This window comes from Ciconia boyciana, chromosome 5 (assembly GCF_034638445.1).
Source record: "Ciconia boyciana chromosome 5, ASM3463844v1, whole genome shotgun sequence".
NCBI classification, from domain to species: Eukaryota; Metazoa; Chordata; class Aves; order Ciconiiformes; family Ciconiidae; genus Ciconia; species Ciconia boyciana.
The window spans coordinates 35,500,616-35,572,704 of record NC_132938.1 but is presented as its reverse complement, the minus strand read 5'-3'; positions in this window follow the sequence as shown (position 1 = coordinate 35,572,704).

Below are 72,089 nucleotides of genomic sequence, written 5' to 3'. Positions count from 1 at the left end.
TCATACACAGAAGGGAAAAAACAGATTTTCTTGAAGTAGAACAGAACGATAATAGAGGAAAATTTATATTTGATAAAATTCATGTGTTCCTTTCAAGGAAAAGCAACAGAGCATAACCTGAAGCATTTATGACTCAAATATTTGTTTTGGCAGAATCATCAGTTCATCTTGCCTTATATCAGTATCACAGAGCTGTATGCATTTGAAGTACAAGGAATTAATTTGTTCCCCATCCAGAGAGCATTTTTAAAACATCTGATGTGATAGAAAATAAAGCATCAGCCAAAGAGAAAAAATAATATAAAGACCTAATACACTTCCACAATGACTCCTTACTGAGTTATGACACTACAGCTTCCACAGACATTCCACATTTTTGCAGAATGTGGTGCAAAACCCAAAATGCTTTGAAATTATAAAGATCTCAGATCATTATCAAGTGGATAGGCTAAAACAGAATAGAAAAGAAAGAGAAAAGATCAGAAGAGATCATTGTAATTTATTTTTCTAGGGCACCTCTCATATTCTAAGTACCTTGGAGTGCTTTACAAAGTAATGAGTTAACTACTTGTAGCAAAGCAACCATTATGAAAGGAGAAGCTATTATGTGCCAGCGTTTCAAACAGGTCCCAGCAAGCCTCCTGAATTTCAAGCCTAGTTGTTAGGCTATATTGTTTGTATCCAGAAGTAATTGTGCTTGGAAAGTTGCAGGTGCAAATAACTAAAAAAAACCCCAACAAACTTGCATTACTTTTAAGAGCTGTTTTTTAAACGTTGACCTTACAAATTTGTGAAAGCACAAGCTTATCCTTGGAACTCAGCAGTTTAATTAGCTTGGTCTTTTGCAGGGGGTTTATTTGTTTGTTTGTTTGTTTTAGAAAAGGTGGAGGAAAACTAAAATTAAGGTACAGGGCCATCATGGGGGCTTTTGTGAGGTGGAAGGAACGTAGCAACCAGAGGAAGGGTCAAGTCTTAAAACTCAATTTGAAATGATCAAAGGCTGAGGAAGAACTGAAAGAGGGAAAAAAGCTGCAATACTTCATCTGCTCCTGTTTGCATTCCAAAATTATGCTCAGAGGAGGATAGACAAGACAAGTTGGAAGAACCTATATCAGTCACAGAAGGGATACTAAAGTTCTTGTTCAGGTTTTGATTGATAAGCTTATCTACATTAAGTCTGTATGGGAAATGAGTGTATAAATTTTTCTAGTTAATCAAGTTGGAAAATTAGAAATAGTTCAGGCTTTGATAAAGCTTTTGAAAAAAATAAATACGTTCTTTTCCCCTACATGCAATCTTGAATTTGGATTTTCTGAATACAGTTTCCATATATATAAAAAACCCCAAGCAAACAAATGAAAAGTGTGAAAGAGATGATGAAAAAAGAAGAAGAGGCTGTTACAATAATTCAAACCTCAAACTTGTCTTGGTCTTAGAAAAAAAAGTAATTTTCAATACTGTTTATGGAAAAGCTCTCTGAACAGGGAATTAAATACAGCTTGATTTTGAGAATCATGTAAATGCTGTGTCACCAAAAGAATAGGAAGACCCATCAAAAGAAAATTTTTAAAATTAGAGAAGCATGGAAGTACAATATCCAGAGTTTAACAGACCTTAAAATACTAAATCAAAATACCTTGCCTAGTGACATTTCACTGTATCTATGCCCAGTAAGTTTTGGATATTCACCAGAGAGACTCATCAAAGAGATAAGACAATATAACAACAGGAGAGCCATGGAGGTTCTACTTTAGCATTTAAGTTATTACCATTTGACATGACCACTTAAGAATTGTTCAGGGAGCTCTGCACATAATATGCTTTAGGTACTGTATCCTCACATTGTAAAGACAAATGATTACAATGTGTGGCCCAACATCTAAAATTAAAGATGAAATCTTCTTACAAAATTGTAACAGTTGATTAATCTGCTATTAGCCTGAACTACGCTAATAACCTAGCATATTTTTGTTAGATTTTTAAAGCCATTTTTAATTGATCAGCAGGTAACCCCTATAAGTGATATATTTTTAAAAGCTAATTTGACAATTTGCTCCATTTTTGTTCCAAACTACATGGCTGTTCTTTATCTTAGGTGCCTGCCCACAAAAAATAATCACAATCACATGCACAGTCTAAATCAGGAGTTCCTCTATGCTAGACTTCAGTTAGTGGCAGCAGCTTCTTGCCTGAATACAGCCTTGGGAAGATGCACGCAAATGATTTGTAAGTTTTTTGTACTACTTTGAAGTAGATTCCATAGCAAAATTTTGGAACCCCTGGTTTAGCTCAGGTTTTAGTTTTATTGCTTTTTAAAATACATATTAATCTTATCTCAAGAATTATTTTTTAAAATTGATGATTTCTGTAGGATTTATATACTTGAAACTGTAGTTTTTATGATAGATTTGACATATAACTCAAGGTATCTCAGGAAAATATTTAATGAAGTTGCCCATCTTTATACTATCGTCTCAAGTTTTATAACATTAAGAAGCTTAGTTAAGCATTTAGTATTCTTGTGAGATGCTGTTACTGCCACATACACTTCTACCCCTATTAAATATCAGTAGTGATATTTCACTTTTAGTGAAATGAAGCTATCCTGAATTAAATTGCTCAGCAGTTCTCTAGGAGTTCTGCATGTGAAAAGGGAAATTGCAGAGACCACAATAAATTTAAGGTGATTCAGGAGGAAAAGGTAGAATATGGGGAAACATAGTAGAGAAAAGGGAGCACTGTAAGGAGGAGAAAAACATATACATTTACAAGGAGACATAATTTATTTTATCACTGCCTCTTTTACAAATGCTTCATTATTTTCATTTTCTTCTCCAGTGGTAAATGTCATCTCAGAAGTGCCACAAAATTTGGTAACTCTAGGGATTAAAGTATGCAGAGGAAAAAGATGCAAATTCATATGGATGCCAGGATGGTATGAACATGGAACTGCAAGCTTTCTAATTCTTCAAGAACTTAGTGAAAAGCCAAAAAGTGGTTTATGCATATATAAACTTAAAGTCTCACTTAAAGCTCACTAGAAATTCTCACTAGAATATCTGTTTATGTTTAACTGCCCAATGCTTTAGAACAACACAACATGGTATTTTACAATGAGTGTTTTGAACTTTCTCCAGAAAGCACAGAATTAAGACCACAATGACACTTGTTGAGATACAGATCCTTAGATAATATGAAATTACAGTTCAGCACTAGCCTCTGAGATCATCTCTTACACTAGAATTATGACTCGTGCCACAAAGCTGTGTTAGGGGAAGTGCCATATTCTTCTCCTGAGGAATAGAAGAAAAACCTCTGGTTCTCAGAACAAATGGAGATGAAAACTGGAAAAGCTTTCTCCCCACCACCCCCTTCCTCTCTGGGAGCAAAGGTAGGCCAAAAGAGGTCTTTTTGGGTGGTGTCCTAGCTGGGCATGCCTAATTTCTACCTTCAGTCTGATGTAGCCAGGCAGAGAAAAGCTGGGAGGAGGGAACTGTACAGGGGAGGGAGTATGGATTGTGGACCCAAGATTCAGCTTCCAGCTGGCTCCGGCTGCAGTAGGTGCTGCAGCACTGGCAGCTCTGCTGACACTTCCAGAGAAATAGTTTTTCTTCCATGTCAGCTGGGAAGAACAAGCTGGAATCAAATAACTCAGTGATACAGATGAGAGATCTATTGAAATGATTCAGTTTCTATTACTGTGACAGTGTGGGACTGTTCCTTAAGTAAAATTTCTTGTGCTATGCCCAAAGTACAGACTGCTTAAAAATCCTGGGCAATCAAGCTTCATCATTTCTTTCAATTTTTCTCCTTCAAGCAGCATTAATTTTAAGACATTTTATAATGCAGTTCTTATAAAGTCTCTGAGAAGATGGCAAAGAAATTTCTGAGGGTTTTTTTTTCCCCTGAAAGATGGGAAACACCAACGAAGAAAAGGAGGTGAACACCTTTGCATCAGTTACAGAGCAGTTATCAACTAACTTCCAGATTTAAGACCTGAATTTGCTGCTATTGAAGTACATAATAAAATGCAAGTGTTTTCCGATTGTGCTTAGAACCTGAAAGTGAATATTGGAGCAACAAGGACTTACTTTTGCAGAAAAAGTCTTAGTACTATCTTTAAGGAAGATTCCTGCTGAACTAAATACCCTTTGTCTGAACCAGCCTCTTGATTTTAATAGGAATTATATCCTGGTTGTAGAATTCTATGGGACAAATAAAACCATAATAAAAAAGAAATCATTGTTTTAGTAAATGCCATTATTTTTTGACTGATTTTTATAGGATCATATTCTGTTTCTGTAGATTGGTAGTTTCTTTCACCTTTGTAAGTTATTTCCATGAGGGCTGTCTAAAATGACTGGTGAAAACAGATAAATATAAACTTCTCCAACACATTTTTCTAGTATGACCAGCATTTCTACTGTACAGTATTTCTGTAATTTTATATTTTTATTATTTTATTTTATTATTTTATTTTATTATTCTTATTTTTCTAGTTAAGCTGCAAAGTAATACATAACCTTTACCATTCTATTTAATTGCCATTATTGTCCAGAAAGACACATGAATACCTAATTGTTTTGCTGTTTCACAAAATAATACAGGGATTTTTATTACTAAATGCAATGTTTCACATTCTTTCTGTTTTAACTGTTTGGCTTCTCTGACTGCTGAATGATTTTATATTTGCAGCTACAGTGTGGATAACAACCTAGTCACATGCTTAACTAGTACAAAAAGGCTGAATACACCTAACAAATAGACATTATAATTGTCCTAACAACTAAAATACAGTAGCTTTCACACCAGAAATATTCCTGAAACCTGATGCTAAGCTGTTCCAAGAGCTCGGCAAAGCAACTGCTTCATTATACTGACTAGCAGGACTCTGGTTATCGAGTGAATCGCAGAAGAGAGAAGAGATTTGAAGAATTCTTTGTGGGTTTAGAGCTGTATGTACAAGAGCTTTTAATAATGTCAGATATTGTATCAATTAAGCAGTAATGATCACAATTCAGTGCATTTCCTGAAGAATAATAAATGATGGAAAGAATTAATGATCCGAGATGAATATGAGGCCTGTTAATACCAACTGGTCATTAATTCCTTAAGAAATGCAGAAAGATAAGATGCTTGTGACTTTCACAACATAAACACAGTGATTAAAAAGAATCAGAGATATTCTCCCTCTTTCTTTTCTGCTACATGTATATGAGAGATGCACTTTCACTTGGCTGGGCATATTTATGTCCTATGTTATTAGTCAGATAGAATGGTGGTTAACTTTTCTTTCAGCATGTTTTTCCAGGAATAACATTCATGCTTTATTATTGTATTCCCATTGTCTAAGTGAAGAAATCTTTGTCTCATACATTTATGACAATTTATAGAGATCATTTAACATCGATAAATAATATCCTATTGCTATTATGGTTTAGGATAGTCCTGGTAACCATGTAGATAGTTTGGGCTAGGGAGATTATTTAATATGTTTCTGCACAGGTAAGAAGGAATATCATGTCCTTTTTGTATCAGTTAAAAATTACTCAATGTTGAACTTGTTTTTAAGACAAATGGCATGGAAAAGTCTTTCAGTTTTAATAACTGGAAGATCCAATCATAAAATTATTTCTACAGAACTAGAAAATAAACTAGTTGACGGCATTTCTATTTTTTACAGAACTTGATAACATTAAATTTATATTTCATTTCTTCTAGGATAATTAAATAAGATTTTAAGGAAAGGATGCTATTATGGACTGTTTTATACTTGTAATCCAAGACTATTGCTGTACTATATGCCTGTCTTTCATGATGGAGAAAATAAATCCTATAGTGAATTTGGTTCATTCTTAAAAGCAAGCGGTTATAGCATGTGAGAGAATAAGACAGAATGAAGAAGAAATTAAATGAAAGAAGAAATTCCATATTGTAAAGTATTGCCCTAGGGCTGCAAATGAAAAAAGTGAGAAGAAAAAAAAAAGGACATGATGAAAATGGGCCAGTATTCTTAGCGACTTCAGTAAACCTCAATAGAACTATATCTACTTATACATATATTAATAAATTATTCAAAAGAACCTAATGAAATTCAAGAGAAAATATTATACTGTACTGAAGATGAACTAACCAAGGATTCATGAAGAATTCATTAAAATGAACCACAAAATGAAGTATAATTCTGTCCTGTGTCAGAAGCAGAGGAGGATATATTCTATTCCATACACTGCATCTAATAGTGGGACCTTACCATGTAGTTGAAAGCAATTTATAAGACTGAAATCCATACCAGACAGAAAGCAAGAGTCTGCAAAATGTATCATCAGTGAAAATAGAAGTAAAATATACAGAGTTTAAGTTCTCTGACTCATGCTCATTTTCTGCTTCAGGTACGGATGAGTGTCCACAAATAAACTAGTCATGGTTTTTATCCCCTTCCTAGTTCTCAGCACAAACAATGCAGAATGCAGAGGAAATGTAAGACACCCCCATGTTAATATTCTTTGTTGAAAAATGGAACAAACCCCAGCGAATTACTGCTTTTCCCATATAGATATGCAAGAAGTAAATTGAGAAGAGTTGAAAAATACAAGGTATTGTACATCTCTGCATTGATATAAGTGGGCACTTAAGTGGAGTAATCTTCTTCTGGAACTAGGCAGTAACAGATCACTTCTATTACTTAGACTGCTCCTGAGGGAGTGGAGGTATATGCTACCCCTTATTTAAGTCTAGAATGAAAGTGACAGTCTACTCCTGTGTAATTTGAATTCTTCTGATATAGTGATCCATGTTCTTTCATCTTCTTGTCACTGCAAAAGATTTGGAAGAAATAAAAAAAAGTCTTGAGTTTGTAGCTTTACATATATTCCTGTATTTTTCTCCACAAGCCAAAAGGGAGTCAAGGCAAAAAAAAAGTGCTGTCAGTTTAGGATGAGATTCTTTCTTTAAAATTTTAATATTGCTGTTTCCATATTCTGTATCTTTTTTTCTTACCTGGCAGTACCAGATCATTGTAACAGGGAAGTGACATGAAGTTTATTGTACAGTAGTAAAAACCTTTTAACTTTGTAAGTGAAACATAAATTAAGTGGTTTTAATTAGAAACTCTTTCTGATAAGGTGTTATAAAATAGAAATAACTCATATGGTGAAATAGCTGAATGTTATGTTTGAATTTATAGAATATCCATTTCATATGGTGTTAGATTTTAATTATTTGAATGTAATATATTCAATGTTGAGGGTCACGTACTCTATCTCTGAGATAAGTTACAGACTTAAGGTGCCAGTGAAACTGGTTAGCAACTGTTCAATGGAATGATTCTTTCCGACAGAAAATACTTTCTGCTCTATTTCTTCTGCGAAAGCATGTCCATTTTGCTAAAATTCTGATAGAAAACTATTTGCTATTTAGTTAGTCCACTAACCCTGTCTTTTAGCCTTTTGCCTGCTTGGCAGCGCGATTGTTGAGAATCTCCAAGCTGATTCTTGTCGCACCATAATACATTTGAGGTGGATATACTGCAGAAGTGGTGGAGAGACTGAATATGCAACCATGTAACCATATCTTGTGATCTAGTGATCTTGTGCTCTCCTCTCCTCCTATTCTTCAAACATTGTGCACGCAACCTGGACAAACCTCCCAAGACAGACCACAAGATTTCAAGTTGCCTGTATTAAGGCTGCCTATATTTAACCAAGTTTCCAGGGTCCATTTTTCTTACCAGCCTGCTAGGTGATTTGTTCCTGTCTCACTAAGCAGCCAGGTCACCCAGCGTGTCACCAGGTCCCACCATTCTGGGTTCTGAGCAGCAAGAGAATCCCTAGGAACCAGATACTACTTTGAAAAACTTACCTTTAAACTTGCACTTTTCAGTGCAAAATACAGAAATGTAATTGTTTTATTTATCTTGGACCATTGAAAAGCAAGCAATAAATTTCTTGCAAAACACATGTTTAAATTTCCTGTTAGGCCAGCTTCTGACATGTGGTTTGCATATTATCATGACAGATGTCTATTTACTAATGATACTTTCTCTTCCAATAAATATGATGATATAAACAGAAATAGCCCATAATTTTATTTATACATATGAATATAGATATATATATATGTGATATATACATATGAATATAGATGTATACATATATATGTGTAACTAGAGTAATCAGAAATGGCCATAAAACTTGACAGAAGTGCATTACATTTAACATTATATTCCTAAGGTCTTTGTCAGTCAATGACCGAATCCTCTCTCTTAATGATTAGCAAATTTTGCTCTTACAGAATTGTGTGGGAAGGAGAAACACTAATCTTCTTTTATAAAACGGGAAACTGTGGTAAATGGCCAACTAGAAGAATACACATTCACCTTCTGTGGAACTGAGGCAGCAATTTGATGCCTAATTCCACAAGTGTACAAGTAAAAATGAAGTTAGCCTAGCAAATTGCCATATATCATCTGAGTCATGATAACCTTCTAGAAGAAAACTGTCAGCCATCTGTAAGGGCAAAGTAATGCAATTCAGCTTAACCTATAAAGAAAGGAGGTTACACTAATTTCGCATTACCAAGCACATGCCATGGGCTAAAAGCATGTATGTGAACAGTTATAATGGCAGTTATGCAGATAATTATTTCAGCTGAAGACTTTTTATCTTGGTAGCATATCCAGTCTCAAGACAGTGATTCACACATGTCCTGCATCATCGTCCAGGCAACAAAAATTCAACAGGCAGCTATGTGTTTACCAAAGGAGTTAGTTCTGTTAGTTTCTTTTTTGTATGTTCAGAATTCCTATGTTTTTATCTGAGCTGAAGAATATTTTTCTCTAAAACAGTTTAGGATTCACAGGTTAAGCAACCTTATGCCTGCCTCCTCTCAGTGTCCAGCTGTAGTAGGTGTACTCAGATTATGCCCAGTACACAGCTAGAGTGCCCAAGTTATCCCCAAGGGAGAGCAACATGATCCCTTGCATTCAAAAACATGCTGCCAGATCCTCATGTTTTATGATGATGGACTAGGAATTCCTCAGGACATGGGGTGTACTTCAGCCTGATGAGTTCAAAGCGGTATTTTCCAGAGTACCTTCCACCCATGCTAATCTATGACTTCATGGGTACATTGCAAGCCTCACCATGGCTACAAGGTATATCTGGAAATGATAATGAGATTCCCATCTTTCCAAATGGATGATTTAAGGATGTCAGTCTGGGATGAGGTTTCTATCTCTGAATCCCAGCCTCAAAGTTGTACCTAACTCAGGGACACAGATAGGTAATTATAAATAGAAGAAAAAGATAAGATTTCAAAAATCACCTTTTTTTTCTTTTTTTTCCCCCTGATTGCTTTAGATATCGTATCATGAAAGGTGTTATAAATCCATTTCTCAGAACAGTAACTTTTCATGTTAGTGCCACAAAGAACTTAGATGTATAACTTACGCTTCTGAATGTGACTCAAAGTGCAGGTTGTTTAAATCCTTTTTGGGTCTTCCCCACAATCTTAAATAATTAAATAGAAAAACAAAAGTATCTCCCTACCCTCTATAAATTAGCCGCATTTTGTTTCTACTCTGGCACTAAGAGTTTCAAAAAATGTTTCATTTTTTAGATAATAAATGATTTTCTTTCTCTTCAAGGAATGCTTCTGTGATCTTAATTAAAGGAGGAATTAAGGAATGAACTGAATGCTTTTCAGTTTAATACTGGCAGGATAGATTTAAACCTCTGACTAGAGGTGACATATTGCTTGCAAAACAAGAGAACAAAAATAACATGTTTTGCTTTACCAGGGAGGAAGATAAGCGAGTCGGATGAATGGATCATGTAAAAAACTGCTCCTAGACTAAGTATTTCCTCCAACTGTCTTGTGAATCACTGAGCTGAATGCAAAAATACCTCATTCCTCAATGATAACCAACTTCTTTAAAGGCTAAAGGAAAATGGTTACAATTTGAAATGTGTTTTCTATCACCTTAGTAGTCTGCCGAGTTTGCTTTTCCTTTCTTTCTATGCAGCTTTGAAACCCCTAATCCCATTCAAATGTTTGTTCTTTCTCTCCACAGAAATGTCATATTTTTCCTCTGGAGATTCTTTTTAGAGAGATCAATAAGAGACATCAAGATGCACATCTTATTGGTGACAAGTGTTTATTGTGATGGATAAATAAACCAATTTAATATGAAAGTTTATTTTTTTTAGGATAAATGTTAGACTTTGTGTCCAGAAGTTTTTCTTATGAGCTGTTGTGAGACCTGATGCATAACCACTACAATCAATACCAAATATCATATCAGTAGTGGGAATCTCAAGTATAATTTCCTACCTGATATAGTTTTGATATATTTAATTAAATGCCTTCTTTTTCTTTTCTCTTGAAGGAATCGACTTTTTTTTTATTCCGTGGAGACGGGCATAAATCTACTCCTTTTTGGGTCACTTCTTGATGACATGTTGGATTTGGACAGATATCAACTTCAGATCAAGACAGTAATTTCCTCCTCTGAACTAGCCTTATTAGAAATGGTATTTAAAGAGCTTATGTTCCAAAACTGGATTTCGGCTCAAGTGTCTGAAGGTCTTTAAATTAAAACAGAAAGTGCAAAAAGAAATTATGTTTGTGTTATACATCCATGAAATATGTAGAGAAACACATCTAATGCAAATTAGACACTGTCTTTCTCTTGCTGTCTTTACAGAAGTGTAGTTTTCCTCATAATTTCTCAAAAGTGTGTCGTGGTTTAGCCCCAGCCGGCAACTAAGCACCACGCAGCCGCTTGCTCACTCCCCCCCGGCTTGGGATGAGGGAGAGAATCGGAAGAGCAAAAGTAAGAAAACTCGTGGATTCAGATAAGAACAGTTTAATAATTGGAACAAAGTAATAGTAATAATAATAATGAATTGTAATGAGAAGGAAAACAATGAGAGAGAGAGAGAGGAACAAAACTCAAGGGAGAAAGAAAACCCCACCAAAACAGTGATACAACCACTCACCACCCGCCGACCAACACCCAGCCAGTCCCTGAGCAGCGACCGCTACCCTGGCCAACTCCCCCCAGTTTCTATATTGGGCATGACATCATATGGTATGGAATAGCCCTTTGGCCAGTCTGGGTCAGCTGTCCTGGCTGTGCCCCTTCCCAGCTTCTTGTGCACCTGGCAGAGCATGGGGAGCTGAAGAGTCCTTGACTAGTGTAAGCACTGCTCAACAACAACTAAAACATCAGTGTGTTATCAATATTATTCTCATACTAAATCCAAAGCACAGCACTATAGCAGCTACTAGGTAGAAAATTAACTCTATCCCAGCCTAAACCAGGACAAAGTGTTTCCTAATTTTGCCGATCTCATGCTTACATAAGTGTACCCAACCATCTGAATGCTTTTGGGAGCCAATGTCAGAAAAGTGGGTATTAGATGAACCGGTGGCATCAAATTTATTTAGTACAAATATTTAGAAAACTTTTTAAAGTCCATATCACCTCATTCATTTCCCAAAGAAAGAGCAGGATAGAAAAGATGAAAATGAAAGAAAGTCCATGGGTTTTTTTCCTGAGTTTCACCTTAGCAGTGAAGAAATAACTCTCTGCAAAAGTCTTCTTCCCCTTTTTTAATCAGCGTATGATTCCTGTTCTACTTAAATAAAACTAATTACCTTTTCTAGTCATCCAATTTCTTCAGTTCTCTTTAAAAAGAGAAAAGAAAAATGCTCACAGGAAGATTTAAATCTCAAAAATACATCTCTCCGATCATTCCTCATCTTGTAATATTGCCATTAGCTTGTTTGCTTTAATGTTAAACCATTCTTTGCCAGCAGTTTTTTAACAGAGAATTTGTCCTATTCTTGGGAATTTTTGTTGTCATCAGGATAAAGGCCTGAAAAACTAAGATACATCATTTTTCCCACACACATATGCTATATTGAACAACACCGATTTAAATTATATTGAACAAACACCAGCCACTAACAGCCCCTAACTATTAGTTGACTAATAGTATTTTAAATAGCGATCAGAGAAAGGGACCTGGGGAATATTTCTCTAAATTTAGCCTCCTGTCGGTATTTTATATAAAGCATTATTAGTTATGCATTGAAGAGCTTGGTGGCATTCACTAGCGATTCGGTACATAAGTTTGATTAAGTTAAATGTTAAGCAGTCTACTTCTTGTTAATATAAATGGAGCAAATTACAGCTGTAAATACAAGGGCAGCTACACTGGAGACAGCTCCCAAATATCTCAAAGTAGTTGCTGCAGTGCACTTGAGTGGTTGATTTTTCTTTTCTTTCTCTGCTAAATTAATAAGAAAAATGTACAGCAGCCAAGAACCTGAACGTTCTGCATTAGAAGTGCACTTCCTAGGAGCACAGTCGATATATGTCCTTTTATCATAAAATGGGAAAGCATTTAATGCTATCCAAAATCATTGAGTTTACACATGCAAGTGGTCCAGCAGGCTTGCTCTTTCCTTTGAAACACTGAAAAATAAAGTCAGATTTTGTCATCGTCTAGCTCTTCAGCTTGCCCTTATGCTAATTTCCTTGCTCTTTAGTTCCCTTGTCTGTTTCCTTACATTTTGTCTTCGCTCCAAAGGAGAGGTTCAGTAGGTTTATTCTGCTTACAGTTCCCAGAAGGAACACACGGGAGCAAGTGGCCAATAGATGTTTCACAATTTGGCATCATATTAATTACAGTCAGAAGTTTCCCATAGAGCATGAATGCTGAGTAAACAAAAGTATCATCTTGGAAGCAAACAGAGATTTGCAGAATGGAGTGCGAGATTTTTTCCTACCAGTGAAAAATTACGAACAGTGTTAAAAACTAATTATCGTAACAGAAATTTTGAGATGGTCAAAAAGCCCCAATAAATATCTGTCTCCAAGAATTGCTCCCCCTTTTTACATCAAAAAAATTAAAGCTCAAGACTTTTATGTTCCGGATGTTTCCTTTGCTGAGGCTGAGTGAATGTTATGACATGAGACTTTTATGTATTTGGTTTATGTCAAATAAAATAGATTCACCTGGAAGCTACATCTGGTGTATATTACAATCAGAATATGTAACAGTTTAAACTGTAAGTGAATTACAGCAACCAAGATCTGGAATAAGGAGGAGAAGGACTTGCTGACTACGACTTACCACATGATGCGCTGTAATAAACAGAAATGAGAGTCTATCTACACACTTGAACACCGTAGGACAGCTGTCAGGATAAATGTACGTTCAGCATCCAAAGCTTTTCACAGCTGGTTTCAGAACAAATATACGAGGGCTAGCTGCAGGGTGGTCCGTTCTCTGCATGTTTGGAAAGATTTGAAGTTTAACTGAGCTAGTAAGCATGTCTCTAGGCTGAATGTAAGTAAGATTTCAAATGCTGTAAAAGACGTAACAGTATGTGCATTCCTTAAGAAACTTAATGCAGCAGAAACACTTCAAAAACCTCTCTTCTCTGTCTGCACAGATAAAAGCAAACACACTGTATGTGGCTGATTAGTCACATTCCTTATGCAGTCGCTCTTTCTAAACATGTGACAGAGACCTGCATATCGTGAGCCATGTTAATGCACAAATTCAGTTCCTTTACATTGGCATTTAACACCTTCCAAAAGGCTAGGCATGTGCACTGTTTCTCTATTACTTGGAATAAGTCCTGCCAAGGTTGGGATTTACAGCACCTAATCCTGAAGATCAGACAACGTAGGTTTGAACCGAACCACGAGGAGAGGCTGCCCTAGCTGGGAGAAGGGCAGGAGTTAAGAGCCTGGGACTCCCACTCGCCTTGTCAGTCCTGGGCTGGATACAGAGAGCTGGCTGGGACCACATGGCAAGAGAGGTCAACTTGACAGAGTATTCCTGGGTGAACTAGCAGTGGATAGAGACTTAGTGCAGGTTTTCCAAGCTAACTGAGACTTTATTATGTAAATTATAAAATCTGATTAGGAGATTCACCTTACATTGTCATAGATGTCTACAAAATCTGAGCTAGTCACTTCAAACTTCCTTATAATCAACTGAAAGGAGAAGACACTTCAGTATACAGTTTGCCAGACTTATTTTAGACTAGGTGAATAGTATGCTAGTTACAGATTTTATTCTTTGTTCCTGCATAGGCAGTGAATCGACTGCTTGGCAACCCAGTCAGGCATGTTCTCACAAAGCTGTGAGGATTTTCTAGAGTTAAGTTGTTTATTTCACATGTTCTTACAAGGACAGCTATGGAGAATGCTGATTCTGTCATCAGCCTCATGGAAATGTTGGTCTCTTTTGATAGGTGATAGACAGTATCCTGTATATGAGCAATAAGAACAGTGTGAAATGCTTCTGAATAGAAAATATACACTCTGGTCATCATTTGTCTCCTCATTACCTTACAAATTTCTTGTGGATGTGATATGATACAATTCACAAAACACAGACTGTCCGAGTTAAGATGCCATATTTAAATGAGAGGAAGCTGTTGCCAGGGTGGTCTTGCTACCAAGTCCTCAATTTGGAAGTCTGGATGGACAATTTTAAATTCATAAGGCACGGGACATTTCACTGCTTTATTGTCCAGCTAGGGGTTTGGTTATTGCAGGAGGAGAAGGTAAACCCAGTGAGTAAAGCCATGATTAATTCAAGAAATATATTATAGCCCAACAATTGTCTGCTGCATGATAGAAAAAAATAAATAAGCACTAAACCATTAATAAATACAGCAAAATAAAAAGGCATAATACAGGAAAATAAAATAAAGATTACCCATACTATGAAAAAATGAAGCTGAGCAACTTGCTCTTTTTACTCATTGCCCAGTTTCTGGAAGGAAACTCATGCAAAGATATGGTTAACTTACTTCTTTGTGCTTTGTGGAAGTCAAATCAATATGTCACTTTTTCCTGTTAAAAGCATAAGTGGTAAGCTCAGACTATTAGTGTTCTTTCATAGAAAATTCATAATTTTCAAAGTCTTTAGAAATTGTTGAAAATATTACTGAAATTTAATTATGGAAATTACTTTTCAAACTTGGAGCAAGAATCTTAATTGTAGAACAAATAAAACTGCTACAAGAATACTTACCTGTGTAAAGATATGAAGTTTCAGTGAGTATGTGCTTTTATTTTATAGTACTTACCTATAAATTAATACCATGATAGAATAGCTCACCTAAAGTCAGTGCATCGTGCATTAATGTTATAGTCCATGAACTTCTACAGGCAAAATCTCTTAATTGCTTGGCAAAATGTGAAGAAAGATGTTTTCATTTCCAAGAGCTGTGAAAAGGCTTGAAATTAGGTCTTTCAGTGTTCATAGAGAATGAACCCTGTGGTTTTTTTGAAAAGTTTTTTGCTGTTGAATTAAGATTTTTCCAGAATTTTTAATATAATATCCATAGCAAAACAGTTTTCAGCAATTTCTCAGCTGGTAATTCTCTGGATTATCAGGAAGATTACTTCTTTAGTGATGAACTCCCTGTACACCCCAAAATGCTTGCCATTTAAGCTTTTAACATGGACATCATATGACAAATTTGTAAAAGCAAACCAATTCTAAGTCCATTGCCGCCTCCATGTCGGACAGGATCCTACAACACTGAGATACTGGTTTCTCTTTGCAGAGAAGGAAGAAATAAAGTCAGAAATCTCAATTCATGGTTCAGCCATTTGCAGTCTCATATCATGTTTGCTATAATACTATTCAAAGCTGGTGGTACAAGCTTGCATTCCTTGACTTTTGTCTCCCTTGTGGCTTCAAAATTAGTATAGTCTACCTATAGCAGATAATTCCTGGCCACCTACACTTCATGGTATGACCAGAGCAAGTTAGCTGAAAAACTTAATTTTACACTGGTTATATAATATCCCAGCTAGACCTCCACATACTTTATTATTGTACAAATAGCTTTATATGCTTCAGTTGCACTGATAACAAAAACATACACAAAAGAAATAGCTGACGTAGGTGTGGCTTAGCTACTTGCAGAACATTATTTAAAAAAATATCTTGCCATATACATTTTTTTAAATTATCATTGAGTAAAAATACATTTTCTGTCTGAACAACTAATGTGCTTATTTTCTATCATATAAACATTCAAAAGTATGCATAGGATTAACATTTTTTGGCTATGCCCATGTTTAATGCTTAAATAATAATAATAATAACAACAATACTGGCCTCATTCAGTACAAGGCACTTTAATTGTTTGCCATTGAAATCCTACACAAGGAACAGGGATGATACAGAGCAAAACGCTGCAATTTGCTAATCGATGTTCTGTAGTTTTCTCCAAACGCAAAGCCCACACTGTCCCCAGGATCTTAGTCTGAAAGACTATTTGCAAAGTGGCTAAAATTGGACACAAATAGAAAATTCAATCCATGTACATAATGATCTGCTAAGAGACATTTATGTGTTTTTGTATATACATTATATAAAGACAACCACAGGCTTAGTTTGATTAAAATCCAGCCTTAATGAAAGAACAGAGGAATGCCTACTCAAATGCCTTCAAAAGTGTGAATCGTAGCAGGGTCTCCTCACACCATAATTTATTTTAAACTCTGGTAGTTGCAGCAGTAAGTTTTAGCCTTATTCTTTTTCCTTCTAGAAAATATTTGAAGTAACAAATAGCTCACTGATTAGGGCTATTTTAAACTTACCAAATAAAATACTTCACCTTTTTTTTCTATAGCGTGTTCTCCAGTTATCTGGGGAAATAAGTGCTCCTTATAAAAAGAACCACACTGAAACAATTCAGGTACTTCAAAGCCTTAGGGTGCCTGCCAGAACTTGCTTTAATGTATGTGTTTTGTGAAATTTAAACAAGGGACAAAATATATATGCTTACCCTATCATTATACAATTTGCCTTTTTAAAAATTATTCTTAGGGCTAGGCATTTTCAGAGCCATAAAAATGTTTATAAATTAGATTATAAAGTGATACTATAGATCTAAGTTTGTTTAAAGCACAGGACTGGGAGTCATAAGAACACCGACTTGGTCTGACTTCACTAATGATATGATGAGAGGAGCCTTTCTGCAACATTTAAGTTTAAACATTCATAGAAAAAGGATGGCAACATCATCAGCAGGGAGGTGGGGACACACAATTAGATAGGCTCCCTTCAGACAATCATATCCCTCATAAACTGCAATCAATCCTCCTCTGCAGTTCCATTCACCAAGACCCACAGAGTTCCTTCTGTGAAGAAACAAGAACTGAAAATCTCAGTCAACGTGGCTAATGTCAGTTTTATTTTCTCTCCCCTTTCTTTTCTAATGAGACAAAACAAATAGGAAATGATAATCTGCTGTTGAATGAACTAGGATGTTGAATCTCTTTAGGATTCCTGCTTTGTTTTATAGACTGTGACACCAACACTGGGATGTGGCAAGGATTTGAGTCATTGCAAGTTGGCTGTGTCCTGGGACATCTAAGCCTGCCATGCTGCTGCCCATCTGAGACTTCCTTAAGTGAGACTGACAACTCAAAGACTAGGCTTATTTGGGATTTAGAAACATATTGCCTATGTTTCCGCCAGTAACAACCACATGACAGCAGCATTGCTGTCAAAAATGAGGTGTGCTACACATCATGCAACTCACTGTCTAGGCAAACTGCTTTTTAAAAGGGAGACTGAATATGCCCAGCTGTGTGCTCTGTTTTCCTAAGGGCATCAAGCAGAGAAGTGTAGCGAATATTTCTCTGTATCAGTCTCCACATTCTCGGTGTGTTGGTCATTGGACTCACCAAAAGCCTCTCCCATTGTAGACCCTCCCCCATTATGGAGCATGCCCTCCTTTCTCATATTTAATTATTTGTGATCCTCACAAAAGCAAAGGATTCTTTTTTTCTCTTGGTAAAGCCAAGGGTCCTTCTCCTGTCATCCTGCGTGTACCCAAGAAAACTTGCGTTTTCCAATGTCTAAGGTTTGCTTGGCTTGTAGTTTCCTGGTTCCTCCCTCTTGTGTTCTTCATGGTGGACATGACATTTGGGTTTTTTCCCCAGCAAACAGGAATCTCTCTGATCATTGTGTCCTGATAGAAGATAACAGGAAGTGGCCTCTCATGGACACTGGCCACCTCCCTTAGAAATCACAGGTGCATCCCATCCAGTATCATTGACTTCAGTATGTCCAATTGGCGTAAGTGGTGACTACCTTTGATCTTTCTCTGCTGCTGACAGTACTTCATTCCCCCACACCCTGTTACTAGAGGTCTGAGAGGTGTGAAGGCAGAACTTGCTAGTCAAGACCAATGCAAAGAGAACATTGGTTGTCTAAGTCTTTTTCCACTCTCTGTTTTTGGAGGGTCATGTAGTCCTAAAAGACAGAGCTCTGCCTGCAACAGGAGCTATGCAGCTAGGTGTTAACTTGCAGGATGTGCCCAGTGCCATCTATGCCTTTCCTGGTCACTAGCAGAACTGGGGAGAGCACAGTCTGACCCCCTGTGACCTCTGTCCTAACCCCTAGAGCCCTGTAATCACCCCTGATCTGCTCAAGACCTCCCTGGCTACTAGTACTGGTGTTGAAATGAATGAGCAGCAAAAGAGAATGGTCTGTGGGCTGGACAGTAAATAACATTTGTGCTGTTACTGGGAAAAGGCATCAGGCATTGACGTGGCAGTGCAGAGTTTTAGCACCGGTCTGCACTTGTCTTGGCCTGAGCTGGTTGTAGCTTAGTTTAGCAGTTGTGCAGTGGTCAGTGACTGCTGCCTGACCTGTTTTAGCCTGAGCAATGGGACACTGTATGTGGTAAAGGCCTGACAGCCCCAGGGAATCTGTGTGCAACAAACAGCAGCCCTTGGGGTAACAGGGCTGGGGGATGCTGAGGGGTATCTTTCAAACTTCAGCTAGGAAGCATTGAAAAGAAAGTGATGCATTTCAAGCAAACATAGGAAAAAATTCACAATTGCACCCAAGTTGGAGGAGAAATACATCATTGACCTCATGCTCCTCCTGGGAAGGAGGAGGAAGAAACTGTCTCTTCATAAACATCATACTCCTCCCTTCAAAGACCTTGGGATGCCAATGACCCCACATTCTGCTCTCTTGGAAAATTAAATTTTCATTCTTAGGACCCAGGAGGTCATCAGGAGGGACAATATACAGTTTTTAGTAGAACAGTGTTTTTGTGTAACAAATTTTCCTGTATTATTAACAAAGCTTTTCTATGTTAATTCAGACTATGAGTGTTAGTATTACATAATTTGGACTTCTAAGTTGTTGAAACATAAATTGGAATAAGAATAAATTTTTAGGTCCATAGCTATGGTGTGTTTCCCTCGGCCCACAACAAGATGCAGAGGACCATGTCCTGTTTTGCTTCACCACTGTCGTCGCAGTGGATCTGGCAGCCCCATGCAGTCCTGAGGAGTGCCTCTGGGCCCACTGTGAGCATGCCTCTGCGCCAGCTGTGGATTATTATTTTTTTATCTTATTATACAAAGTATTTTTGGATAATTCTATTCTGGGTAACAAGTCTGATCAATCAGCCTGAACCAAGCAGTCTGCTTTACTGAGTGTATGAATTCTCAGTGAGTAGCACTTTATAATATGAGCTTCTGCATGATATAACAAACTGCTAGAAAAGTGTCTTTCGAGATCTTCTTCAAGGTACAATTTTTCTACTGAGGATTCACCTACTTCAGTGTGAGATAAGCCTAAGCAGATCAGAGCATAAATCTATCATATGTCTAATTTCAGTGGTGTACACACAATGGTAACCCAAAGGCAGTGTCTTGTATCATGCTAATGCAGAGTGACCTGGAGATTGTAAAGGGGGTTGTTCATAATGACTATTTTGCTGAAGATTTATTAAAGTAAGTAACACGATTTTCTTGCAGACCCGCCCAGGTAGTCTATCACCCCTGAGTGAGTATACCTATACTGGCTCTGCAGTGGTGAAGAAACAAACTGTTCCATGTTTTATATAATGGATATACATAGATACTTATATGCACATGCAGGTGTGTGTATGCATATGCAGACACACAAACTCTGTATACACAAAAAATGCAGGAAGGAAAGAGAATGAGTACTGAGCATTAGATTTGTTAAAAAAACTTTAAAATAAAATACTATAGAAAAAAGAAGAAACACATTATCTGTACCATAGAGAATGATTCATGCTGAATGCTTACTTATGCTTGCTTCTTCTAAAAAAAGACTAAAATAGAGTCACAAAACCATATCCTATTTTTCCATAAAGTTGGGTGTTAATTTTAATTCTTTTTTTAATGAATCTGGCATATATAACTCAAATAACAGAATAATCTTCTTAAAAAGTGAAATTTATTGAACAGCACTTTAGAATCAAAGGTGCGCACTCTGATGACAAATACAACTTTTTTTTTTTTTTAATTCTGTCAAAGACTACAGCACAGTATGTCTTTTAAAATAAATATTGCCTAGAGGTCTAAGCAAAGATTCACATTTGGTGAATTTTACAGAATGAAGTTCCCCAGACACTGAAGTTTTATTTCTCACACATTCTTGTGTGGCGTCTTGGCATTAACAGATGAGCTTCTCTTGGAGATCTTGTGTACACTGCTTGACTCACAGAACATTTTCATGTACAACTCATTAAAGTATGTTCAAATACATCATATGCTTCAGCATTTTGACTTTGCAATAAAAAATATAGCCATTAGAGGTATTTCAAGCACTAGCTTGAAATATTTCCAATGTATTCCAAAATATATATATTTTTATTTATATTCTTGATTTTCCATTTTCCCCATATGCCTACACAAGCCCTTGAAATTGTTCATGTGTATTTGCATTAAGATACCAGCTAAAAGAGAATTAGTTACAGCTCAGCAACTTAGGTGGCACAATAGTACTGCCTGGACTGAAGTTAGAGACATCTGTTCACTTTACCAATTAAAACATATATAGTTACATATAAGGAACAGACGAACTATCTGCCATGACATCATTTCTGGAGGGTTATATATATTATGCTTCTCACATTATGGAGAAGTTACCTGTTTATCTGTTTCTGTGCTGGAGATAGCTGCTGCCTTAAGCAGGGATGGCTGACTTGATACATAGTCATTACTGAACTTTTGCCTGTACTCCAGTGTATTAGCATGAAGTGAAATCAATATCCTTTTTACCTTAACATTGGGTTATAAACTGCAGGACTCCAGGAACTGACTCATGTGTCCTTCAGCGGTCCCTTCTTCTGTAAGCCATGTTAGCAAATAAAGGGTCTGTAAGTTCTTCTGAAACTAGTATTGGTGGCCCTTAGAGACCCTGACTCTAACTCAGGATGTTTCCCAGGTATGTACAAAGTTGAATTAAATTTTTTAAAGTTAGATGGCCTTTTGAAAGTCTCAAAGGCAACAAAAGCTAGCTCAACCACAGGATGAGTGAAAACAAATTTGTTTTACCTGAACCTGGGCTGTGATCCTAAATGAATCCCTAATGTAGTCAAATAGACAGCTAGCAGCGTATCAGTGCAGAGAATTACTTGTGTATTTCAGTGCTGGTGCATCTAATGCAGTAACAAACTTATAATCAAATAAAACTGACAAAGGGAAAGCTGGATTAAAACCGCAACCTGAGCTGCCTCTGAGTCATGGGCTTTTGCTAAATTTGGGCTAAAATATAGCACTTGTCATCTTATCCATGCTTATGACAGCCTCAGCAACATTTAAGATGAATAAACAGCTTTCACTTCAAAATGGATTTCAGTATGACAGGGATAAGAAATATATAATGCAACTAGAAGGGTGTCTGTGAATCAGTCAAATCTATGCCTCTAACATAATAAATTATATCTGTGAGCAAAAGGACTTTCCAAAAAGTTTTAAGCATTCCCTACATACTACAAGCTATGGATCTGGTTCCCTCAGAGTGTTGGTAGAGATTTGGCTTTGAACAATACAAGACATTAACCTTGAAACATCAATGTATGTCAGACTTACACTTTGTAAGGCAGAAGATATATGATTCTTATTGTCATAATGATTGGAGATGTAAGAGTCCTTATCCCCAAGCTATATTATCCTGCTTCTGCTACCAAGAATCTGTCCTACAGAGAACCAAACAGGCATTTTATTAACAAAGTTTTTCAGTTAAAAAAACCTGCTCTCAGCTCTTCAGCACTCCAAGAAAGTATACACTCAAATAATTTCCTCTGCTTGTGAAAGGAACAGGATGCCAGCTACCTCAAGAGTATGTGAATATCACTCAGTAGGCACTGTGCAGCATCAAGACTGTCCCAAAACATTTTCAAATAAAATATAGGGCAAATTAAGTGTGGGAAAGAAAATCATATAAGGGACTGAATTAACTTATGGGTAATCAACATACATAATTTTCATAATAGTTTAAATTACAAAGTATCTTTGCATGTTATATGAAATTACTGAAATGAATGGAAAAATTGTGAGAAGGAAGGGAAGCAAGCCTGCAATGCAGGAACAAGAACTAGTCAGGGAATGACATCATTTGTGATTAAAAATCCAAAACCAAACCATGGGCATGTTTTTTTTATTATATTTATTACACTATTTGTCCAAATTAGGGAAAGGAGGTGGAGGGTGGTGCTGGAGTCAACCACCAACCGGCAGAAGCTGTAGGAATCGGCCTGATAATATCTAGATCCAATTTTACCTGATGAGACTTCTCCCTTGTTCTTTGTTCCTGCCTGGGACAAGTTCTCCCCTTGGATGAGGCTGCAGAAGGTGTGTGTGAGTGAGGGGTGGAATGGGAAGAGGTTGAGGAATGTGGTTTCACTGCATGTACTCCCTGCAAAGTAAGCAGGAAGGAGAGGAAAGAAAAAAAATTGAATATTTTATGTCTTTGTGAGTGAAGAGGTATCTGATCTGGAATGACTTTTGCCTTTTCTCTAATCTTCTGTTTGGATTATATTTGATCTTCCCACATTGTTACATAGAAATGAGAAAATTAATAAAGTGAATTTGGTAAATCTCAGTGCAATCTATCACAATTTCTATGTCATTGCACTCTCTAATGTTCTGTTGGAACCTTTTCTACTTTTGACTGAACTGAGCGTATTTCAAAACTGTGCATCCCTCCTATTCCAACACCTCAGTCCTTCCAGAATGAGATATGATGTAATAATTTTGGATTTTAGAATTGTTCTCAAAGTCCTTGAACATCACAGGAACAAAAAGCAGGCAACATTGTTCTACCTGGAAATCTCAAATGCGCTTCTCTTGCATACTACATGTATTCCTCTCAGGCTCAAGATTCTTGCTGGTCAGTAGATGCACAGGCTGCAAACCAGCATCCTGTGTATCGGGAGTCAGAGACAACTGATAATCTATACATGTTCTCTTCACTTAGGCCTGAAGATATGGCTTTATATTTCAGGCAGTAACTCCATTGTCTCAATGTTTTTTAGTAAGCACAAATCCTTAGGTAGTCTTTTTGATACCTGGCTTGAATAGCTTGCTAAATTGCTGGTTCATTAGGTTACTAAACTACCAGTCAAAGCTAGTTTGAGGGAAAAATCCAGCACTTTCGGTTATCCACTTGTCTTTGTTAGTCTGAAGTTCCTTACCACCTGTTAAAAGGTGATAGGGACAGATTCCCATCTATTAGAATTGCCCCACAGTTTGGACAGAAATTCTCAAGTCAAACAGTATAAAGATATTTGTGTTGTAAACAAAAATCTTTAAGAACAGTCTCAGCATTACAAAAATTCAGTCAAAAGAGGTATTCCAGTTGTCTGGCACAAAAAAGATGACATGGCAAACCCCACAGAACTTGAAAAATAATATTTTTTTCATTAAAGCAGCAGCAAATCCAAATGAACAGTTTCAAACTGTGGCTTTATCTACTATTAAAAGATCTATAACAAGCAACTTCCAAAACCAGCATGAAACCTAATTATAGAATATCTTTGCTGTAGCTGTTTCTATTTACATCTCTTCAAGCACAGAAGCAAATAATCCAGGCTTTCCTACAACATCAGCATGTTCCTGACCTTTCTGGATGACACTTCTGAATGAATTTACTGCATTTTGAAGACTGATGCTGTTGGCATTGAGGTCTATGACAAAGCTTCGGTTTACTCCATTGGAGAAAAACTACACATAATGTCAGATATGTGATTGATGACGTAGGGATCCTTTTCCCCTGTGCATTTCCCTCCTGTACTGACTTTTTTCTCTCCACAAAGTTCCCTCCTGTACTCCACTTTTTTCTCTTTTCAGTCCCTCCACAAAACCAAAATCCCTCTTTGCAGTAGCAGAGGCAGCAACAATGAGTAAGATGCAGGCGTATTTACCACCACAGTACCTCCATTTGCCATTTTACTGCGTGTGGCTATCCTCCTAGAAGGTGCCCATCACACCCTTCACTCACCAGGGCATTGTCTCTCAAGATTATCTTCAGTCACTTGAAATACAAATTAATATGTATTTTTATTATTGTTAACTCTTTTCATCAAGCACCGTTGGACCATAACAAATTTGTTAAAAAAAGAGGGATACCGAATCACCACTCTATACAGGAACCTATTTCTACTCAGAAATTAATTATACTGGAGTTGTAGGAGACATAGAACTTAATTGGTAGTAGCGATTACAATGTGTTCAATCTGGAGGCTCTGATGTCCATCCTTCTGTCATTGCCTGGACATTTCACTCACATACATATGATTCACAGATATATTGTTAATATGGTGAGTACAGAGTTATGAGTCATATAAAATTGTGGTACTTGTAGTGTTTTGCCTTTTTCATAAAAACATACAAGGCTAGTGGCTCAGACTGCATAAAACTTGCATACAAATCAACTATATTCCACATGTCAGAAAAAAAAAAGACAGTTTGTTCTCTTGTTTGCTGCTGCTCTTATTGCAAGAAAGATGGATGCTTCAGGAGCAAGCAGACCTGTGGCAGCAAAGAGCCTTTTATTTAAAGTTTGAGTTTCTTCTGTTACTGATCCTGCCAGCAAGGAGGGAGAGGGGAAGAGGGTGAAAACTCTCCTCTGTAACAAAACTTTCCTCTGAAAAATGACCTGGCAGTTCATGGGCTACTGCCATCTTTCAGAACCTTTCATCTCTAATGCACATCCTCTTAAATTATCATTATGGTCTAGATTTGCTCAGGTATTCAAGAACTTAGCTGGAATTTGAGTTGCAATACAGTCGTTCAAGGCGTCTCTTCCCAGGGCAGTGCCACACCACTGGTATGTAAAGTAACGTTTTCTGGCCCAATTCGTAGGTAATTAATTGATGTAAATTAGAACAACTGATCTAAGTTTCATTCCTCTCTAGAGGTTTATTTATTCTTTAGAGCTGCTCGGCACCACTGTCTTAAAGTTTTAACCACTTGAATTCAGGGTCAGGCACATTTTTCTCTATATTGGATATTTTGTGATTCTCTCAGTTGGAGAAGGTTGCCTCTGACCAGTCCAGCCTAAGCTTCTTTCCTAGCATTTCCTACTCTCCAGCTTAGACGGACAGTTACAGTCCCCATGTATTTTATTTGGAGCCTACACAGGCTTGTTAATGTGACAGGTTACCTGAAAGTTAGACTCTTCAATGCTCAGTTTTTCCTGTTTAAAATTTACCTACTGTAGTTGTTCATACTACAGACCATCCCTGACTTATTGAGTAAATGACCTATTTATTTTGTGTTTATTTTGGTTGTTTACACATAGAGTCTACTGTTGCTTTGCAATGTTAAGTAGTTTATTAATTAGCTTGAATTGTAAACAAGCTTTTCAATTTGCCCTTTAAGGAGAGTAGTATGTGCTTTTACACTGCTTCCTTGCAGTCACTGTTTTTCCCCCCTCCAGTAATGGCCTCTGTATTAATCTTTTCAAAATTATAACATTTGTTTCAGATTTTACAGCTTACTGTGAATCCCTTGAGCTGAATATATAATCATTTGTGAAAGGCTATGTTTGTGACATTTCTTATCTTTACTTGCTAGATAACATTGATTTTATTTGTCTTATATTATTCTGCACAGAATAGAACTCATGATGTGTTTCTGTGTCAATATCCTATGAAAAGACAGCAGAATAATTAGTTATATCAAGGCTGTTTTCGTGACATTGTCTCTCACCTTGTCAATAATGGGTTTCTGTAGCTCAGAATGAGATTATAAACTTCTGAGAACAATAGTAAAAATAGTCTTGCAGGGATTTAAAGTGGTGTTTTTTTTCAGTCCTAATGCCTTAAGACTGTAACAAGAAGCTTTCTGGGACTCTAATAATCAGTGGTAAGATTAACAGTGTGGTCAGCTGATGAACAGATACAGTCACAGATTAATTATATAGCCTGTTCAGACCGTAAAAAATGTACCTTTGAAGCATATGCTTACCATTGTCATGGAAAATGTGTTGAGAAGAAAAGAAATAAAACATGAGATTAATTGTCTTGCACAATTCTCCTCTGACTTTACAACTGTGACAGTATTAAAGTCATTGGGGAAAAAATCTTACATTATGAAATTATTCTGAACACGTTTAGATTCCATTGTTTAAGTTGTGTTTACTTGTCCAAAAGATAATAGTTTATCACATTCTTACTTTCTTTGGGAAGGTTCATTGAGGAACATTATATTTGACTTCTATGAAATCATAATATTCTGCATGGGAGACCTGAACAAATAGTTTAGTTGTGCAGAATGGTGATGCAGGAAGATCAAAGGTATATGGGCAGAATATATTTGTGTGTTTAAAAATTGGTTCCTTTTCAGGCAAACTTTAAAGTGAGCAAAAAGCATGATTTGTCAGCAGCTATTAATTTATGAAAATTTGAAAATACTTAGAAAACTACAAATTTTCACATTTTTCTTTCAAGGGAAAAATTACCTTTCTGCACCATGTCTCACAGATTAATTACCCACAGAACAGGGTGGGTTGACAGAGGGGATACATATTCCTTTTACCATCTTTCGGCTCACCATTTGGCAAACTGAAAATGTCCTAAACATTTCTGTGGTTTTCACAACATCAGAAGATGATATATGATACCTCGAAGCCTAGGCAATGAAATGGATTGTGCAAAAGTCATGTTTTCTTACATCTACACTTCAAATGTGCCAGAGAAGTATACTTGCCTCAGCACAATTCGCTAGTCACTTCTATGTGAAGTCTTATTCACAAATAGGTCTCTCTGAAGGACCAAGATAAAGGAAGACAAAGGCCTTTTTGAGTACGAGCTGTCATTCAAAATCTGTAACAGCAACAATAAAATGATTCATGATCAGAGTAGCACTGTGAGTTGCTTCATATGAGTTAGGTACATAGGCTTGTACAGTCAACAGTGCACCCACAAAGTTTGACTCACCTCTATTTTGGTGCTATCATTCTCAATTGTAGGAATTCACAATGAGAAAAATTTCCAAATTTTCCCACGTTCCGAGCAAAGTTGTCTTAAATATGAATTTGTAACTAAGTTTATAAGTAGCAGCTTGGAAAAAATGCCTTCTTTCCTTTCCACTCCATCTGTAAAGCTGGTGGGGAATGACAGAAGACTTGAGTTGTTTACAGCCAGGAGAGACTGAAAAGTCTCATAAAATAACACTCACTTTGACTGTTTTCCTTTAAATGTCATGGGATTTCTAAGATAACTCTCAGATCTTCCTCTCCATAAGGTTTTTGTTCCCTTTTTTATGAAACTTGTGGAGATCTTCCTTCAGTTTTAATTGTCCCTCTTCTGTAATGATAATCTATAGGTTGATGAAAATAAAGTATGTTTATACTCCCTGCTTGCTATGCTCCCTGCAACAATTTGAATATTGTCTCTCCTGAGAAGAAGAAAAACGGTGTGACCAAGTTAATATTCAAACTGTATTGAAATCTGTTGTGTTTACTAGTTTTCATACTCTAGTTACAACAGGGTGTACTTCTTTGGAATTAAGGCAAATGTAATAGGCATTTTGCTGAATCTCTGCAATAGCTATAATAAGCAAAGCATGCAAAAAAGTTAGGGAAATAATTTTAATATTATTTATATGTTCTTCATGCTTAAACTAGTTTCTGATCTTTGTTACTGAACTCTTCAAAAAGATTGATGAAATTTCTTAGCAACATGCATTATTCTGTGATCTTTCAGTACTCTTGCAGTTTTAGCAAGCTCCTACATGCTGCCACTAAATAATGTGATCATTTTTACTGAATTTTCTCTGAAGAAACTAAGACCACATTTATATAAAACAAAGTCCACAGATGTACTGCTCTTGCCTCAGAGAACTTGTTTCCATAATGTAAACAGGAGACTGTATAGAGAGGAAGGGAGTGGAAATGATTAATAATAGAAATAGACATATTTGCAGAAATTATTAAATTCTATGCTACAATTTCTTAGTAATTATAATCTGTTGCACATTAGCTGGCTAGCAATTATTTGGCTTTCTTAATTTGATCACAAAGAGTAATATTTTGCCCCTACATATATTGAAATTTACCATGCTGATTCCAGACCAGCTCTCAAATTTATTGAGAACATCTGGTATTTTGATCCTGTTCTCCTGAGTTACTGCACCCTTCTCACTTGCTGTAACCTAAAAATTTTATAAGGAAGCTCACCACTTTATCTTTGAAGTCACTACTGAGACATAAAATAGGGTCCTACTGAGAACATATTTAGCTGTGATTAGAAACCACTATTTTTTACTTGAATATGTTTTTTTCATAGAGATGTAGTTCAGGCTTCATATGCTGAGGTTTGGGGGTGTTCTTTTTCTTTTTTTTTTTTTTTAGGAACACCATATAAGGCAGCATTTAATATCTGACAAATGTGAAGAAAAAATGTTGATGTCTTTTTCCCTTTCCTTTATTCCTTATTATTTCTTTGATTCTCTAAAAGCTGGAAATGAGATAGATTCCATGATTTTGGGTGAATTCATGTGACCTATTTATTACCTCATCTCCTATCTAATTAGATCTTCCCTTTTCTTTTTTAAAGAATATTTTAGTTTCAAAGTCATGCTGACTAGTCTGTAATTCCCCAGATTAATTTTTTTAAAAATAGGTAGAGCATTTGCTCTTTTTCTGGTCTATTAGGATTTCACCTGTCATTGAGTTCTCAAAGATAATCACTAATGCTTTTGAAATTGCTTTGACCAGTTTCTCAAATTCAGTAGGGAAATTCAACAAAGCATGTTTACTCAATTTTCAGATCATCTAAATTACTTTTTTCATTTCTCTAGGTTACACTCCTGGTCCTAGCACTGTACTCCAATTCCTTGTACTTAATTTAATTGTTGGCTTATATTTGGATTTTTTTTTTCTGGAAATTCAAGCAAAAATATTTCAGCATTTTTTTTCATAATCCATAATTTTTTTGAAGTACAAATATACAGGATGTTGTCAACTAATGTCTGTAGGCATCCACCTATTTTAAGCAATGAAATACTTCAAACTTTGAAAGTTTCATGAAACTTAAACATTTCAAATTCTGACAAAAATCATAGGGTTTTAATATATTTTTTCTTTAATCCATTTAATTATACTTATTGCCAAGATCAGAAGAAGAAGGTAAAATGTAAGATTAAAGTTTAGAAGATAAAAAGAACGTAAAAGGAAAATATGAACAGGAATTGGTCATTTTCCTCCCAAACTGACCAAAAAGAACACCACCCAGAGTAAGTATTAAGACCGCTCCAATTGGAGGTTGCTAATTAGTCTAAATCTCAAGCTGTGGAATGAAACAAGCAAAGAGTGTCTATTGCTCTCACCGGGTAATTCTGCTATGCGACCTTCAGTTGAACTGTGTAAGCCTCACACACCGCTCAACGATGACATAGCCAATACAGTAGGAATGGCTGTCCCTACTCAAAACTCTTGTAGCCGTTCCCAGTGGCATGATGAACTCAGCTCTGTTTGCTACTAAATTGATAACCCCCATGGACATTACAATCAGTGAACTGGTTTGAGAGTTCTGCCTCACATCAGTTTTCTAAGATATGTCTTCAGTGGCCGTTTTCCACTGAAGCTTATAGGATGGAAAAGTTTTGCTATCTCTTGATTACAACTTTCTTCTGAGATGATATTATTGACTTTTGAGTTCACTGCAAATAACCCAGTTTTGGAAGCTGTGGGGTTTTTTTTGGATTTTGGGTTTTTTTGTTGTTTTTTAAATTTTTATTTTATTCAAACCCACAGAATTTTAATGGAGTTCAACAGCTCCAGCGGAGCCCCATTAGAACATATAAAGCTGTATTCCTCAGCCCAATGCCAGGTGCCAGTCATCAGCACTGCATGAGTTGAATTTGTAATTTAGTTTCTGAAGTGTCACCCTTCCTGTTCTAGGAATTCAGCTATTGTAATGTAGTACATATTATTTCATCATCTAATTTCAAAGTGTTCTATTGATTCAAATGTAGTAATTTACTGTATTTGATGTATCTATTCGATGAAGAAACCATTTAAAAAACTTCAAACATCTTTCCTGGGTATAATTAGTGCCTTTATGTCTGTCTTATTTTGAAATACAGTTCAGTCTTCTGTTGAGAGATGTTTTAAGACAGTTACCTTCTCATTGGTACTTTTCTTTTAGTTATATCATGCTATAATGATGAAATAACAGTGAACTAATGTATCTTTGTACATTTTTTTCTTCTTTAGGATGCCTTTATATGACTATAAGCTCTGGAGTCTGAATGTCTTCCTAACTTTGAAGCACATACTCATTTCTTAAGAACTGTAGAGTTGTTAAATAAAACTTATAATTATTAGTGAGTTAGGGTTTTGGTTTTTTCTTTTTCCTTTTTTTTGCTTTTATTGATATATGTTCATTGCCAAGATGACAATGAAATTTATTTCACTCTTTTGTTCCCATTTGTCTAGACAACAAACCCCACACATAAATACGTATATTTTATTAGTCTTGGTAAGTTTTCAATCATGGAAAAAGAGCACAATAATAGTGATAAGGTAGGTCAGTCTGTGATGGAGTCGAATGTAAGAGTTCCCATGGCATTGGACAGGACTGCAGCTGATGGAGATCAGTACTTCACCATCTTTAACATGAAACCCTTGCCATATATGAAGTAATAACAAAACAAAGTTACAGAGTTAGCATGTAATTAGTTAGGTACCTATAGAGCATGTTGGGAATATGTCATTAGTTACATACTCAACCTTTAAAAATCTGTCAAGCTTACTACATATTACATGCGCATTTGTGTTCAGCTGAACAGAACATGGGTTTCTAATCCTTTAACATGTAGTTGAGCATAGCTTAGACTCCTTTTTAAAAAGAAAAGGCAAGTGACACTCCTGAGTACTTTTTCAGCCTCCTGGGACTAGCGGGTGAAGGACTTCCTGTGAGATCTCTGTTTTTAGAGATATTCATCAATTATTTTCTCATGTTCATTCCCTTCCAGTCTTTTCTCCATCCCCTGACTTGATTCCCCATTTTTGACTTACACTAATTTCAGGTGTATCATCCACAAAAATATACCAAAAGACCATTCAGTTTTCTTAACACTATTCAGTTTTCAAAGTCAATCAAGGAGAATGTCAAGCATCCAGATGTATATAATCTGCTCTGCAAAAAATGAGCTGCTCTGCACAGAATATTACTGCTTTAGTCACTCATGCCATCTCATGTTTATTTTGACATTTCTGAACATTATGTAATAGATGATATAGCTGTCTTTCCTTGTATGCACAGGAAGAACAAAGTTTTATGGGAAGAGGTTTTGACTCATTTTCTCAAAGTCAATAACACAAAAATCATAATTTGCTTAAGTTCCAGTTCAGAGAAAGCCAAGGTTTACACTTGGAAAGTCAACTGTTTGTTATGTTAGAAAATATGTCATTCATAGGAGATGGTTCATGTTCAAGGTAAAGTTGCATGCAAGTAGAGGCAAAAGCTTTCAAATTGGTTCCAAGAACAAGGAGAAAAAAATCCCTAGCATATAGCAATGATTTCAGTAATCATACAAGGTATTGTGTAGTTACAACTGATTATTCCTTTAGGCATCAGGAACAGAACTTGGAGCAGAATGTCAGCAAAACAGATTTTCTAGAGAACACCACTAACATCTGCACCTGTCCCAGGTTCATAATCTAGGTGGATTATTGATTTTAATATTTAACACAACTACTCAGTTCATTTACATCAGAGTAGCTATTGTTGTTGCTGTTGCTTAGCAGCTAAACAGGTAAGATGCTGAATATTTAAAACACACGGTTGGAATCCCAGAACTTTTAAATGAAACCTGAAGTTTGTTTCTGTCTGAGTGTATGTTGCTTTCACAGGCTCACTATCCCTCTTACAATTCTACAATTCCTAGTGTACAAGGTAAAGGGTGTTTAAGAGAAAAACATACCTAGAAAGTCCAGGTTTACCATCTCATAAGTGGAAGTAACTGTCAAACTGCTGTTCAATTATATTAAAAATTCTTTAACATTACTTCCTTCTTCTCACCTTCTAAGACATGATAGATACTCACCCAGCCTTGGATTTAGATTCTCTGCACAGTTCATCCCACTATCTTACTTATGAGAAAGTCAGCCCTCCTTCTGGCTTCAGAAAACCTAACAGCACTATGAATAAGCAAAACAATAGAGCACATAATACTTTTTTCTTTATAAAGTCCTTTTTGGGTGCTGATCTTGTTAATCTTTCAGTCAAATGCCTCAGAATAGTTCCAAAGTACTAGTTCAGGGGACCAAGAAGCAACTAAGATGTTCAGATAGACTTTCTCTGACAGTATACTGTAATGCAGAAGTAGCCTGAGGGTCATGCTCAAGTCTGGATGTGCTGCCTCTACACACAATTCACTTGCTTCAGCATCTTCTTTCTCTGGGGTGACCCACTAAATACATTCAAGTTGAAAGTCTCAAGTATGAATTGATGTTCAAGGAACACATAGAATAGTTAGATGCCCAGGCTGGGTAATTTTTTAGCTGGTTGCATGTGACTGTCAGAAACGAAGGTTGCTTATGGCTTTCCCTGAAAAGACAGAGTTCAGGCTGCCCTCAAAAGAAATATGAATTGGTGGAGGCAGACCTACAGTGTGCTCTGGCTGCTGCTCATCTTGCAACCTCTGACACCATGAGTTTTACCATTAGGGCTGTGATCATTTGAACTGAATTCTCTGGTCTGAACTTAGTTCCTTTATCACAGCTCCCTAAGGGATTACGTTTAAACCTAAACATAAGCCTGAAATGGAGATTTGAAGGGCTTTCATACTTGCTCCCAGTTGTGCATTTTACTTTTAAAATGGTGACTGCAATAAATTCAACATGCTGAAAAACTAGTGAGAGTATTTTATATGAGCTAAGTGTTCATCTCTCACTGTCAGGAAAAAAAGATGAAGCAGTACAGTTTGCTTTATGTAATATTTATGTTTCAAATACTAGCAATGACCCTTTTTTTTTCTGACAAAGCAAAGTTTCATTTAAAAATGCCAGTTTCAATGAACCTGAAGTGCTTTGTATGAAACAATCTGGGTTTGACAAACTTTGCCTGCACTGGAAGAGGTCTGTTGAAGATCCTAGGAAGCACTGGATCTCTTTTGCCAAGACAGTCAGGAAAGCTAGCTATGTCAGCCATCTTTAATCTTGATTCTTTATGAGTACTGTCTTCAACAAGATAAAGTTATCTGTTTTGAAATAGACCTCCTTTCAGCATTATTCAACATAGATTACTTACCTGAGATAATTTATTTAACAGACAATCCTCGTGAGGTAGTCACTGTATTAGAAGCACTTATTCTGTCATTCTGACAAAAAACATTCTTAAGAATTCTTACTTGTAGTCAAAATAGTTAATTCTAAAGCAACCTCTAGCGGAAACACTGACCACTGTTTCTTCTTCCAGTTCTACTGTAAGATACAGTCTGGCAACATAATTAGACTTATTTCAGCTGTGATATGGCAGGAAACAACAAGATCTGAAAAAAGTCATCTTGAACTGTCCCCAGAATACTTTTCCATCTTTGACACACCAGTGAGTTAGATTACTCACTCTAGTGGTGTTAAAACAAACTTTCCTACAAATTATTGTTCAATTACAGCTGTGTATTACTCCTTACACAAGTACATTTAAAAAGTGGAAGCACGTCCACTTTCTAGATACCTAGAAGCCAAATTCACTATTATTTTGCTTTTATATTATCAAGACTCCTGTACAACTTGATGAGAAAAATATCTTTTCCATTTTCCACTGGCTACAGTCTTCTCCTGGCTCAATGGTAATAGCTGTAGCATCATGCCAAGGAAACTGTCAAGTTCAGTCTGATTTCCATGTTCCATTGAAGAGCTACACTTTCCATTTCACAAAGGAGGATTTCTGAGTTTTCCCCCCTCTAGGAATGATTCAGCCCAAGAACAAACCAAATTTCTACAGTGCAGAGAAGTTTCACTTTAGGGCTGTCAAATAATAGCTAAAATATTATGACTTATTCCTCTAGATATACTCTCAACTTTAAGGCAAGTAACGTGCAGTGGGGATTTAAAGATATGTCCCTTAATACTAGTCAAAATAAAACCTTTTTCTCTTATAATGGTTATCGCTGGCAGTTAAAGTAGTGAGCTTCACGTGCTTCATTTCCAGAGTGCTGGAAGAGTTCCTTCTGAATAGGCATCTGCTAAAACGTTTTCTATCAAGAAGAAAGGAAAAGGTCTGTTCCAGCCAATTATTTCCCCATCCCTCTTATTTTGATCATCTCCAGCATCATATGGAAGCCATCACTGTTAGAAAGTTAAAATCATATTTGTACCAGACAAACCGACTCCGAATATGGATTTTATTTTGGACACTACTACATTTGACATGCTCAGTATAATAAGCCATTTCTTATATTTAAATTACAAGCATTTCTGTGGTAATTAGAATACAACATATTCTCTGTCGGATGTCTGCCTGACTTGGGTAGTTTTCAGGATAACAATTGTCCAAGAAGCTCTGGTGCAGTGTGAAAAAGTCAAACAGATGGAAAGTTTTAGTTTATTTCACTGTATTTGTAAGTTTTATTTAGCTAAAGCACAGGGCAACAGAAAGTTTAATAAAATGTGAAATGACTAATAACAAGGGCATATCACTCACTTAAACCCCTGGTGTGGCAACGTACACAAAGTTGTGGAAACATATCCACAGGACAGGAAAGAAATTAATATTGGTCTTTTTAGGAAACACTAAGTTATCTTATAGAGCTTTTACTGGTCAGAGCATGAAACAATAGAAATGAAAGCTTTTAAGAGACTGCTTATTTAATATCTCAGTAGGGCAAGTACATGAATATGAAAGTTTGGATAATTTCACATATATATCTGTGAATGTTTGATTTTTCTCAAGGTAATGGAATTTACTTTACAGCAATCCCAGACTGGTAATAGCATTTCATAGTTCACATTTGTTTCACATGTATTCCAAGGTTTTTTTATTCTACAGGAAGTGATAGAAACCTATGAGATAGGTAGTTGCCAGAAGTATTCTTGGTTTTAACTCAGGATCCATGACTGATTCATTGTCTGACTTCGGCAAATGTGAAGTTAATATTTCAGATGGTTCAAATACTAACAAAATAAAATGCATGATCTTATTGACCACCAAATGCTCAGCTGGAATGTCATTTCTGTGTTAATCAATTAAAGCCAAACAGAAAAATCAGATGGGCTTAAAGAGTTCAAACCTGGATCAATAAACAGTAGCAATATCATGTTGTTAGTATTACAACTTTCTGAAATGGGAATTGGGGTTGAGATAGAACATTCTGGGAAGAATTATTAAAAGCTAATAATTTATAAATACAGCAACAACAAAAACATGCTAATTGCTTCTTAAATGTTTGAAAAATATTTTTGCCTCACTTAAAATTCAATTACATGATTGATATGGAAATATTATGATTAAACAATACATGATTTTGAGTTAAGTAGAAATTGAATACAGACCAAAATAAAAACACTGTTTCTGTTGACCAAAAGGCATTTAAGATTGGCAGAGTTTGAAGGGTTGGGACCAAGTAGGACAGTATATGGGAAAGGGAAGATCTAAGTGAAATCTAAAGAGGTAAATGCCACTCTGAGAAGGCCAGAGTAAAATATCTTCATTTAATTTATTACTGGAGAGACTAGGGGTATGAAACAAATTTTCCAGATTAAATGATTGTTGGTGTAGTTTTCCTGTTTCCTAACTGTGTCACATGAAAGGAAAAAAAGGGAATGGGTAGGTCAAGGAAGAAGCTACAGAACCCCCCACAATTATTCATTCTGAATAATTTTAGTAGTGTTACTTATGGAGTGATTAAAAATGGGCGTAATTACTGCACTTTTAAACTAAGTTAGTATAAGGCTAATACGCTGCTTCATTAGTGATGAGCAAGGCCGAGGTTTCAACAGTGTTTATAATAGCTTTCCCAACCTGAAGGGTACGAATGCAGAAAAGTTTAGCATTTCCCCTGAACTGTTGGATGGGAAGCAAGGGACAGGGAAGTGTATATAGGAAATTAATTAGGTTGGCAGGCTCTCAGGGGATAATCTTTTTACAGTGTATGATGTATTCTGTGCCTAGCAGTGTTCTCCATCTGTTTGTTCAATGTACATACACTTGGGTAGTGAACCTTTTAAGACTTTTCTTAGATATATATGTAATTGAGAGGGAGATTTATTTTGCAGATGGTTTGCAGCAGAGCTTAAGGATAGTTGAACTGTGTTAATAGTTAAGATTTATTTCTTTTGTGATTCTAGTCTCCAGGCAAGAAAAATCAATAAACTTTGGAGCCTTGTTAGGATTTTGGAGGAAAATAGGCTTGCCTACCTTTTCCCATCACAAATAACAATACTTTGTTTCAAACTTATTCTTGCTACCCAAGTTTCTTACTCCTAATTAGGACCTGTGGTCTGTCTGACAGTTTCTTACAGGAGGGAGAAAGTGTCCATAATGGACAGGCCAAACTTTAGCTTGTTATCATTCGGCAGAATCCCAGCAGCATCTCTTTTAGAAGCAGATGCTTTAGTTCTCTAACTCACTCCCAGCACTTCAACTGGAAAGTGAAAAATGGGAATGGTGTTATTTCTAGTTGCTGGGACTATACTGGCTACATCTTAAAATGTGATATTTAGAACCACAGCTAAGTTTTGAATACAGACTTGATGACAATTTTGGATTTGTATTCATTTCACACAGAACAAAACTTAAGGCTAAAAACGAGACTAAACCAATGAGGAGGGAAAGGAAGGAAACAAGCTAAATGAGAAATATTTCTTTTATTTCAACAGCAGAAACATTAGTTATTGTCTCATATCCTGACACCAGAATATAGGTTAAAGCTTTCCTTCCCACTTCACAGAAGAACAATGGGCATAGAAAGGGATCTTTGTATCTAAGAATACATAAAGCTGGAAAAGCAATTCAGAAATATAATTCAGAGTCACATGCCACAACCACTGCATAGAAAGGGGAATCCATACAAACATTTATACAGAGAAAAGCTTCAAACAAATTTTGTTGAGAACAAAAATACAAATTAGAAACAGAAACATTAGACATTCACGTGACTGAATGGGCCACATTATTCACTCTTGAGACCCTACCGCCTTTGCTTTTAGAGCACATTTGCAATAGGCTTTTCTTAAAATTGGGTATCCATGAAAGCTGGCACAGTTTTGAAAGAACCCACAAGCATAAATCAAAGTACATTCTACATTATTATCTTTTCATGTTTTGTCTCTCAATTCACTTCAAATTAAGTTTTATTGTAGGTTTTGTTAGTGCTCAGAAGTACCAGCCAAATTATGCCAAATGTTTTCCAAAGATAATTTTGCTCCATTCTTATATGCTGAACTACATGATCCTAATTGTAACTATTGCAGTGCCCAAGTGTTATTTTGATCTCAAATTGCTGAGGAATTTGTGGTCCTGAAGTGCAAAAACTCCTGTGATGACTGTTAATTGCAACTTCGAATTTAATCTAGAGCAAGAATGAAAACAACAGGCTTGCCATAATACTTTGAATTAATAAGCTTATTTTATCCATTTGTATATTCTACTGATTTAAACTGATAGAATTTGGTCACTGTTATCTAATTAATTTCAAATGCATAGATAACATCATTGTTGTCAAACCATGCTGACTTAATTTTCAACTTGCTTTTAAAAGACAGAAGTACATGAACTTCAAGCTGTTCACTATTATGTGTCAGTAACTCTGTATAATGACACATTTAAGCAAAGAGTATGGACATTTTCTGTTTTGTACATGTGACAAATAGATCTGCCTCCAACCCATGTATGGCTTTGTTTAAAAGGAGAAGAAGTTTTGTAGAACAGTAACTACATAAATAGAATTAGTCCTACTGGATATTATCAAAGAAAAAATAAGCATGGTTGAAAAATGAATTTGAATTGTCAGCTTCAAATTTTCCATTTCTGTGCACATTTAATTATTTTGTTTTACAAAACATGACTTTTAATTCATTTTACCCTTTAATATATTTATAGAAAAATTTCCAGGACAGAAATTTGTTCTGGCAGACTAACATTAAAGAATGTTCCAACAATGATTTTTTTTTTAATGGCTTCATTACATCAGTTTGTCAAGTACAGATTGTACATGTCCATAACTAATTAAAGTACCCTGGAAAATATAGGCTGTCATTGAGTAAATGCAGTTGTGTGCCAAAGTTTCAGTATCTATCAGATTCTGAAGTAAATATGAACACTTGGAGTAGTAAATACCATTTTGTGTTTGCAGCTGTATAGTTAGTCCTATAGGATGTTTCCAAACTTCATTTAAAGAGACACCCTTAAATTCTGTAGGAAAGATTCAGATCTCAATTATAGCACTACGCATCCAGCATAACTCCATTGTCTTCTACTGGATTTCTTCCAAAGAAACTGAGATCAGAGTCTGTCTGGCTGGTTTTGTATGATAGTCCTGGCAGTGTTAACCTCCCCTGATGTTTACTCTGCTGGCTCCTGCAGCACTTCAGAAATTCTTACAGTGTCTTTAGGAGGGTAATAAACACAGGGGCCTGACCAGTTCTGAAGTTTTGTAGAGGCTGGTACACTATGGGAAACAGAGTTGTCTGGTATCTTCTTGCCCCAGGATATAGATGCATTTCTCAGATAAGTACTGAAGAATGATGTGTTTATTTTAGTCTATTCTGAAATTTCATTCACTTGCTGATGACAATCCATGATAACCTGTTGGTTGAACAGTGAGGAGCAATGATGTTAGACAGACATTTTCCCTTAAGAGTCAACATGCTGAAAATAATATAAATTTGTCTTAATTCATGAGTCTTTTTCCATCTCCCTTCAAAATGGAAAAAAACATTCATTTGAACAAGATGCACTCTTTCTTACAGAATCTTAATAATTTCATTTAACAGCTCATTTGAGTATGTGGTTTGATGTCAGTTGCATTATTTGAGGTATAATCTTTGGCATTTGACAAGCAATTCAACAACGTGGTTGAAAAGTCTTAATCAATTAGTTTACGCAATTCATTTCTTCATATTAGTAGTAAAATAGCCTATCACTAATAGAACAGTGTTCAAATTTATTAAAGAATAATCACTTTATCAGCTATGCTGAAATTAACTTTCACATTTCCTGCCACCTCTTCATTTTTTTTTGCTATGGATTTCTGTGATCCTGATGCTTGCTGTTTAGTTCATGGGCTGCATCCAAAAAGGGTTGTAGAAATGAATGTTATACTTCAAAATAGGAATTGAGATGTAGGATTGTATACCATGCAATCCATGCATATTAAGAGAAAAGTGGCTTAGACAGATAAATAAAAGAAAAAATGTATGAGAAACAAGTTGTGCAGGGAAAATAGTAGGACACAGTAAGCGCTGATGTTTCACTGAAAACCTAGTCAACCTGACACAGGATTGAAAATAATTATGTCCACCTACATGGAATCTTCTTAGGACTGTGACTAGAAGTATTCTCTGAAACCAACAAACAACTCAAGCAAAACCTCATCCTTTGAAAAATATTTGTGTTATTAGGTTGAGATCAGCAGTATGCCAGCATGCTATGCAGAGAAGAGCAGGTTCACAACCATCTGGCGAGACTGTATTTGACAGATAATTGTCTATACTCATCATTGTACATATACCCAGGTTAAGGCAGGGCTGAGGCTTAAGCTGCTTAGCAGGAAGTGAGCAGTCTTCAATCATAGTCCTAGAATTCTTCTAACAAATGATTCTTCAATGTAAAATATATAAGCAGCCTATGGAGTTGTCCATCCTATATGATCCTGTGCTGTTGACTGTGTTCTTTAGGAGATGAGCTTGCATCTGTTCAAGAAGAAGAAGCCAAGGAACCCAGATTTCTTACTCCAAAGTATTCTAACCTGTGGGGTTTTTTTAACTTCCGGTAAAAGACAATTAGTGTGCTATAACGTATCAGAAACTGGAATGCAAAACCACTGTAAACATATAAATAAAGTCTTAAAAAGAGAAATAAAAATGCACATGTTCCAAAACAAGCAAGAGAATAAAATTGGGGTAAGTAGTAAGAAACCACTTAAAATTTCATCCTACTTTGGTCGCAAAATGAAAACTGCTATGGCAATACAAAATTGTCTTGGGAATTTTTTCCCCAAAAAAGCTCTAACTCATCAGTTACAAAAGCTGAGAATCACTGTTTTGACAACTAAAGTACTATATAGAAAGGAGGAAGGTCATCCTCATTTTATTAGCATGTAAACTGTATCGCACAAATGTGGTTAAACAAATCAGAGTCGTTTGGCTAACATATGTTTATTGAACAAGCAATTGGCTGTATCCATCCAGGTGGATGTTCTCAGCAGGGAGTGAGGCATTCTGGACTCTGTATCCAGAAAGTAATTTTGAATTATTTTTTCTACATTTCTGATCTTGTCAGTATGCGTTAAACATCTTAGGAGCATGCCTACTGCATTAGACCTCGCAGGGGACTTATGTGCCTATTTTTCTAATCTCTCTTGCACTTGGTTGAGACTATTCTGGACATGCACAAATATTGTGCTTGGGCAGCTTGCTGCATTGCTAGCACAGGGGAATTCAGTGGTCAGTGAGGCAATTACCTAGCTAGTTCAGGCATGCCCTGAAGGAGGCAGTTTGTTTTGGTTAAATCTCAAGAAAGAGATATAAAGTCTGTCTAAGTCTTCTGGTTCCAGACACTGTCCTGATATTTCAGTGAGATATGTGTTGTTTCCGATGCTACACCTTGGAATCCTAATTTTTTACACTGCTGGAATACAGATATGAGTGTTAGTCCAAGTGTCCCTTTTCCTTTTTGTCCTCAACTCTCTGCAGATTCAAAGGAGAAAATATGTTAGGAGTCTAATCCAAAAGTTTGTAATTCCTACTGCTTGCACCAAACTTAATCCTCCAATGTTCTTCCAAAAGAAGATACCTTTTTATTTAGGAATGACTCTGAACATCTGGTTTTGGATGGGATTTTTGCTAGTGTAATCAATATTTTTATTTATAGCTATATTTTTCCAAAAGAACCCCTTGTATGCTTGAATACAGATTTATCTAAACAATCTTACAGTATTTATAAGATCAGTTCTGTTGCCAGCTTTGACTTGATTACATCCCTAGCGTTCTCTTCAGTTTTTCTTGTGTGATTATGCAGGAGTTGTGAGTGGTTTTGAAACAGATATTTTATTTCTCTAGTAAATAATATGTTTAAAAAGTAACTTTCTGTAGCAAGCAGTTATGCCAAACATAAATACAGACTACTACAGCTCTGTTGAAGAATTTACATTAGCTGCAGGTACTAACATTTTGGGAGAGTTTGTCAACAGATAAGTCGAAAGGTGTACAGATCTAACTGCCATTTAAGTAAAGATAAAGCATACTTTGCTTTGTGTATGAATGGAATGATGAAGTGTTAAATGTGAATTTGAATTTTAGCTTTTTTTCATTTCATGCCACAACCCTACTGTTTTTCTAGCTTAATTGTCTGTCCTGATGGTAATTTGTTCCATGTAGTTTTAACAAGTGTGTGTACTGGAGATAGGAGAGTTTACTGATAGTAATAAAGCTGTGTTACAGATTTCATCTAATTTTCCTTCATGCATTTTCTTTTTACGGCATTTCTTTAATCGGTGTCGTCCAAGCACTGTGACTAACAGCTGCACACAAGGACTTTTCAAAACTACAGTGCTATTTATCATGCGAGATAAGATTCTGAGGAAGATGGGAAATCATATTTAAATTAAGGGATCTTGAAGGCCTTTGAACTGCGGGGTTCCCTTTAGTTGTTTGTTGATGCAACTTGTGCTTCAGCAAAAATACAAATTTGGTTTTCAACAATGGAATGCAAACAGGCTTGCAAAATGTGAAAATGTTTTTGAGATAGGATGACTATTATTTTAACTATTCAAAAATTTAATAACTGCATTCATTTTATAAAAAGAAGAAAAGGATGTGCAACAAAACCCCAAAGTCTTTGCTACTAGAAATGCTAGAATTAACACTACTTAATGAAAAAAAACCCAGAAAAAAACCTCGTTCAAATAATTTTCTTTTAAAATATCACTTTATTATCTTGAGAGGTCTCTTGCTTCTGTCTAGTGATGTGAGTATAAACTATCCATTGCACTTACTGAAAAAAATTCCATCTAAACTTGCTGTTCTGAACTAATATGAAATCCCAAAATATAAAAGCATGTTATGCAGTGCTTTTAGTAATTACTTTTGTGTGTCAGTAAATGGATTCTTAGCAACAAAATACCTTTTATTATTTATTAATCCTTGAGTTCTGTAGGGGATCCTTTGAGAAGAAGGTTGCAGTGTATGAAAAGACATGATGTTGCCCCCAAGATAGTATATACATTGCGTTAAAATATACATACTTACTGCATTTTTCACCTTTCATGAGACATCAAATGTACAATCACAACAGACCTACATTTCTAGAATAGTGTTTTATTGCCATCTTTCCATTTGGAAGTAGAAATTAGTCATACATATAATTATACTGAAACTGTTTGTTGATGTTACCTAGAGGGAAAAGCATTTGATTCAAGTCATTGTATTTATTTTGAATCTTCAAATAGAACCTAAATACAAGAAACTCAGGAGTATGCATACATGTGTATATATACTTACATATACTTATATATAAATACATATATATACACATTTTCTGCTACTAATTCTAATAATTTCAAAACTACAGTGTAAAGATATGCACAAGTTATTACATCTTATTTCATTACTTTATTTTTTGGCTTGCTGATAAAATCTTGTTCCTTACTGCTCAGTGTTATTTTGAGAAATCAGTTGATGAGATCTCTAGCACAGTCTTCTGGAGGTTGTTATATAGTCTTTCAAGCTTGTTTCCATATACTCAAGTAGAACTCAGTTCCATAAAGACTTCTGCAGTTATTTGACTTTATATAACATGTAGCTTGTTTCCACTTACTACAAAAAGCCTGAAGTCAGATAAACTGGTTGTGACTTAAGAATATGTCAAAATGTATGTTAGAAAGGAGTCTTACTTAGTCATTCATAAGAATGACTGCCAGTTTGTTGAAACTTTCCATACTGATGTACTCAAAACTGATTACATGGATATACTCAGTTCTGAGTATATTAGGCAGAATTATCTCCTGTGAAATATTTGGTGTTGTCTGCAGCCTTCAGTTTCCTGTATTGTTTTCTGGTTTTCATGTCTTCTTGATGTTATCCTGTGTTTGTTTCTTTCCAGGTTATATTCTATCTCTTCAACAATTACCTTTATTTGCCACGTCTGGATATTTGGACCCACAAAGGACATGTATTTTGTTTTTTTTCCTTTGCACATTTGGAGTCTCCTATTCTTTCACATTCTATCTCTTCAGTCATTAAATGCTTTGTAACAATTTGTAGCTTGTCATAAGTAGTATAACATGTTCACATGATTTTGCATTGCTCATGTAGATTGTTTATGAAGATCTTGCATCATTTTCCACAAAATGCTCTTCAACTATTTCTCATTAATCCCTTTGTCTGGGAAGATTTTTCTTAAGAAATAGATTTCTTAAACAAAAGTCTTTCCTTAAGGAAAGATCCTTAAGATTCTCCATCAAATCTGCTTTCACCTCAAAAGTGATTAATACTGACTTCCATGTCCAAAAGCACCATATAACCGAAAGAAATTTGAAGTGTGAGACCTCATATGGGATAAATGGTAATAGCCTCACTAAAATCAAAAGATGCTGAGGTTGCGTCCCTTCTTTTTAAGCAGGGAGCTAATGCACGCAGTGTGAACATAACTCAAAACTTCTTATTTTCTCCCCATTACCTAATGTGGTCTCTCTTTGTGTAAAATGAAATGTTCTTTAACTAAACCTTAAGATTTTGTTTACCTATTTGAGTATCTGTAATCAGTTTTAATCTTGCTCTGTAGCACAGATAACATTTATGTTGCTTGCTCCAAACATTTAAACACATATAGGGATCTCTAACACTGAGGAAACTTCAGTGTTTTGATAATTTAGTCAGAGATAAAAATACTGTTTTTTTCAAGCATTTTACCAGGGAAAAAAATTACAGAATGTGTTGAGTAAACCATTTAACAAATATTCTTCAAACAGCTCTAATTGTCAGGTCCAGAATGCTACCAAGTTAATTTGTCTTTGACGTTCTCTGCAAGAACAATGTCTTACAGATACAGGATTTTTTTTTTAAATATAAATTATCTGAAAACTCAATCTATTATTCATAGTAATAACTGTCTCTCTGGCTGACAGCTTGAAAAAACCCAATGCTTTATGGCACTCAAAGAACATTCATTAAATACCTGCAGCACTAGTTAATCTCAATCCATTTTTCAAAGGTTATACTTTTAATATAATTCCAAAACCAAGACTGAGTAGCAGACAGGAAGTTAGACGAATCTCTGCCAAGATAGGAAAAATATTTCAAAGCAAGACTGAAAAGCAGAATAACAGTTGAAATACAATTATAAGCCAGGCCAGAGGTTTTATGTGCCTCATGCACATAAGGAAGTCAACAGAAGTCAACAGAAGGATAACTCTGCACTTCAATGAGAGCTGAATCTTCCCAAGTACACAGTGGGTGGAGGTAGGGACGTGTATGCCTTTTTTGAGTACAATGAGATTTACATGTGACTTTCTCTTTCTTCGTGGAGATTATGCTGGTTTATTGGAAAAAGTCATCAAAGTAAGCTCATCAGATGGCTACACAAAAGAACGTATTATTACTTAGCTTTTTAATGTGGCAAGATAATGAGCAATCTGAATTCAGCTACAGCTTAGAGAGAGCTCTTAACATGAAACAAAAGTTACAGATTTCACTTTTCTCTAAATTCATGCATTGCCAATAGAGTTTTGCAAGTTTTTTGCCAGTGAGATACAAAGAGTTATTTTCCCCACAAAGCTCATCTTCTCTCCTAATAAAGCTTAAACATAGATCACAGTGAAGTGTAGGAGCTGAAGGTCAAATGCTCTGTTTTACTTACCACCACTCAATTTTACGCACGTGGCCATCAGCATTCAGGCATGCAAAACTTCACACTTGCAAGCACAGAAGAAAATTCCTTCCATTGTTTGTTTCCTCTTTTGTTTTCTTTAGTGTAATCTCAGGGAAAATAAATACAGATTACTATTCATCCTTTTGCACTATATGCAAAAAGAAAGTCACATTTGGTCCCCTTTGATATACAGGTTGGCATAAGACTTTTGTATTTGAGGAGAACAGTACCACAGCAAGCAGAGGTGAATCAAAGTATAATTATACTTAATGTGCAATTGTAATGTATAATTATATTTAATGTGCATAAATATGAATACATAAATGTACAAAAATGCACATAAATACCATAATTATAAAGGATTGCCCTAGCATATTGTAGTCCTATAACTCGCTACAATAATTTCTTGTTTCTGGCCAGCAGTTTGTAATTAACTTAGGCATACAGCTCTCACTAGCTGTATCTATGGCTGTGGCAGCCATGCCTCTTATAACTGTTGTGGCTGAATGGCTCGATTGTGAGATAGGACAATCAAAATTTGCTTTTGGTTGTGTTTTGGGTAAGAATGACTTGAGACAATAGTGTGCCTGCATGCTGATTTCAGCTATAATGAATTTATAGGTATCTTGACATTCCTCATTTAATGAAGTATTCTCCAAACTGTAGTATAGTGTCACATAATATGGTGACTGGCATCCACTATAATTTTTAACGGGATTTACCTCTCAATCTGTTCTGTCCAGCATATAGTACCTTAAATGTCAGCCAATTAGTCCTCCAGTTTCTTCATAATATCATAAGATTTAATTAAACTCTGATGAGCAGACAAGGTAGTCATAATACCAACTTATTTTAAGAGCTATTTATGTAATGCAACAATCCCATTTCATTACACTTAAAGAGTCTCTACTATATCTTCATGTAGTTTTATCTTGTCAACTTTTAATTAGCAGCAACAGCATGAGAAGGCTTTAATTTCTGGAAAGTTAGCTGTCATTAACTGCTAGCTTAATTTGAAATAGCTTGATGCTCAAACAAGATAACTGGAATTTAGAATTTTTACCTATCAGTAATTTTTACCTATATGTTGTCTCATGTTTAGCCTTTTAATTTGAAAAAAAAAGGCTTTGATGACTGCCTAATAATTTCCTACTACTTTTTTATATTGTTAAATCATTAACCAAACATTTATATTGAAGTAGATTGTATGGTTTATTTTAGTTTAATGGGACCAAGAATCATACAAAGACAGTTGTTCTGAACAGATTTGTCTTGTTGTATGCCTTGATATATCTTTAGTCTAGTGTTAGCATTAAACATAAGGTTATGTGTTCTTGGGTTTAACTGACATTTACTTACTCACTGATGAAATGTTCTCAGTGTCCTTCCGGAAACTGCAATAACGAAGAAAACAGAAATAATGCTGTTACTTTTGACATTATGTGAATCTGAAAGCATTTTAAAAAATTTTATGCAGGAATCCCTTTGTTTTAATTTGCCTTAAACACCCTGTTGTGTCTCTAAAAGAATCAGTAAGATAAAAGTAAAAACACTGGAAAAGCACACATCTTAGTCCACACTCTTCTCCTCACATTGTCTGCCTCACAGCCCCCAGACCTTTCAGCTGAGGCATGGCCTGAACCACATGTCATTTGTATGTATTTAGTAATCCACAATGGATTTCTCTTCTCCAAAAGAGATTTGAATGGATTTTATTTTTTTGTCTTTTCTGCTTGTTTGCAGATATGTTTTTCAAAGGAGCTATGATCATCAGTTTGTTTAAAGACTGTCGGGTAGGCTTCTTGCTCCGATTGTACTTGTAGGAGGCTTTATTACTGATTTTGATTTCTTCTGCTAGTTATCTCTCAAATATTTATGAAATAATATTCCTCAGCTTCACATAGGCAGTGAAAAATTTCTATTATAACAAGATGATCATTAGGAAGGTGAAATTGAGCTGTTTTGTTAGTAAAACTTTTCTCAAGGAGGATTTAGCTTCACACAAGGAGTTAGAAGCACAGTTTGATATTGCACGTCACCCCAGGGCTGTCATGCAAAAGGTTCAGCTGTTTTTTTATTTACTTACCTACTTATTTTGATTCTTATTATTCCTGAATTCCAAACAATTTGACTATTCTTCTCATTGTCCATGCATCCTAACCTGAATAAGATGTTCCAGATGCAGCTGAAAGAGAAACTTAGAGAAAGTATTGCTTCTTTATTCTAGCTCTTGATGATATTAATTTTGCTGCCAATTCACGTGGCAAGCTTCTATCTGATGAGATGTTACATGTAGATCTTTTCCAGAATTTCCAGATTTCTTTTTTTCCATTGCATATGTACTCATGTATATATATATATATATATATATACACACAGTTTGAATTACTTTTCCTATCTACATTATTTTCTCTCTTAAAATTCTGCACCATATGGAAACACTGATTAGTCAGTACTGTTATGTCATGTCTGAAAGCCCTGCCTTCTGGAGAAACTAGGAAGCATCCATATAGCAGTAAAAGAGATTCAGAATTTGTCTATTGACCTATCAGTTTGCTGCCTCATTCTTATTGGACTTATCACAGGCACAGCATGCAGGACTGACCTGCAAAATGATTTCAGGTTTGTGGAAATGTGGAATGACTCTAATCTCATCTAAACAATTCTCTCTAAGACTATTCTACTCTCAATGTTATATGGTGAAGACATCTGAGACTACATTTATTTATTTACTTCTCTTGCTGCAGGCTGTCTGCTTGCAGATACATTTTTTTCAAAAGATGGCTTTACACGTACATTTAGGAGTAAACAACCTTCAGTAGGAGAAAGGAGGGGAGAAGAATCAAACCCAGCCTTTAAATACACTGGTGAAAATGTTAATAAACCTACTGTTGGAGAAATGCTCACCAAAATGGACATATTGACTTTTCCACCCTCTCCGTATGTCCTCAGAGTATCAATTTTAGAAACCACGATTCGCAATTTGCTTCAGCTACAGCCACCAATCACCAGCATGTGGGAGAAAACCATGGTAGAATTGACAAACATATTCTTACGGCATGTGAGATTTTCTAAACAAAACACCCTTAAACATATGCTCTCTCTTTTGCCTCTCAAAATAGCATTTCTCAGCAACAGAGAAAAAAAGAAAAAACACTGAACTTTGGTGGACCAAAACTATGTGGCACATCTTGTTTTGTTCTATGCACACATCTATCAACTTATGCCACATTCAAAGCTTGCCATCAATAACAGGAAATTATGTACATAACCCTTGTTTGTTTGTTCAGTGCTACTCTTAGACTTATCAGTAGTGGAGTAGTGGAAGCTTGCCGGGGGTGGAAAGAATTCAGTATTTGTTGTTTTGGAGAATAGTTTATCTCAGAAGAAAATGCTAATACAGATCTTCTGTTTCCTCTTTCTGTGTGTGTGTGCACACATGCATATGTATGCAGCCCCACATAGATGTATGTATTTGAAAGACTGGGGAGCAGAGCTCTTCAGAGCCTGCCCTCCTAGGCTATAGGCTAGTGTATAGGTAGCAGATTACATGAGCCACAGGACTTGCTGCGCCATAAGCACAGTTGAGAGACTGGACTGTCACTCTGAGAATGGTAGTCTGGTAAAGGTGTTTATTTGGGCATTATTAAATGAAGAGTGCTAGGTATAGGATTATGGATGGGAGCTGAGCACAGGGACTTCATGACAGAGTGCCCTGCTATGACCAGGCAACAGTAAGATCTCCTGAACACCAACCAGTGGGAAAGAACTAGAAAAAGGGGGAGAAGAGAGTGCAGGGAGGGAAATATCTAGATTATGGTATAGACCATGTGGAAATCACAAAACATACACTTGGCATGTGGTTTAAAATATGTGGTTATCCATAGCTGTTAATTATGTTGCACATAAATCTTTGCAAATAATTGTGTCAGGGTATATAGCGATTTAAAGAGAGCTTTTGCCCTCAAGGAAATTATTCTGAAATGATCAGCTCTATTTGGGCACGCAGAGGATAATATATTTGAGTAGCATCTTTCTACAGTGTTATTTAAAGTCCCATAAAAAACATTTTCTGCCCTACCTACTTTTTTGCTTTCTCTTAATCTTTTTATCTTCTTTTAATTTCCTGCTTTTATACTGAGAGCCTCAGATAGCCCCTTGCCTCTCCTCAGTTGAAAGAGCAATGAACTGCTTCCCTGGGAGTCAGAAACCAATGTTATATGATGGTTTGGATTTTCAGGAAAATCGAAGTTGTTAGGCTCCCTCAGGAAAGTAAAGTGCAATTTGAGACATGCTCATCCTGTTCCTTGACCCAGGCCTTGGACTTTAACTTTTAAGCTGGCATTTGCACAGGTAAAAAGAAGGCTTTAGACCACATTAGTTGGTCGGTTAGTAAAGCTCATTTCCACCAATAGCACTAGAACTTACTTTTCTCCATAGTGAATTTTTGACCATCTGCCATTTTCAGAACATACAACCATTTTTCCTAACCCAGAACATGTCCATGGATTTATCAGGATATAAAACACTCTTGTAAAGATCACTGGAGTGTACACATGGAGATAATGATAACTTATGGCCAATCTACTTGCAAAGTTTAATTCTGAGAGGAGTCATTTTGTACCATTAAAAGCAAATTGTATATCGTCTCCTCAGACATAAGGAATTCAGCAAAAGTTATTCCTAAGAGATTAAGCCTATGATCTTTCAGAAGATAATTTTATTTTAGTTTTCATCACTGCATTGCTACTGAAATGAAGACCCTTCTTTCTCTTTTGTAACTGTTCTCTGTTGGATTTGGGAAGGGGAAGAGGTTTTGTGAAACTCTAACTTCCAGTGAATCCACAATTTGATATTTTCATACCTGAAAGATGCAGTATTTTTTAGCAGAGCTATCTCCTAATGTACAACCCAGGGGAAGCTTCAGCAGTGGGAGACAGCGCATCATGCTATATTCCTAGAAATAAGCCTCTTTTATTTCTTAAAGGGAACTAACGGTCCCCTCTTGACAGGCCAGGGGGTTATTAGATCTTTGTGAAGTTCAGTCAAGTTATATGCCATAAAAACATTTTGGCCTCTGCATGCCATCAGACATAGCAGACACAGAACAGCTTTTAGCAACTGTACAGCTGCCCTACAACATTTGAAATCTAAGAAAGAAATACATTTCAGAGCCACTTCAAAGTTCTTCACTGTGTTGATTAATATCTTGAAAGTGTGGGAAATGAACCAGAATAAAGGTATCACCATACGAATTCACAATGTTCACAAAATAATTATTGAGTTTTTTCCCCCAAATGCTGGGATTGATTTTCCTCACTCCCCCTCCATTTTTATAGCAGTGATGAATATAAATAAGTCTCAGGAAAATTACTTCTCCACTGTTTCACAATGCTTCTCTTATCTAGCAGGCACAGCTGTCACATACCCAAATGCTTTTATTTACATTGTCTATGCATGGAAATATTAATGCTTATGTCTTTTAATGGAAAAAATACTTATTATCAAAGTACATAGTGAATTTTAACTAGCCTACTAATTTTTTGTCCTGTAAGAGGTAACGAGTGATTATTTTATCCTGTCCACCAAAATGTCTTTTTTTTTTCTCTCCCTCTCTCATACTGATGACTGTCACTGGATTAGCTGGCAGATGCATACTCTAAAATGTATGCATACATGAAAAGTTCACCTTGTTTTCTGGTCCTTTTGTCACTGTTTATGCACCTCTAAGAAACCGCAGAATATTTCAGCACATAAGGAAAAGTGTCTAGAGTTATGTCTTGTAAAAACTAATTGGTTAAAGTTTCTAAGAAAACAAAATACCATTTTTCAGTAAAAAGTTATTCAAGAAAAATAGAAATTTTATACATAAATGTACTGGCAAGTTTTGTGTTTATATTTAAGTGAATGGAATCAATAAAATGAGATTTATGAAATTCACTTTCTAGTCTTTTTAAGCTTCTATTTTTATAATACTATATATGGGTTTACAGTCCTAAAATATAACATTCAATAACTTGCTGAATTTGTAATTTAAAAACTACAAAATCCACTTAAAATTATCTCAATGTTTTTAAAGTCATTATTTGTTTTCAGCAGTTGTCTTCATCTGTATCTGAAATTGATAGAGAAATTGTTTTTCAGAATTAAAAATAATCTCTAGTTATGAATTGCAAATTTTGTGTGAGAAACACTTTTATCAAATAGTTTTAATAAGATATTGAAACTTGTTTGGTGGTGTGATGGTTATCAGATAGACAGTACCAATCTTGTATGTTGCAGGAAAAATGAATTTTTATTATGGTTGCAAATTTTAAGTTTACATTCAGCTCCAGTTAACAAGTCCTCCATTATCATCACAGAAAAGAACAACAAAATATGACAATATTCTAAAATCTACAAAGCTCCATGCAAAGCTATGAGGACTTTTGTGTCAGTAGAGATGATACAAAACTATCATTCTGTGCTTACACATCTGGAAGCTAGGAAACTTTTGTAAATATACTTTATGACAGCCTTTAAATTTTTTTTTTAGAATTCATTGGAAAAAAAATCTTGTAGTTAACTACTTCATCCCAAAAAAGAGCTTTTCTGGATGAAATAGTATACAGTATCTGGCTTATGATTAAAGTTCAAGCAAAGTAGGAGGATACGTTGTACAAAATTCCATTAAAATCACTGGGTAGAAGATTTCAAGTGTAAGTGTTAAAACTGCATCGTTTACAAAGACAATTCGTATTGTCTTTGAAGAAGCTGGTCAGTAAAGATCAATAATACATAGATTTGTACACTGACCTTATCTTTAAAATAGTTGAACAATTTCCAGAAGTGCAGTAAGCAACATAGACAGCATACGTCAAATGTATTTGGTTCATTTTCTGCACCGCAAGAGAGTTACATTTGTCATTTTTTTGGTAATATTTAATTACTTACTCAATTTTGTAGTAATCTGGTAAATATTTATGTTAGCGAAAATTACAGAGGTTGTGCCTTGTCTTTGGAGCCAGATGCCTGTGATGATCCGTACTTCCTATGGGAGTTCATTCCACTTTCGTACACTGGCCACTGGGAAATTGTCTCTATCATACGGATTTAAAGCGTGTTTAAAAAATATGGTGTCCTCTGTCCTGAAGTTTAAATTGTTTTATGTTAGGGCTATCAATTAAAATGAATGGAAGAAATGACCCACATTATCTATGGTAAGGGCTAATTTTTTTTTGTTTACTTTATATTTTTAAAATAGAGGCATAATATGCAATAAGATAATTAAAAAAACATATTGTGAGAAAACGGAAAAGCTCAATTATATTGAAAAGATGGCCTTATTTTATCAGAAGGACTGGCAAAATTTGTTTTAAAAAACTAGCAAGGAACAACATAAAGATGTTTGCTTTGTACATCACAGTCTATCTGTTCCTTTGTTGTAGGAATATTTTTTAAGTGAAAAGCCTTTGGATGAAGACCATAACTGATAAAATTACAGCTGTTACAGGCCCACATGATAATTCATAAGGTGTGTCAAACCTTCAAAGGGTTCTAAAAATACAAAACAGAAATTACACACTATTAGTCTTGTTTTAAAACTAAGGTGTTTGTTTACAAAAGGTATATTAAAAAGGAAATTCTCCCACACTCTTGTTGAAAATGTTTCCTTGTTTCCTAATTTGTAACTATAAAGTTAGCCAAAGTAATCAGAGACAGTTACCTACAACTCTGTAACATTCTAAGTAATTCTTTATAATTTCTTCAATGTACAAAATTCACATCAAGCCATATTTTATACAGACTCGCATGCCACAAATCATTTTACCTCCTTCCCATATATTAAAAGAATTAACTTTCAGTTGGATAGGTAAACATTGTTCTGTGTATATGACTACTCCAAGCTTTAGAAGAAAAGGGGAATTGAACTGATGTCACGCTGCTTCTGTCAAGATCCCATATGGTCTCTGCATGTTCAGGAGCTCGGTAGTGGGGAGAGTGTGCCAGCACATTCCTAAGGTTGCAGGATGTAAAACCCCGGAGCTGGAGCAAGAGATAAGTAAGTTCTGTCTGTCCATTCAATCCAGCTTATACCCAGTGCACATCTTTCTTTGGGACGTGTTTTCTGCTCCTTCATACAGTCTAGTTTATAAAGGCAAAGCTAAGAGGCTTTCAGAACTTGTCTTGGGAAAATATGTAACAGCTCATTGTAAAACAACATTTTTTTTAAATTATATGATTAGATACTGTTTTATTGATCATCAGTTATTAGCTGTTACACGTGAATAAAAAAATAATACCTTTTGTTCTGGTAGGATCGTGTTTGACTCAAGATCATTTATTCACCTTTTTAAAAAGTGTTTTCTTTTTTAAAGACAAAACAATTAATAAACTGGCCTTTTTTGTATGAGATAATGCAAAACACAGGGGAAGTTTTCCCACCATTTCAATGATGTTATGAACCTCCTCAAAATTGGATTTGGGATTTTTTTAAAAAGTCACTATCAGTGTAATTTTTCATCAGTAGAGATTTATCAGTAATACTATCCTTAGCTTTCTTCCAGCTTTCCCAGCATCCACAAAATGGATGACTTTCAGTCAATTTCTACTCATGCAATACAAATATACAGAAACAGCAGTAAATTAAGCTCATTCTTCCCACTAAGAATTTAAGCTGACTTGTAGTGATACTACCTATAGCATGGAGTTTCGTCTTTTAAACTAAGCTTAAACCTTATGTGTTCAGCTGTGTTATGCTCAAAAAGCAATCACTGATGTAAAACTTCTCTGTTGATTAAACTACTGACATTTTGCCCAAGTCTTTTGCCCAGTTCTTTCTTTAGTTATTTTCTTGAGGGGTTTTTTGACTATTTTTAGGGTTTAATTCCCCATTTTTAAATTTAATTATTATTGGAGCTGAATGAAAAATGCAAATTCATTGGGGGGAAGAGGGAGGAGAAAGCTAATTTGACTTTTGTTTCTATCCCAACTTTCAGAATAAAAAAAAGTATTCCTAGCTGAAACACTTTTTAAACCTTTCTAGGGACCTGTTTCTTTCAACAGAAAGGAAATGAAAGCTTTGGCTTTTTGTATGTCTGTTTGAAATAGTCCTTTTAACTTTATCTTTCTGTAGGCAAAAAGAGTAATTGAAAAGAACTGTACAGAGAGCAAACCATCATTCTGATTAAAAAAAAAAAAGAAAAAAGAAAAAAAAAGAAAAAGCATTACATCTTAATCACACTTTTCCCTCTACAAATTCTAGTTCTCTGAAGTCACACAAGAAGATGAGGTTGGCTGCCATCCCATGCTAACCAGTCATAGACATATAGAATAAGTTAGCCTGAAGGGGACCTCTTGAAGCCATCTTGCCAACCTCTTGCTTCTTTCAGCAGAGCTGCTCCCCACCTAGTCAGTCCCCAGCGTGTACCATTGCATTGGTTTGTTTGATCCCAGGTGCAAGATTTTCTATTTGACTTTGTTGAACTTTCTGAAGTTCCTTGTAGCCAATTTCTTCAGCTTGATGAGGTCCCTCTGAGACCTCCCCGGCAGGGTGGGAGTAGACCATCTCACATCCAGGCCATTGATGAAAATGTTCATCAGCATCAGCCCCATTATGAATGCTGAGGAGCATAACTTACCGCTGGTCTCCTGTTAGACATTAGCTAAAGGGTGCTATGGGAGATCATTCTGAAAGGCTTACTAAGGTCAAGATAAACAACATCCACTGCTCTTCCCTTGTCCCCAGAGCTATTCATTTCATCATAGAAAGCAAAGAAGGCGGTCAAGCACTATTTGCCCTTGGTAAGACCAAGCTGACCGTTCCCAATCACCTTTCTTTTCTGTATTTGTCTAGCAAGGACTTTAAGGAGGATTTGCTTTGCAGCTTTCCTGGGTACTGATGTTAGGCTGATCAGTTTGTTGTTACCTAGATCCTCCTCCTTTCTTTTTTTGAAGACGGGTGTAGCTAATTGCCCTTTTTGCATTCATTGGTTGCATGACACTCTAAAGATACTAGCGAGCAGCCTCTCAACATCACCCAGTTCCTTCAGGATCCTCAGAGGCTTTCCAGCTGCTCACAAATGTCCACTTTACTTAAGTAACACCTACCTCAGCTCTCCTCTGTTGTGGGTAGCACTTCCCCTGAACCTGCCACTGGGTGCAGAGAGCTGGGATGCCTGAGAGCAGATCTTGCCAGACCAAAGGATAGGAGGCATAAAGTTCCCCAGCCTTTGCCTCACTTCTTTCGTACTGCCTACCATTTCCCTGAACAAGCCAAAATGCATTCTTCAGGAGCATAGGGACTTCATTGTGCTATTGTTTTTCCTCTCTGCTCTCAGAATCTTAGACAGTACTGCTTCATGGTGAGTCCAGTCAGGGTTGGCAATGACTGTCACATCCTTGATTAGGTCTTCCTTGTTTATGTGTAGCAGCAGAGTACCCCTCCTAGTTTCTCTGTCCAGTATCTGTGCCAAAAAATTGTCCCCACTGCATTCTAGAAATCCATGGGATTGCTTGCACCCCACTGCATTGCCCATCCAGCATCAGGTATTAAAGTTCCTTCTGGAACTTGCTAAAGGAAGACAAAAAAACCCCATAATTCACCAATGTTCATCTTACCATTAGCATACCATTCAAAGCAAAAGCCCAAGCAAATTTGATGTGTGTCCAATGCACACTTTCAGCATTCTTATCAGTGAAAAGCCCAGTGTATTTGAATCATAACAGCTAAAACTTCATCTATGTACCTTCACATTTTCTGCTTCAATATAACTGTTAGCAACAGCAGCAGGAGAAACTCAGACAGCTGTGTTTAAACTTTTGTGTGACAGTGCCATGCAGAGTACTCTGAGGTCTCAGTCCTCAAAGGCTATAAAGGGGGACCTTTTAAAGCAGGCAGTGTCTGCTTTCTTCCCCGCATTCCAGTTTTCTTCATTGGAAATACTCTCTGGAAGGGATAGGAGCCTGACCTTCCTCACATTACTGCAATTAAGAGGTGACTGGGGCAGATACAAAGACAAGGGATCTGGCAGCTTTTTCAGTATAGCTTTAGTATTCTTAGCAATGTACTATAAATGTATGAAAGAAGTGGCCATCCTTGAAAAGCACTGTGAATTCTAGGGGAAAACAAAAACAGACACACAGACACACACACTTTAAAAAAAAAAAAGGAAGAAGAAAACAGCTTGATTTCCCACTTTGCAGAGATGGAACTATGAAAAATAACTCATTCAGTATTGCACTGTCTGTCTCAGACATAAAAGCTAAACACAGGACTAAATGTCTTCCAGTTTGAGGTTTTTTTCTTACAGAAGGTGTTTAGCTATGGCTCCAGTAAACAAAAATAAGCTTTTGCGAATCCTTTTCAATGCAAACTAGTAGATTACATGAATATTAATAAATTACACTTGTGTTTTCAGTATTGATTAAAATATTTAAAAAAGACATATGAAAAAATTATTTTCTATTTATCCTTTTGCAAGTGTAAGTCAAAAAACTTTAGTAAGATATTTTGTTTTTCCTGAAAGACCTTCGATGCATCAACACCAACAAAGCTGAACTGAGGAAATATTTTTTCTCTTTGAAATTTGTAATCAAAATAAATTCTTCACTGGTTTTAATTATATTGTCACAATTTCCTTTTAACTTTCCTTTTAAATGTTTCTCATTCTCACCATTTGTATATTTCTAACTCTTCTTTTTTTCATTGCTTCATTGCTTCCAAATAATTTCTCTTTTCAGTAATTTAATTCTTTCCAAAAGGAATAAAACAAATTTTAAAAGAAAGAAGTATTTCCAACAGGAGAAAATCATCAGTAGAAATTCCATGCAGGTAGCTGCCAAGATATGAAGTTCAAACTCCATATGGATGTAAAATTATGATATATGTGTATGTCTCCTTTGGAATAGAAGATATTTTCTTTTAATGGAAATCCTTTACTGAACAAGATTAATAGTTATTCCATTCTTTGGAAGAGGCAGGGGGAAACCCAAAAAACAACCAAGTTAATTTTCCTTCTCTGAGCCCCACTTGGATCAAGTGACATAAGTGTCAAGGAATTAATATGCATGAAAATGCCTTTGATAAAGGCCATTGTCCATATGTTTGACCTTACTTATATGCTGAAACTAATAAAACAGCCCTATTGAGGGGATCACCTACTCAGTCTGGTCTGATATAAAACCTCCGAGTAACAAAATTGCTATGACTTACCTCTGAGAAACAAAAATTAACAATTCACTATCATGTAAGCAATGAAGAGAAGAAATATTCTTGGTTTTAGTACATTTAGTACAAAAATTTACAACAAAAGAAGTGCAATGGTTTAACGTAGGAATACTGGTAATGGCAGTTACTATTCTCATTTATGTACAATCTCACAACACCTGGAGCTGGTATTACACTTATCATGATCTCGTATATCTTAAATTGTGGAAATTCAAAATTGGAGCACCCAAACAATTGCATCATTACACCCCAGTGATGTGCAATAACAATATTCTTCCAGTTAGAAGAAAAGCAAGTAAAAGTGCCTGTAGTCCAGATCACATTGATTAGATTTTAAAGAAAAATATCTCCCTATCTTTCCTTTCTATATTACAGTTCCAGAAGTGATAGAATTCAGTTTGGCTCAAAAGGTAAAGTTATTTTGTCCAAGAGGAAAGCTGAGATAGAAGCTGCACCATCTTGAGACCATGCTTAAAGACTTGTGATGATCAAATAGCTAACAAATGAGTTTTTCTTTTGTTCAGTAGTCCAGCTGTAGCATTTTTTAAATAACTTTACTGCAGTTTTTCTATCTTGGAGGCAAAGACTCTTCAGTCACACCTGTGTCTCTTGGCAGGGTTTAGCAAAGTAATTTTCCGTAACTGTGAAGATGCACATGCTTTAATTTCTTTAATTTTCTAGTAGAAAGCTAGTCAGAAAAGAAAGTTTTGATAGAAACTTTAAATGAGCAGTATGAGAGAGAAGGTTTATTTTGGTATTTGAGATAACATGTTTTTCTTGGTTCAGTATTAAATGCAAGCAGTTCTGTTTGTAACATGAGAATCACCACATTATGTAGAGTAAAATCTGTATTTATGAACACCAGTTTATAAGTTTCTATCTAAAAATTCATTATACCCGTCTTCTCTATTGAAATTAAGGCTGTATTATGTGACCAGCAGTGCAACATTTTACTATCCTATTCTGCAAAATAGCAAGGTGGCTTACAAACCAAGAAACTAAGCAAGTCCTTCTGAATTTTGAATCCATTGGTTAAGTTGAGCTTATGCTTTCAGTCATTTCCCTATGACCAGAATAGGTAGACGCTATGACTTGCTTACTTAACAGAAAATTAGCAATATGAATATTGTTGAACACCTTGTCTATAACAGTTGCTTTTTTACAATGACAGGCCTTGTTGCACCTCCCATGCCACCTTTATACAGTGCTTTTGTACTGTTAGGTTAACCTGCTTTGATTAACTTGACGTGCACAGAGGCATTACCATTGGGGAATAAGGATGCCCACTTGTGTGGTCAACATAAATTCAGAAATGCAAGGATTGCAGGGAGAGGTAATAATTGATCAGAATAAGTTGTATGATTAGGAAAAAAAAACCATGCAGGAAAAGCAACCTTTGGCCCCCATCCCCTCATACAAGTTCCTTTTAGGGTGTTCTAGAAGCAGTCTTTTTTTCAACAAAACCTGATCTTATAACAAATACCACCTTTCTTGGCAATTCAAGCTTCCTCAACTATGACAGCACCAACAATACTGTAACACTGTTATACAACGTAGAAGAATTTCTGTGTTTAAAATCCCCACCCTAGTTATCCTGCAGTAGTTATTCTTTGACTTCACCATACAGATATGCTCTTAGTTCTTGAAGAAATGAAGATGAGCTCCTCAGTCACTGCAAACACCAGATACATCAAGGCTCTTAATAAAAACAAACAGAAGAAGAAATGTTTAGCAATAATTGTTGTTCACAAAGATACATGCTCTTTCCTGGCACACACATGTACTGTGTAGGAAGCATAAGTGAATTGCCAGACAGTAGATGTGAGGTAATATCAGTGTGAAAGGGGCTTTAAATACAGCAAGTTAGACAGCATTTTGCTCAGGCTTAGAGTATATACATGGATAGATACACTAGACTGCTAATGAATTCCTATGTATTTGTGCTTCACATCCCTGCAAAAGTTTGAAACCTTATGAACAGTCTTCAAAATGACTATTCAGTTTCACCAAGCAAAATTAATCATGAGTTTTTAAAGCAGCAAAACACAAAAATGGTTTTCTATCATTTCATTGTAATCAGCTTGTTTGCTTACTTTATGACATATTTCAGTGTACCAAATAGGTCTTACCATAATTTCTTCATTCAGATCACAAAGATGTTTGATAAACCTCTTCCTTTACACAGACTATGAATTCTCCTATTTTTCATTGTAGTGACCATCTGTCCCTTTACTTTATGACTGCCTAGTATCCCTGTAGCAAAACTTAATATTGCTTACATGGAAAAACAATAACAGAAATGTATTCAAAGTATCTAGCTAAAGTTAGCTGTTGGCCACTATAGTTAAGCAGCTGGAAATAAGCAATAGACTCAGTCATGTTCATTCTGAGCCAAAGTCTTTGAGTCATCATACAAATTCTCATTAACTTTAGTTGGCTTTTCAGATCTGTGTTCCATATGTATGCCAGTTCGAAAACTAAAAGTATTCTGTGAACATATCTTACATTTGCTTTGTTTAACTTACATTAAAAATTTATGCACACTTTCTGAACTTTCATATATAAATGTGTATGAATTATATGCTTTCATTGTAGGTTGAATTAGGAAATTAGAAATAAAATAAATCATGGTACTAGTCATGAAGTTTTCAAGTAAGAAGCATATAAAGACTATAAAAATATCAGAATACTATAGATGAAAACTGAAAGAGACTAAATATTAATGAAGTAGATACTGCATATGCTAGGTCCAGATGTAGAATGGCTCTGGTATTTATTTTGCCAGTGTTTGCTGTTGAAATGAAAATGTAAATTTTAATAGTTTATTTTAACCCTATTTGTAATTAAAATTGCTAGTCAAACATAGAGAGAGAGAGACTGTATAGATATCTGTATGTATATGTGTGTTGTATATATAGAAAGAATGTATATATATGCACATATATATATATTGCTTTGTAATTGTAGTTTTGTAAAACTGTGTGTTCAGTGTGGGTGACTAGAGATACTAAAAAAACATTCAGGGGAAACTTAGATGACAATATCAAGCTAATTTTCTTTAGAAAGCATTTTTTATTTGAAAGACTGGTCTCCAGTCTCCAGAGATATGGTAGAAAGCAAATGAGAAAGAGGGAAGTGGTGTATTAATCCAGCAAGCCACCTAGTCCTCTAGATAAGTATGTATAGAATCACCAAAAAAAGATATTTCCTTCCTATTGTCAATATAAATCAGATTTTTATAGTTGATTGAACAGAGTTGTTTCTATCTGTTCATCTTTCCATTTCTACATACAGTGCTCTTATCTTGAAAAAGCAAGATTGAATGGAAGGATGGGAATAACTCTCCTAAATCAACACTAATTTAAGACAACTGCGGCAAGGATTTTTTTGGTATGTCTTGAAATGAAATAGTTTGGCTGTTAAAGGTAGTGTAGCAACATATAAAATCTGTCAAATTACACTGCATTCTGAAATCTCTCAATCACGGCATTAAAAAAAACAGATTAAAGTGATATAAGGATGTTCCTGAAACTTTAGTACTGAATATCCTGATTCCTTTTTCAGTTTCAATAAAAGCTTAAAAATTCTCTGTGCGTATGTGTGTAGACACTTAAAAATTATATCTAAAATATGCTATGGGTAAAATTATATATTGGTGCATTAACGATATTAATATTTTAATGCATATTTTTAGCGTTTGAATTACTTTTAAAATAATAAGAGTACCCAAACAAAAGTTTACACTAGTTGGTGATGACAATTAAAAATCCCATATGAGTAAAAGAAGAGGGGAAAAAAGAATATCCCTTCAAAAGGTTTCAGTTCAGTTGCATGATGAAGCTACCACCTCATACATGAATTTTGCTTTTTGGATTTGTGTATTGGTTTCTGCAGGGTTTCATGATTTACGTAGTCTGCTTGAATACAGAATAGCTGTTACTGAGTATGGAGAAGCTCATATTCTCAGTGTAATTGAGTTTGCAGATTTATCTGGTACCTTGTTTCATGACCAAACCAGCAGTTTTAGTCAAAGAACTTCACTTCAGTCTTTAGCTATTTTTCATCACCAATTAATTTGCTCTGTGCAACTGTGGAGAAAATGCCACGGGGAGAAACAGTTACAAGAAAGTTTTACAGCTGCCTGGTATCATCAAGACAGTTCTATCATTTTGTGGAATTGCATAACTGGTAGAATTATACCATCCTGACTACAAGGTAGAGAAGTAGAAAAGGCAAGAGGCGTAACTTCTCTTGCGTAATGTGAGAAATGGGAATCCCTGAAAAGAAAAGAATGTGGGCAAACCCTTGTACCAGATGATTGGAAAGGATTTTCTTAGTCAGTGATTCAAATCACCTAGTAAGCATGACTTCAGTTTTATAGCCTAATCAACTCCCAGTGTTATAACCAGCCAGTTTCTAATCTCCAGACTGGAAGTTAAATAATCTTTATGGCAAAAGTACCAGAAAATGGGCTGCCATGGAGTAACTTCGTGCTGAGCAGCCTTCCCTGCACTGTTAATCAAAGTGATTGGCACCTGGATTTGAGCCCCCAGGTTAATCCAGCTCACTAAGCCACTATGTTATCAATCTTTCTCCACACTCCTGTATATTTATTGTATTTTTAATAGAAGTGCACTTTAAACATCTGTTACATCTTCTAAAATTTAAAGGTAAAGAACAGTGTGGTTATTCCTGCATTAGCAATTAGATATTCTTTATACATTTGTGTCCAAATAGCAGAGCTGACTTCAGGCATAAGCAAAGTAGTTCCCTAGGGTGTCACATTGATGAGAGTGGTGAAATCATGGCTTAATGTGAGTGGAAAGGAAGAATCCTCCAGGTTTCACGGCAGCAGCCCCTGCTCTTTGCACAGCCTGTGCTGGTTTACTGAAGTGGCAGAACAGATTTTCCAGACACTAGTCTTAGGGCAAGGAGGCCAGGCAAACTCCTTTCTGGCAGGAGGAAAACTGTGGCTCTGCTGCTGGCATCCACTTCCATTTGGTATCTGCTTCTGCTCTTGGACCCCTTCTGCTGAGAGAGGCGATACAGGCAGTGAACTGCACAAGAGCTGGGAAAGGGGTTATAGCGATGCGGAAAGTGTTTTGAAGCTGGCTAGTCTTCACTGTTTTCCCAGACCCTCAGTAGAAACATTTGGTAGGGAGGGATATGTTTCTTCAGTACTTGGAAGGGGCATCAATGCAATAGATTGCAGAGCCCAATGAGGTGTGCAGTCAGGAAGGCTGTGTGGCCACGCCGTCTGAAGAACACCAGTGTTTGTTCTCTGTTTTTCCAACTCTGGCACAAAATGTATTCCCTGGTGAGATGTCTAGTCACATCTATATATTGTTGACAAAACAACCTGAGGTTACTCTTCCTGTATTTTCTTTGAAGTTTGAAAAGCCTGATTTTTCCATTTTTTTCAGGTGGATTAGTGAATTGCCTCACAAATTGTCTCTTCAGTTTTGGCATGCCCAAAGATAAAGTCTGGCAAGCTCTTTAGGAAAATAAAGTTTTTAGTCCCTTCAGTGATGTCTTATCTGACATGCAGCCTATCCATAGCAAGTAATTTGCTTTGTTAATTTTGCATTTTTTATTTTTGGAGGTTAACTTCAAACTGTAAACTCATATAGCTATTTCTAGTGACATTTCCTCATCAGAACAATTTTCTGTGTTCATTTAAAGGTCTTGGTTTTATTTATGAGAGAAGAAAATGTTTTAATGTATGTCGCTTTCTACTCAGGTATTGATAAATTTGGGTTTTTTTCATCTTTGTTAGACTTTAATCTTTAAAATGAGTATGAAGTACTACAAATTTCATTAAGTAAATAAATTATTCTAGTTTCCTTGGTGAATTAGGATTATTAGTTACATGCATTTATTGCCTATGTAGCCACTCCCTTTTATTTACTATGTTTTAAAACTATGTCCTAAAATACATAGGTTTGTCATTCTTTATGCAAGAACCACTGAAACTCAGTCAAAATATTGTAATGATGAGAAAATTTTGTATTACATGCAGTAAATGTTAGGAATACCTCAATTTATTTAGAACTACAGTTCCTGAATTATGGAAAAAAAGCACTCTTGCTAACATGTTTTGAAACAATCTTTTCATTCCCTTTTTTATGTAAGGAAATCACTTTCTTCCTTTCTTTACTTCTTTTCTTTCTTTCAGGACACAGTCTTAATGAAAAACAGAAGGTTGTCCTAAGCCTGTAAAACCACTTTGTATCTTTTTTTCCTATAAAATAAAATTGTTTTAATTGATCTAAGAATAGGTAATGTTGCCCTTTTACATAATGAAATTTTTTTTTCAATAGTATCAAGCATAACTGAATCCCATGGAAATAGGTGCAAAAGGTCTTTGATGAATTAACTTTCATTTCAACTGCATGCATTAGCAGTTCCAAAATGCCTGTTTTTCTGCAGGAACAGCAAGCATTCTTCTATGTAAATTAATCAAAGAAAGGAAAACATCCTAAAATGCAATTCAGACACCAAAAACATAAAGCTTCAATGGGGAATGTTGCACTGCTTACAGATAGAACGTATGAAGACAACTGATGATTTCACTTAAAGTTACAGGTAACTTAGCTCCTCTAGAATAAGTCACTTATTCTCGAACTGAAGCTTCACCTCTTTGATTCAACTCTGAAGGCTTCTATTGTATGATTATTTCAAGAATACTAACTTTTTTAATGTGCTGAAGACATTTGGAGAACATAGTTACCTAGCTCTCATCTCCAATGTCAACTCATGCTGAATTTCCATAGGTGGATATTTCTTTCATCTGTTTGGTATGAAAATATAAGTATATAGGGAAAAAATATTCTCCTTAGTACTCTGAAATAAGCATCATCATAGTCTAAATATTTTATTTTTCCAAAATAGCAGTGAAAGCACTCATGTTCAAGGGAAAAAAAAAAGTCTTGTGCTGGAATTGTTGAAATGAATGGCCGGCTTTCCAAGACTGACAAATCTTGTATTTCTGCTTTACTTTGAATTAAAGACATTTTTCGGTATCGTTGTAGACTGTGATGAAGTGAAATGAACACTGTTCAACATGCCTTGAAAATGAAAAGCTTGCAATCTACAAAAATACTATCCGTCTTCTATTTTACTTATTAGACCTTTCAGCTATCCATTTTTCTTCAAAATGTGACCTTCCTTTTACCCCAGCTCTCTGCAACTGTTTTGAAAATCAATGGCAAGTTTACAATAACCAGCATGAAGCTTTACACACTGTGGAGAAGAAAACATTTTGATAAGCTAATGGATTTCCATGTCAGCCTTCTAAGCAGTTGTTACAGACAAATGATTTGAAAGATTATTGAAAATATACTGTCTTTTTAGAAAGATACTTTGCTCCCCATGCAAGACACAGGAAATTGAATCAGCTGCAGTACTGAATTGACTTTGCTGTCACTGCAATGTGCGACCCTGTAGTAAAATAAAATCAGTGGCCAACTGTCCAACGTGTCTAGACCTTGCTGAACTTTTCAACCAAAACAATTATATTTCTCCTTTTCTATTTTATTCTTTATTTTCCAGCATAAAACTTTGTGACCTTTTCTGTCAGAGCAATCTTGAAAATGGCAGTATGAAAAGTGCTTGGCCAATACAGAACCTTCAGACCAAAACTATAATAAATCTTGTCCTTTTCTTCTTGTTTCCTAAGTCAAATCTCTGCATTATTATTTTTAGCCTAGTGAAACAAAAATTTAATCAAACAAAAAAAAATTAATGATCAAGAGCTGGGCAACTAAAGAAATGTCAGGATAGCATAAATTCATATTGTTGCTCTATTAGCTTAATGATTTTGGATTCTGTTTGAATGCTGTATGACAATTCACAAGCTATCATTGTAAATTATGATGACACCACTTTCGATTACTTCTAGTGGCAGAAGTTATATCAGGTAGAAGCAGCTGCAAAGAGTGAAGTCAGTAAGTAACCGGATATATTTTAAAGCAGAAGTCTTTCATTGTATTAATTTCAAAAGGTGTAGGGACTGCTGAGGTGGGTTTCATAAGAAACAGCCAATACACAGCTGAAATCACTTTGATCAAGTGTCATAATCTAACTACCAAACGTACAGACACAAGTCTGGTAAGGTTGGGTGCAGCAACAGATGAAGATGGAATATGGACTAGTTTCTTCTGTGTCTTTCCACATTCACTTTACTTACTGGAAAAGGTAATAGGACACATGTGAGAAAGAGGGCTGAAGTTCTTGTAAAGTCTGTCTAGCCATTTGGTAAATTTGTGGGTTATCAGTTCCACAAATTTATATGGCAAGGGCCCTTTTCTTCCAAGATAGTTTTGTCTGATGAAGATCAGCTGTTACCTCTGATAACACGAAGTTAAATTCCCAGGCTTGTTCTTCCTCTCTCATGTTCTTCCTTGAGGCTTGAGTTTCACTGCTAATATTCTCTAGCCCCTCCCATTGTTTAAATAATATGAATTCCCCCTGTGTCTTGGCAGTTGGGGATTTTTTTCAAGTAATATTCTCATCTCAGGAGAATGTGGCAGGAAAGAAAAGAACACAGACTGGGCCAAGAAATATATTACTCACAGAAACCTCCTTCATGAGAGTGTGCAGTGTTCTGAAAAGCCCTCTGTGAGTCTAAATCTTTTCACCCAAAATCCTTAGGAAAGATCTCTTAAGCATTTCCCTAGATTTTTGTTTTACACATGCCTCTTTTCACAGAAAAAAACCTCAGTTCATTTGTGAAGGTAAAAGATTGAAAGAGAGTTTTGTTAGTTCATTATCTTATGATTTCTAACATTGAAGTGGACCCTTTTGATTGTTGCCAAAGAGGTTCTCATATTGTTCATATTCACATTTAGATTATAATTTTGTAATTGTCTGATTTGCATACAGGAGGCCAGGAACAATCAGCACTCAGTCTAAATAAACATGCTGTGCAAAAGTTTGATGGCAGCCTTTCTTTTCTACACCTTGTTTCCTTCTTAGTAAGAACATGAACATTGCAAACAAACAAATGAAAAGTTAAGTTGAAATCAAAATGACTACAGGGAAAATTTGACAGGAGCTTTTCATCTGAGCTGGAGAACTGTGAAATTTAGATGTGAGAAGGCATTATCAGTTGTACCAAATAGCATAATATTTAAAACCCAGATGAATTTCTAAGTAATTCCTAGTTTTGTGAGTATAATTTAAGTGTCTTCATCAAGTGGGAAACATTCCACAACTAATTTGTTGCTATTGGATGGGAATTCCTTAAATAATTAAGAAGGTGTTTTCTTTAAAAGAAACAATTATTTTGTTGATGAACTATCAGGTGACTTTAAAAAAACCTGCAAATAATTAAAATTAATTAATAATCTAAAAATGTAGTTTGCATGGTCCTGAGTTAGAAATGCAATGTGAATATTCTGGGTATTACATTTTAGTTCTAGCAGATCAGAATGGATTGAACCATAGAAATATTTTCCCCAATAATGTGTTTTTCATAAGTCTTTGCTTTTGACTTATGCTTAACTTTATGGTGATGATTTTGAATCTACACAATTAAAACTGTATTTTTGTATCAGAGTTTACAAACATTTTCAAAAAGGCACTTTCAAATGGTAATCTCACAGTTACTGACTAAATATTCATGGTGGATATATTATAGTGAATGACTAGAAGCAACCACATCAATAGTATATGAATTTTAGCTTAATTTTACTTGCCTCTAGAAAATGTATCAGTGGGTGTTTTGCATATTGTTTTTCCATTTAGTAATGAAAATGTTTTAGCAAGATCATTGGAAAGGCTGAACACTTGGTGAATTATAAGAGTCTAAGTAAATTAACTTGTAACATTTTTTTCCTTGGCTATGTGAGACATTTTGAATATCTTCCGTGTTCTACAGATTATATTGAGGGTTGGGTCAAGTGTCATCTGATTTTAAATTGAATCACTTTCCCTAAATTCATTTGAAGTTAACATCAACAGCAATGCCAATTGCTTCCAGATGAGGCTCTGTTTCAAAACTGGATTCTGAGGAATATAGGTTCTGGAAAATGGTCCTGCTTCTGATGCCTGCTTCTACTGCAAGAGCAATATTGCATTTAGTTTTAGTGGGGATCATGAGTGAAATCCTCAAGCTAGAAATTTGAGAGTTGCGGCATAGTGCCTATTTCCAGAGCTGTAATTCATAAGCTAGATGTCTCTAGGAGACAGGTACATCAACAGATCTGGGTATGAGGTTTACAACACCTCAGGCTAAACAGGCAACAGAAAACTCTGAAGAGAGATACGCAGGAAATTTTCCCTCTCTCTTGGACTTAAACACCTAAACCTAGGTCTGAATGAGGTGCTTTGTGAAACTGGTATGCATAACCCCTAACTGCTTTTGAAGCAGATGAGAAAGCAAAAAAATCATATTCGTCTAATCCTTACAGGCCTGGGGCTTATAAACATTCCATGTTGATAGTTTCACATATGCCCAAGAAAGTTAAACAAAGCTTATATCCGCTGGAGGCATAGCTCTTCAGACCTGTTAAACTCTACATGGAGAAAAAGAGAGACCATTGGAACAGAGTCCTTTGCCTAAGGCCTGGAGCAATGAACTTGTGAGTTTCATTAGTGAAAACATAGATGGTTTCCAAAACTCCAGAGTACTGGAGCTCTTTATTCAGCTCATTTTCTTATTCTGAAGAACAGAAGGAAAAATTAAGTATGTAACAAGCAAAAAGTCCAAACTAGCAACAGCAAATTCAATGGAAAATTTAAATTGCTAGTTGTCAAATATTTTGATGTCTAAAATAGGAAGCTGTTCATATTTATTTTTTGTGACATTGCAGAATAGCTGTAGTAACTTACATTCATGTTTTCTTGTTTAATTATCTGCAGTAATTTTATTCCTTGCCTATTTTTGGCTTGCCACACATATAGGAATATTTTCCATGGGTTTTATTTATAACTTTTGGACACAAAGTAGATGTAACCAAGATGCAGAGAAATTAGTAGAGAAAAAACCAAAAAAATAAGAAGTTAGACCAATGAGGATTATGTTATATCTCAAAGCAAAGGGATAAATTCACGTTGTCTCTTTCTGTACTGATCACTGTATGAGGACTGATAGATACTGGGAACTGGCCTTTCTTATCTAAAATTCATATTTTCCTTTTACTGTCTGAAAAGTAACCCTTAGACTGCTGAAAATTGGTCTGGGAAAGTGACCTTGAGACCTGAACTTTCAGAGGAGAGTTGTGACATCTGATAAGAAAAGAGGCCTTGTCAGTCAATCTGGTTCATATTTTTGCTTTCATAAACTATATGATATTTATACCTTGTGATTTTTAATACTTATAGGATACATATGTATTTAGAAATATTCATAACACACTTTTAATAATATAGATGAAGAATAAGTAGCATATTCTATGATTAATATAGTAATATATGTAAACATATGCAATGTATAATCTGTTCTATCATGTCATCACAACAACCTACTTGACTAATCTATCTATTATATTATCTATCACATTTAAGCATACATATTTGTGCCTTTCCTAATGCAAACAAAATCTGTGTGAAATGTCTGCAGTTTTCTGTTATTAAAGGGTATAGTGTGTTATACTACTTTTTTGTGCAGATATTTTTTCCAGCTGAAACTTTGACATTTGTACCTTCACAAAATCACCAGGACAGGTGATAATCACTGCTCTGAAATAGCTCAGAGAAGCTGTTTGGAAGGTTCCCAAGAAGACAGACATCATGTGGTGGCCAAATGAGCATTTTGACATCAGTTATTGGCTCACTTTGGAAACAGCTGAGAAGAAGCCAAAGACTTTTTACATTGTGCTCTTTCCAGTATGAGCTGAAGGATGATGCAAAGCAAATGTAGACCTTCCTTTGAAAATCAATTCTGATCTTTTAAAGGAAACCATGTTTTTCTACACAGCTTAATATAGCAGTTTATTGGTGAATATTTTTGTTCTGTAAGATCTGTTTTTGAAAGATTGATACATACAGTACATAATATAAAACACTTAATATTAAGGACCGGTAAGAGACTTTAGGGAGAGAAACTTGAAAGACATCCAGTATGAACTGAAGTTTGTTTTTGCATGATCAAGTCCCAAGACTGTCAGTTCTTTGTTGAAAGTATTGCTGCTTCCTTTAGTGCACTATTGCAGTAGTGCTGGACTTAAAGACTTCATACCATTCAATGTACTCTCCACTGCAATGTAGCAACATGCATTACAGTATTAAAATAAAACCACCCCGTGAAATGTTGCCAAATTAAAAAGGATGGAAAAAGAGGCAGATTAAAAATTGAAGGACAGAGTTCAAAGCACAAACCTTCATATTTTCAAATGTCTGGTTTTAATGCTTTTAAGAATAACTAAGAAGATAAAAGTTTTAATGATTATGATATTTTAGGAAAATGAAGATATTAAAGAGAAATTATGAAGCTGAGGAAAAAAGGACCATATTTTTTTCTTGTTCCCATATGCTCTCTTGGGTACATAAGCCATGTGATAATGTTTCAGTTCCCTTTTTGGCTGAATGCCCTTTTAAAAGTTGATGCTGCAAATATTCAAAACGGGTATTTTGAATGTGCCTTCTATGGTAGTCCAAGCATGTCACATTGCAATTAATCTTTAATGAGGACTAATATTAGAATTTTTTTATCACCTGAATATTCTTTGGAATTAAATTTATATGGAAAAAATAGCAAATAGGAAGTCATACACATGTTCCAAAAAATAGTCGTGGAAAATGTTTTGTGATAATCACCCATCTCTAAGGAAGAGACATACAGCATGTAAATTCTACACGATGAAATGAAATGAAATCTAAAAAGAATAATAGCATCTTTTATTTCTGAAATTCACATTTTATCCTCTGAACTATCAGTTCCTTTGGGAAATCATGTGATTTTAAAATTTATGTAGGATTTTTTGAAAGTATGTTGGAGAAAATAATAAGAGAATATTCATCATTTATAAAATGTCATCATTTATAAAAAAATTAATGTAATTTTAAAAGAAAACAGGTTTTATAGAATTCTTCCCTATGGGGCTTTGCTTTCATATTTACATAGATGATGACACTCAGAGCAAGAACATGGACAAATTGCATTTTTGTCCTGATACTTTGCCTTGCAACAGTTAAATATCCAAACAGAATTCCTTGGACATTAACATCTGATTTTTAAGATGAACATTGATTATTTATAGACTGAAGCTGTGAAATCTAACTAAACCATAGGCTTTCACAAAATGCCTTTCTAATATGGCTGAAGTTTTGCATGCATGATTGCACCAAAAGTGTTTATAGTAAAGAGCCATAGGCAAGATTAAAGTTATATGTCCCATAAACTGGGGATTTAAAAGTTAACCATAACACCCTTCACCTGTTATGGTGAACACATTTTCATATTGTTGGTTATTTTTCAATGTTTTTTATAAGGGCTGGTTGAATCCTATAAAATAGCTTTGATAAAAATTCTTTTCAATTGAAAGTCAAATCCATCACGTATTTTGCATCTCCAATTTGTTATCCCTGTTTTCTTCTGGTCTGTGTGGTGAAATCTATTTGCTTTTCACAGCACTTGAGTCAGAAAGTTTGCTGGGTAAGAGCTGAACAGAAAGAAGAGACAAGCTTTTACAAAAGCTGATAGAAATTGCAGCAGCTAGAGATCAAATTGATCTGAGTAAGATAAGAAAATACAGATCTTTCTGAGTTTAAACAATGATCTTCCATCTTCATCTTCCACAAGGGGGTTCAAACTCTTATCTTTGACTTAGAGATGAATGAGATATGGTGCAATTCAGAACTTCGAACTCTGAGGTCAAGATACTTAACCTTGAGCTCACTGAGAGGATAATCAGGTACTTCTGATGAGGCTGGCAAGGCTGACACCTGCCCTGTGCTAAGCAGATGAAAGCTGGGGAGAACTTTATTTCAGAAAGAGTTATAAAAAACCAGGAGAATAAATGGTGCTGCAAGTGAGATGTTAAAATGGTATTGTCACAGAAAATGTATTCAGATAAGAATGAGGAGCAACTTAAACAGTCAGGGGTTTGTGAAGGAGTCATTGCCAGGAAAAAATAAAAAACAGACAAACCAAAAAACCAAAACAAATAAAGATGGGGAGGAAAACAAAGAGATTCTTGGGGAGGAAAAGGTGACAGACATTCCCAGTATGTGAGGTAGGCAATTAATCTCAGGTTTCTGTTAGGCACCACCATTGCTGGCAGGCTGTGAAGTACAGAGAGAAGGTCAGAACTCCCCTTGAGAAGTTCTGCCTAGATTTAATCACATTGATAGCTGCAGATAGTTGCAGGAGCATATCAGGTGGGGAAAAGGGGCAAATTAGTAATTGCAAAAAATGTTTGCTATGATTTTGGCCCTTTCCCGCTGTTTTATGAATGGTTCCTTTTTTTATTCATGTGTATGTTATTTTGACTGTTCACTGGGTAGTGCATATAGAAAAGGTCAGAATTCCTCCTAAGAAAATTTCTGTGCAACATAAGTAGGAAAC